Source organism: Argiope bruennichi, chromosome 4, assembly GCF_947563725.1.
Source record: "Argiope bruennichi chromosome 4, qqArgBrue1.1, whole genome shotgun sequence".
Lineage (NCBI taxonomy): Eukaryota > Metazoa > Arthropoda > Arachnida > Araneae > Araneidae > Argiope > Argiope bruennichi.
In genome coordinates this window covers 83,259,757-83,331,845 of record NC_079154.1, presented here as the reverse complement: position 1 = coordinate 83,331,845, position 72,089 = coordinate 83,259,757, and the positions used below count along the sequence as shown (strand labels likewise).

General features: G+C 26.9%; 2 protein-coding genes across 3 annotated transcripts; both read left to right on the top strand.

Annotated features, from left to right (window-relative positions):
• Positions 1-26,543: 26,543 nt before the first annotated feature.
• On the top strand, positions 26,544-31,864 carry LOC129966685 (histidine-rich glycoprotein-like). The gene is made up of 3 exons (XM_056081201.1): positions 26,544-26,625; positions 28,795-28,880; positions 30,218-31,864. Exons 2-3 carry the CDS (start codon positions 28,795-28,797, stop codon positions 31,503-31,505), a joined length of 1,374 nt encoding a protein of 457 aa, XP_055937176.1. The 5' UTR covers positions 26,544-26,625; the 3' UTR covers positions 31,506-31,864.
• Positions 31,865-42,465: 10,601 nt separating this feature from the next.
• Positions 42,466-46,963, top strand: LOC129966727 (histidine-rich glycoprotein-like). Of its 2 annotated transcripts, none has more exons than XM_056081267.1 (3): positions 42,466-42,506; positions 44,100-44,197; positions 45,374-46,963. In XM_056081267.1, the coding sequence occupies exons 2-3, from the start codon at positions 44,100-44,102 to the stop codon at positions 46,638-46,640; spliced, it is 1,365 nt and encodes a 454-aa protein (XP_055937242.1). In that variant the 5' UTR covers positions 42,466-42,506; the 3' UTR covers positions 46,641-46,963. The 2 variants fall into 2 exon arrangements, with proteins under 2 accessions (XP_055937242.1, XP_055937243.1); XM_056081268.1 differs by lacking the exon at positions 42,466-42,506 and adding an exon at positions 42,516-42,598.
• Positions 46,964-72,089: the final 25,126 nt, after the last annotated feature.

The following is a 72,089-nucleotide window of genomic DNA, read 5'->3' as shown; positions in this document are numbered from 1 at the left end:
ACAATGCTATATTAAATAATTCAAAACATTAATAAGTAGGTTACAGAATTTGCTTGAAATTTGAGAAAAGAAAGAAACAAACAATTAAGGATAAAAATTAGCACTCGAATGATAATTAGGATCAGATCGTACTATACATGAATCTTAAAAGATAAAAAATCATTTTCAGTGATAAAATAACTAACAGAAACCATTAAATTTGAAATATTCATGAATGTTGCAATCGAAATTCAATATTCGGAAATTATTTCATTCATTAAAATTATTTAATTATATAAAAGGCAAAATTCCTAGACCAGTGCAAGTAAGTTGAAATCCTTATAGCAAAATTCTGGAAAAAAATATTATTATTTAATAAATTTTTACTATTAATAGCAAAATATATAAATATACTATATAAATAAATTGATCTTTATTTTTATTGATTGCTTTCAGAATTCTAACAAAATTTACAAAATACAATTTGGAATTGAAAATTTTATATGTGGCATAAATAGCGGACATTAACTTTTATTGATAAAGTCTTAACATCCTTTATTTAAAGGAGAGATAATAGCGCAGTTATTAAGGATTTTCAAAACAAACTAAATTTCTTTTTCATAACTTTTAAGTTATTTAAAGCAACTTATTAGCATATTTCATTTTTTAAAAGTAAGTTGTACTCGCAAGTTTAAAAGTTCTGAAAGAGTTAAAAGGTTAAGTAAAAAAAAAAAAAAAAAAAAAAAAAACTGCTAACCGAAGAATTTTTAAAATTTGGAAACTGCTATCATTTATCTATTAAAGCTTCTTTAGACTGAAAATAATAAAACGATATAATCCAGGTAGAGGGAAAATTCTTAACAAAATTTTTTTCTTGCCCTGTCACTTATCTTTAAATTAATAGACTAAAATAAAACTTTAGTATCAAAAGATTGAATTTTTTTTATGGAGGAAAAGTTTACCATTAAAGGCTTGCACGTGGATTATTTTGTTTCAAATAATGTCAAAGAGATTAGGACATTATTCGAAACTGAAATTAAAGTTATTCGTGTTAATAAGATTTAAATAATTTTTTCACAAATAAAAATGTTTCTATTGCTTGTCTTTTTTTTTTTTTTTTTTTGCTTTTTTATTAAACAGTTTTGAATGTCTAATAATATAAATGTAACTATTTTTCAGAATTTTTATGATAAAATTCTGAAATTTTGTACATGACCCTATTAGAGGATGGGGCACATTTTACTTACTGGGAATTTTTTTGTACGGGGTCCGTATAAAAATTTAAATTTTGTATTTTTTGAAGTTTAATCCCCTGAAACTTTTAATCGATTTCATAACATTTTGCATCTTTTTTTACGCAATTTTGTTATTTACAGTATATGTCTACGACTAATATTTAAGAAATAAAAACCGCGGTCAAGGTTTTTGAGACACTCTGTATCTAGTAACAATATCGAATTATTATAAAATAATTAATTTAATGATTTAGTAAAACTTATCCATTTTCCCGAATTTCTTTTCGTTAATCACATTTATTACATCATAGATATAGTTCTTTATTTTTAATTAAGAATAATAATCCTTTATCAAAAATAACCATGGATATTGAATTCTATATAAATAGTTTAAATATTAAGGCAAAACTTTAATCAAACTTTCTGTAGTAATCTATATTATTGTATCAAAATATTTCATAGCTGAAATAAAAGCAATTCGAACAATAATTTTTACTTTTTTCCGAACGAAACAAATTATTTTAATAAATAATAATCGTTTGCACAACTTCAAATTTCTTCTATGGCAACAAGATTGAAAATGATTCGTTACTGAATTATTTAATTTTTATTTCGATAATTTTTAAATAAAGTTTTTAATTTTACTTGATCATTTATAAAAAAATTAAAGGATATTGTCATTTATTGTATAAAGCACCACAGATTGAAAATATTTTGAGATTTATTCGGCTATAGTTATGCTATATTTAAAAATAACTCTTAATTACAGTAATGAATTTAATCCTATTGCAAAATGGACATGTATATAAATGTAGCTCATTAAAACAATGAAATCAATGTTTCAAAATATATTAAATAATAATTTGAATTTTTAAGTAAAAAAAGACAGAAGATAAACTGTAAGGAAAAAATTAGATCAAATAATTTCTGATTTTTAAACTGATACAGAACTTATTTTATTCCGTAAAATGCTCCAAAATTCTTGAGGGGAAAATGTAAGCTAAATAAACATCTTGTGAAACCAGTTCTACTTATTCATTAGAAGTCGTTACGCTCCAAGTTTGATAACTCTAAATACAATTTACTCTGTAGAGCATTTGAACGATGTTTCCACGTGCATGTTCACGTAATTTACTGATAATGTGTCAACCTGTAAACACAATCATATTAGTGTTTTTCGAGATAAAAACACTAAAATATACATTCTTCATTTTGAATCAAATTAATTCATTCATCAATTAATTCAAAACAAACTCAGTTTTAAAATGTATTTTCTTGTGTAATATTAATTAGCTTGTTTTCCATCAGTAGCCAAAATTTTCTAGCATTAATTGCATTCTTCATATATTTGATCTAAATTTTTATACTTAAATTCTCTAAGATTTTACGCAATAAAGCCACTTAATTTTTACCAACCAAACTTTTACTTAATTATCAACCAAAGTCATTTATGACTCAAGTTCAAAGACTCATTCTGAAAAGACAAATCAACATAATAAATGATGGGGTAATTATAGATATTACGAACCAGTTATTGACCTTTTCTAATGCAGAGCATTTCCATGACAACTTAACGCTTTTAAAAACATAAATGTAATCTTCTAAATCTCCAAGTATCGTTTTTTCACTTTTTTATTTGTCTTGTAAACTACATAAGTATTAAACAAAATCCTTCTTAAGTTTTCAACAAGGGAAGTAAACCATGCGATTAAATATTTGATGAACAATGAAAACGGCTTGAATTTCAAAGCAACATTGTAAAATCTATTGTTGGAAATAAGGCAGAAAAAAAAACATTTAAAAAATTACCTAAATCTAGAAAAATTTTGCATAATTGTTAAATTGCTATCAGCGAAAAGATCAGTTTTTAATTTTTAAATGGTGCAAAAATCATTTTTTAAGTAAATATTCTAGGAAGTTTTTGTGGGAAGGTGCCAAAGTTTCGTTCAGTTTTTAATTAATTAAGTAAAATTTCAATAAAAAAATACTCCAAGGATCATATTTCCATTTTCCAAAGCATAAGTATATGTCTCAAATATGGTAGCCAGACAGTTTGCACAGTAGAGCTCCAACACATACGCACATTCATCTTTATTATTAAGCGAGATTATAGCTTCAAAAGAAAATAAAAGACTATTGGTAAAGTTTGCCAGTACAAAGTATTTAACAGGTATTTTCACAATATGAATCAGTTGCCCTAAAAGCATAAATATTTATGAATTAGCATTCTTATATAATTATTTATGCTATGAATCCGTCTGACTTATGTGGTATTAATATAAATAAAGTAATAGGCAAAGTAGTAATCTATACTTATAATAAAGCTCAATGTGTGTGTGTGTGTGTTGGCGCTCGACAGGCCAGGTCATTTGACATACAGCTATCAAATTTGGTACATGTATACCTTAGAGGTCGGGAATGTGCACCTGGGGTCCCTTTTTTTGAAATTTTAATTCGAATTTTAATTATTAATTAAAAACTAACTTTCCAGCCAAAAAAATCTTCCATTTTCCCCACCGCCAACTTTTCCGCCAAAAAAATCTTCCATTTTCCCCACCGCCAAATGAGAAAGGCTTCAATTTTTTTTTCTCCCAACAGTAATGAGGCTAGGGTTAAAATTTTTCGGCGGATTATTTCAATCGATTCTGTTTATTTTCTTAATGTTTGATGCATTTAAAACTAAACATTGTTAATTAATCGATCTTTCAGATTCATTCTGAAGTACTTTTGAATTAAAATAAAACAGAATAAAGGAAATTAAAAATTTTTAATCCGCATAGCGTTACCCCAACTGGCGTAGAAAAAATCACGTATTTGCGTTACGTAACTGGGGAAGAAAATTCACGCATGCGCATTCTGTTCTGATTGTTGCCATGACAACCGTTATCAATGGATGATTTAAATTATTTTTGGGTTAGTTGCATGCTTTTGTAAGTAAATTGTATTTATGTTAGTTATATATTTTTTGTATATGCTTATAGTTTTAAGTACATCGTTTTTTAAGTAGTTTTTTTAAAACCTGTTTTCAACCGTTTATTTTAAACGATTCGTTTTATTTTCTTAGTGTTTGATGCATTTAAATTTAAACATTGTTAATGAATCGATCTGCTCATAATAAATCTAAGAAAATTTTGTTGATAAACTCTTGAGATATTAAATAAATTAAAAAAGATATTCTTTAGTGCCCATAAAGTTTAAACGCTGAGTGACTCTATTTTCAGTAATCAGATTATAAAAAAATGCTTTGTTTCAGTAAAAAATATTATTATATTAATTGAAGATTAATTCTTTCCACTTTAATTTAAAGCATAAATTCTATGGGTGCTAACAGAAAATGAGAGATACATATTACGTTATGACTGAAGGCCTTTATAATATTATGAATGAATTATATGACTATCAAAATGTGAAGTTTTAAAATATTTTGCTGAAGAATCTATTAAAGTTGGAATTGCATAAAATATTTAATTATTAAAATTTTAACGAACATTAAGATTTGTGAACCGGCTGGTTGCCAAAGGCGGCTAGTATAATAATATTTTTAATGCAAAATATTAAGAAAGCTGTCCTTAGAAATTTAAGTTTAATTAAAAGAAATAATGAATGTATCATTTACAAGTAACGTATCATCATCTTGTAACTATAAAATAATATAGCGTTGTCACGTAAAGTCAGCAAATTTTTTTAAGGAAAAGGTTCCATACAAAAATCTTAAAACTGAAGTAACACTGCTACCGGGGGCTGAAACATATAGGGAATGAGTTTTTATACGAACTTCTACAAAACAAAGTTTTCAGTTTTAAAAATTTGGCAAAGTCACCTATAATTAGTCTAAAATTCTGAGCTGCGTAATTTTAGGAATTTAACAAAAGTCAAGTAGACAAAAAGTTGCAGTATAAAGTTTTTTGAAACTGTTGATTCTCCATTGATTTTCAACATTCACTGTACAAAAACAGTTGTATAAATTTTTATTTTGATAATATTAACACCAGTTTTTTTATTTAATCAAATAAATTAAATATTTTATGGATAATTAACATTGTTTGATTCAAATTAAATTTTATTTGCTAGTTCGCAAAATTTTTGCCGAAGACGTGGGGTATGAAAGTATAAAAAGTGTAATAATTTATCTTCAAAGTGACACAATTTTAAATTTCAAAAGAGACTATTTCAACTTAAATATGATAAAATATGCATTTATAATTGATTTTGAATCCATTTAATAAAAAATTTACTTTTAAAAATGAGATTATCATCTTACTTTAGATTTAAACGCTCTATGAACATCAGAAAATATCGAAAAAAGAAATTTTTATTAGATATAAAATACGTTTTAATATTTTACATTATAATGAGCATGACAAGCACATTCAGTTTTTATGCCACTCAAAGAAAAAAAAAGATTTTTTTAAGTAAATTAATATTAGATATAACGGCTATAATCTTTGTTATTTCTTTGCTAATTTAAACTATTCTATTTGGCTACACAATTTCTATTTAACCCTGTATACTGGTATGTGGTATTATTATATAAATATTTGTTTTATTGGTGGAGCTTACGATGCTTTTATTTCAGGAATTAAAAATATTATTATTATTTGAAATTATTATATCAGGAAAACAAATTATCTTATTGTTTGAAAATTTTTATAATCTTTATGATGTCTAATTTTGGACGCATCATGAAAAATTTCTTATTTTATTGCCATTTTATTACAAAAATATTTGAGACAAATTTATTTCGAATGTTATTAAGTATTATATTGTTATTATTTCTATACAAAATGAAAATTATCATAAAAATTATAAAAAAAGTTAATTTACATTATTTGAAGAAAATTATAATATTAATTATAATTTATTTTTGGGAATTAATGGACATAAATGATTATCAATAAATTAAATTTACAAGTATGCTATTTAAAATTTTCAAATATTTCAAGAAGAAAAATCTCTCTCTCTCTCTGTCTCGAGCAATTATATTCAAATATTTCCTCTATAAAAAGTTATCCCGAAATATTTAATTTTTTTTATGGGTAATGTTTTTATGTGTAAGTGTAAAATTGACAGGAAACATTGTGTAAAAAACTTTTCGATACTTTATTTCCTTAATTCTAAATTATAATATATTTTTAGAATTTATGCTTGATTTTTGTAAACTAAGCAACTTGTCGTTGTTGTTGTCATGTCACCATTGCCCTGTTTTCATATATTTTGTCATGCAAATTTTTAACTAATAGTTTTCTTTTTAGATAAACGAATAATCATTTACCAGAAGAATCGAATAATATCATTACTAAATGAGACAGTAAATAAATTACAAAGAATAATGATAATAAAGACGAACTCTGCTGTTTATTATAATTATTATGTCACAAAAATAGGTCAAAGAAACATTGTAACAACTTCATCTACCATTAAAAAAACGATCGAAATGAAAAAGTGGAAGTGATTCTTTTTAATGAGTTTGTTTCGTTCAGCTTACAATTATATTAAAAAGTGTCGGTAGTTTATGGTGGCACAAGTCCACGCATAATTAACCTAATTTGATTTAACCATTATATGCTCATTCATTTTACAAATTTCAAACAAGAGAGATAATTATCAGTCTACTCTATAGAAACGATGTATTCAAAATAAAATTCAGTAATGAATAAAAATGTAAATTATATTATTTTACATTAGAATGATATGCGACTTCGGTGATTTGTCTTCTTTCCGATCATTATCTCATTAACATACATTTGAAGGAATAATTACTGTTTATCAAAACTAAATAAAAATTTTATTGTTACATTCTTTCAAAAAGAAATTCGTATAAAATTACGTTTTGAGCAGTGCATAGAAAATAATGGTATGAAATGAATAAATGGTATTTGATTCTCTTATTTCCATATTTTTATTTTTAATTATTCCTAACTTTCTTATTTTATTTATCATTAGTTTTGGCAGCCGGTGAGAAATAAATAAGTAAAAATAAAGCGCAGTGCCATAGTTGGCTAGCTAGAATTAATGATTGCTAAAAATTGCAGTGAATTTTTTTTACAGAACTATGAGTTAATGCCCTGAGCAAAATGGCTTCAAACTTCAAATTTAGATAGATACATAACTTGTATTATTTTTCACTATTGCTTGATTATGAAGTCAAAGCTTAATTGTGAATACAATGAAATGTTAAAAGTTTTATTAATAGCATGAATTGTACTAAAATCTACATAAAATGCTAAAACAAATGTTTATTTATGATGAGTAATGAAAAAAAAATCTGAATAAAATATCAGTAGCTACAATGAATGAAAATGTTCTGAATTTCATTTCAGCAATGGTATGTATCTTTATAAAATATAATTAATATAATTTTTAAATAAATAATTAAAACAGGAGAAAAAATGTTACTTAAAAAAACTGGTATCATTGAAGGAATCATTTTCTTATGCAATTTTAGATGGTGCTAAATCTAATTCATATTTTTAAGTTTTTGGTAGTTATATCGTGATAAAAAGCTAAAATGTTAATTAAAAAAATTTTGCACACAAAACGTCTCACCGAGGTACACATTTCCGCCTTTGAAAGTATAACTGTGCCAAATTTGATAGTTGTAGGTCTAACGATCTGCTCTCTCTAAGGCCAACACACACACACACGCACACACACAAACAACACACACACACACACACACACACACACACACACACACACACACACACGCACGCACACACACAAACACACACACACACATATATATATATATATATATAACACTTATATCCTTTTAATAGAAGGCATTAGAAGGTTTATTGGTTTCAACAGAGAATTGTGTAACAAAAAAAATGACATTAAATATTTTGAAGAGCTCCAAGGCCAGTTCTTGTAGCAAGAGTTATTGACTGGTAGACTGGCGAATTATTATATTAACTTCAACGCTCACTGGAGAAGGTTTTCCAGATTTTAGCCTTTGCACATGAACATAAGAACAAATAAGGAGGCCACTTATTTAGTGCATTAGAGAAAAAAAAGTTACAGCTTATTTTAGTTAAAATTTTTTAATCATATGAAGCATAGTTTTATGCCAGAAATAATACGTAAATATCAGTACAACCACAAAATCTCATCAATACTATAACGAAATTTTTTTAAAAATTGTTTTAAGCATTTAAATAAAATAACTTGAATATTTGTACATCGATCAACATTATCTTGAATTGAAATAACACCTTTTGCTTACTTAATACTAATTCTGCAATTATAATGGAGAATCTGAATTTTCTAAATTAAGTAAATCCTGATACATAAAAATTCTATTTTCTCCAGGTGAAAAATGAAGAAAACTACATTTTATATAAAAAAAAATTGTACTGAGATGAAATTTCCTCAAATTCTATTTTCTCCTGATAAAAAATAAAGAAAAATATATTTTATATAAAAATTTGCACAGATTTAGAAAATTGTTTATGTCTAAAAATTAAGAAACAAAGTTATCAAAATCTAAACTAATGCACCATGACATAATTATTGGTATTTGATTAAATGAATTCAGTTATTTAATCCGCTTGCCCACGAAATTAATGATCCAGATATTTTTTTTCTTTCACTTTCAAGCGTAACGGCAATCTTTGGCTTTCAACCGCAAATTTTCTAGCTACAATCTTAAACGGAAATGCAGAAACGAATCCTTTGCATGTAAAATAAAATAGTGTTCTCAGTAAAGTTTCACCTTCTAATCAGCTTGGAACAAATTATCCACATTTAATTGCTCCAAAAAATCCAGCAATGGTAGACGCTCACTAAAAAGAATCAGATAAAATATCCTTTAAAATGTCGTTTATAATACCAATATTTCCCAAACATGAAAAGATTAATCGATTTTCAACAAGAGTTCTTCTAATCACATAAGCCCAAAGATAACTAATCTCTCTAATTCCTTAAGAAGCGATTTTTAAGCATATCAGAAAGTCAAAACTTCTTTAAGGTGAAATTCTTGCAGATCCCAAGAACTGTAAATCATTAGAAAAAAAGGAATTCCAAAAAGTCGTAATACTTCGAGATGATTAACCTGGTTCTGGACGAACGCACACTGGGGCATTCCCATGTTCTGACTGAAAGAAAATCACCCGACGGAAATTAATTTTGTAAGGCTTTGAATCAGACAGGGAAGGAAAAAACGTCCCCCGAATGAATTCGCGAACAAATTGTCCATGGGATTAGGATGTAAACAATTTCGGCCGTAACTGTTTGTTTGGTCCGTACTCGATGATAGAAGGCAAGCTATCGTTAATCAGAATAACTGAATTGAAAAGGAAACGGGATGTTGCGATGAAGTCACGTCTCCATTGTTATCTTCCATCGAATGGATTTTTTTTTCCTTTTTTTTTACTGGGTGAATATAAAATAATTTTTCCTGTTTGGAGGTATCTGCAATTACAGCTAATGAAAAAATGTATATTGAAATTAAAAGGCTGTATTGGAATTAAAATATTCAAATCAAAATTTACGACGAAGTTAATTATTACAATTTACTGAAATTAATTATGGACAATTTGATTAATAATAAAGATAAAATTAATAAAAATAAACGTACATACCGCAACAAATAATTCACAATAAGAAACTCAAAGAAAATATTTTTTATTAATAAACATTAGAATTACATTTTCATTGTGCTGATGCTACTTTTGTGTATAAAGTATTTTATCAGCAACTTTTTTGCAGGATTAATCTTCTGCAGTCTGCATTTGATATTTGATTTCATTCATTAATTTTAGATAAAGATGTTATTATATGTATGAAGCATACATATAAAATGAAGTTAAATTTAAAAAATACGATTTGGCCGTTTTTGAGAAACTGAGGATGATAGAAATAATTACTTTTCAAATATTACATCGTTCAATTTGTGAAATTCTCCAAAAATCCATTGTTATATTTTCAATATGATTTGATATTACAATATGATTGAACTTTAGGTATACTCGTAATAAATCAAAGTCGACAATTTTTACAGAATGATTCGATATAAGAGTTTAGCTAATTAACATGGCATAAACTAGTAGGAGTAGATATTCTCTCAGTTTCACCTGTACTTATACATTTGACTCATGGCACATTTGAGGTTTATCGTCAACTTCTAGGAAAGAGAGCGGATCATGGGTTTTTAAACAGTACTGTTTTCTATCGATCAATTTGGCTTAAAATTGGGCAAAAAATTTTGATTTACAAATTTTGCGTTGAGAACATATATTAAAATTCATCCATCGAATTTATTGAATTTTGGAGTCACTGAGTTTACATACATAGTGAAAAATATAACAATCTGGCCATTGTTGGATTTGATCAGTAATTTGATACTCGTTTTCCGTTCAATATAGTAAACCATAAATGTTTGTTTATTTATTTATTTATTTTTTTGGTAGGCGGTATTTATGCTGATTTTCAGATTACACTGATATGGCAAAGCTTCATATTATATAAGATGAGGAAATTTCGCCAAATGGTAGCGTTTTCGAATTTACTTGGCGATTTCAGATTACTTCAAGATAATGAGTTAGTGATCTTAAAATTATACTAAGAGAATCAAAGCTGACCTGCCAATCGTCAAGTTAGCAAAAGTTTACATGTTTTGATCATTGTAAGGATTCGTAAAAATAAACAAATACCAAACTATTTTCTTACTTTCATCTATTTAGTCCAATTAGTTTTATTGTGTCCAGAATAAAAGAATAGTTTATATCTTTGATGGGTTTCGTTTAAAATTAAAACAAATCTATAACTGGGGTGTAAATATTACATATGAAATTGTGTATTTTCAGATTTTTATGTTTTGAATTATAGCTCGAAAATGAGTTTTTTTACATGCAATGTTTGAAAAGGGAATGCATTCAAATCTCAAAAATAAATTATAAGCTCTCTTGCTTTTTTTCTTTCATCATAGCACATTAAGAAAAAAGAAAAAAGTTAGAAAAGAGGCTCTTAGTTTCTAGTTATCCGGTTTACAAATTTACAAACATATATAATTACAGAAGTTTAATGCATTCAGACAGTTTTAATCTAACTGACGATTCATAAAATATTAAGGTAGAATTTGAGATAGAAAAATTTTCTTTCTCGGTATCGATGGTGGTAGAATTTTTTTATTTTTACATTTTATTTTTTGAAAATGAAAAATATGGGAAATCTTGCAGCAAGCTTCACAATTTTTTGAACTTAATATTTTTTCTTAAATTTTTTTTATATTACAAATAAGCTGATTTGTTTATTTTTACAGACAGATAAATACAACGAAGTACCTATTAGCCATAACTTAATTGCAGCTTCTCGGGTTCGTGCAGAATATTCTCAGGTTTTAGATTGAAGAGTTCTGACTCGAGTTAAATCTGATTATCATTGATTGGTCAAACGCTCTTTCCAATTCGATGCTCCTAGATTAATAGCGTGTGAATTCTCGTAACAAAAACTGTTATTTATTTCTTCTTGCTTTGTAATAATTGTAAATGTAACGATGCTAGTATTCTAAATTCTGGATACGTTCACTATATTTCTTCTCTTATTTAACGTATAAATATCGAGAAAAATAATTATGTTTGATGTCTGACCCTATTAGTCCATAGCCCAGATCCTGTGTCGTCCTCATCATCTGTCCATAGTTCAAAATTACAAGGTCCATCCAAAAGTAGCCTTGGTGTTGCTTTAAAACGGGGCCTTCATATAGCTGAGCTGAATTGAAGAATTGACGAATACTCCTGTCATGCGCTTTATACACAAGTACCAGAAAACCAATTAAGTCTTCTGAACGCTTTCTTTTCAACTGACTGAAGCCAAAATTTGATGCGGAATTGCAAAAGCAATCACAAGATCATATACTAAAATTCATTGAGTTTTTGGAGTTATTGCGTTTACATGAACGCAAACATATAGATCGGTAGACTGTCAATTCCTTGATGGATTTGGTGCCAAATTTGACATGAATTTATATTTTAGATGCTAATTCTATGGACTAAATTTTATGCAACTAGATCTTAATTTTCGTCATGATCTGGTTCCCTTGCATTCGGATAGACAGTTTCATCTGTTTAACTGAGTTATCGTGTTCGCTGCTAGAGAGACAAAATAACACACTCAATTCTAAAAATGAGTCTTTCCGACTCAGAAAGATTAAAACCGTAGAGATTCGTCAAAATCTCAATCTCAAAATTTTCGACGTTTGTAATACTTTCTCATCGTATACGACAAAGTAAAAAAGCTTTTGTGGATTAGCATTTAGTGATTAAATGTATTCAAACTAATCAAATTAATCTTCCTTCAGTGACTGTTGTTGTCAAATAAATACAGAAATCAAAAATTTGAGAAAAGTATTAACGAGGAGTTATGTTATTAAGAGAAATAATTTCAGAAATGTTGGAGAGTAAAATATTTTCACTAGATTTTATATAAATAATTTTTCTGCTGTTTGATATTATTCGGTTTAACAAGAATATTCAGTGTGATCAATACCAATCGCAATTAAAAACAAAAATCTCAGAACATGAAAACATCCTTATATGTTATAATTTCTTTTTTAATCACGGTGTTGCTGTTGCGTGATGAAAAGTTCTTTGTTCAAAATGCGATTTTATTTAGAACTATCTGGAGGATCTGATGTCAAATCTGCCGGTAATAAAATTCCTCTATTTTTTTCGGCGTGGGATTTTGAACCGTTGGCTCAGACGCCATTCCTGTCATTCAGTCACGGCTCAGAACTCAAATTCCATCCCATAACAGTTCTCGCGTTCTTCAAAACAATTTATATTTGTAACTAAATTCATCCAAGATAAGCTTATTCTGAACTTTCAATTCGTAACAAGGTGTTTTATCAAAACAACGGAATTGTCTAAAAAGAAATATCAGTGCCAATTACATAACACATATTTATAGAGATTACACGTTCCAATACAATGTAAAACATCATTCGGAAGAGAAAAAAACTACTTTCGGAAATTTCAAAATAGTTATTGGTCTCCAATTATAAATTTATAACAATGGAAGATGCATTCAACGAGATAAATTTATTTCAAAGGGAATGAACTTTTAATCGCCAACTATTTTCTATGGAAACCTCATTCTTCTGTTTTATGTTCCTAAACTTTCATTTCCTAGTTCTTCCTTTTATTCCACTTTAGCATTTACTATTCCTGACTGCTTATTCTAACTGATTGCTTTTACAAATTGTTTAAGAAAGCATTTGCCAACGCTAGAAATAATTTCAACGAAACAAAATGTGAAATACCATCCAACTTTCACGCTTCAGTTGAGTTCTGCGCTTCACTATCAATTTTTCCTTGTTAATATTGATAGAATAGTACTTCTTTTACGAATAACAAGCTCATGATTAAGAATATTTGAAAAGTAATGTTAGAACGCAATTTAAAATTTTCGATCGTTGTTTTAAAAATTATAATAAATGATAGAAGAAGTTAAAAAATACTGTCAAACAAAGCGAGCACATCTGTGAGGATAAATTATGATGAATGGATGTATAAATTTAAAACATAGAAAAGCTTTTTCATTAGTATTCTATTTATTCCTCGAAAAATAAATATTTGATCAATATTTATTTATATAATAATCCTATGAGAAACTAAGCATAATTTTATGTTTAGTAATCCTAGTAATAATAATTTTTACAACACGTATTCTATATATTATAGATTCAGTAATTTAACACGTTATTGAGGTAGTTCAACAAATGTAGATTTTATATAGGGTATCCTCTATAATCATGGCCCGGAAACAAATCTCTAAACCATTAGAGATAGGTATAAACTACCAGTTAGAAAAATGTTCTAAATAATATGAAGAATTGTTTTAGTAAAATATTTTGGAGATACAAACATTTAAACAAAAATGTTCCAACCTTCCGCGACTGAATTTTGAAGCTTTGGATAAAACAGTTTTAAACCATTTCAATGGTTGCTTCAGGGAAAACTCCCAATTCATAGGACACAGCTTTCTATTTTATAATTTTAAGTAATTAATATCAAAATATGACAAGAGCGGCGCAGTTTTTATGGTTGCGATTTTTCTTATTTTTGACTTTAAATACTTTGATAGTCTTTATTTTCATTACGGTAATTAATTTACTAATTGTTACTCCCTTTGCCTTTGTTTTCGCATCAGTCGCTTTTTAAATACCTTCTGTTAGGACTGTACTTCAAAGGATGTGAACAACTGACTTAGATCTAAATGCTCAGCACAGAAATTTCAAGTAATAGTTACAGTTAATGAATAATATTGTAAATTTCACAGATTTTCAGCAGAAATTAACATGCGAGCGTTTTTAATAAAATTAGATAGCTTAAAATGAATGATATTGTAAATTTCATGGATTTTCAGCAGATATTAACATGCATTGTTTTTTTAACAAAATTAAATAGCTTAAAACCAGAAGCAAAACGTAATTTTTTTTATTTCCATTTATAAATCTTTATTTTATATGAAAATCCATTGCAATTTATTTTCAGGAATTTTAAAAAAATTCGTTTAATATCTTTACTTGTAGAAGAGAATTTACATGTTACGTCTTTTCGAGCTCTACAGTTCAAATCCTCAAATCTAAACCTAATAAATTCAATAGTTCTGTACTTTGGAGGATAGATTAGGTTATTCGGAACAATTTTTAATTAATAGAAAATTAGAGATATTTTTGTGTGTTTTCGGATATAACTTCTTAAAATATTACTAGGCAGAAAGGATTTTGGCGCCATTTTAAAATTCAAGAAATTGTTTTTTAATAACACTAATTAGTTGTCATGCCCAATTTTGACAATCCTAAATCTTCTTCAGTCAGAATTCTTAGAAACCAAGTAACCACAAAAGGTAGCCAGGTTAAAATACGATTAAATGCATTCGTTCCAGATTAAAATCGCAAAACATTATCCATATTTTTAGATTTTTAAAGTAAAGCATGAGTTATTTAGAGATATACATAAAAATTCAAATAAAACATTTTTGTATCATTAAAAATACGCCTTGAATACGTATTTAATAGTTGTTAAAAGAAACCAGAATATTTCATTAAAAAGTTTAAAAGTAAACACAGAACATTTATCTTCTTCCTTTGAAAAATAGTAAAAAAGCATTCATGTATGAAAATCGGCAATTTATTTTTTCTCTCTCTTTCAAATACATTTTCATATAAAATTTTATAGTTATCTTTATTTTATTTAATAATAGGCGAAATTATTTAAAATGTCACAATTCATTGTCGCGCTGATCTAAATATTTTTTTGCTGCATTGATTAATATCTGCATCGGGGTAACAATTTTGCTAATTCAGTGACAGAAATTAAACATTTCAAAGTTCAAGATCATAAACGTAGTTTAAACTTAGATTCAAAATTATAGTTGAATATTAAGATGACAAATTAGTGCAGTATTTTAATCGAAAATGAATTTTTCTTTCGTGAAATGTAATTTTAGATTATAAATCATAAAATAATCGTTCATCAGCGAATTTTACCTCCGACAGAAGTATTGACGGTTTGTGTAATAAGAATATATATATATATATATATATATATATATATATATATATATATATATATATATATAATATGATTTTAAAAAGCTAAATAAAACTAATATTTAGCCAAATTAAAGCGACTTCAATCAATATGCCTTCAAGTTGCATTATTTTCTTTCATAATGCAGGATGTCACAAAATTCTGAGCATTACTATACTACCATTATTTGAATAATTAACTTCCGTATTAATTCTAATTAAATTTAATGCAAAAGTTTGCTAAAATACTTAAGATATTTTCTGATTAAAATCTAATTAATTCTTCAGAAGAGTAATGTCTCCAATATTTTATAATAAAAACTTAGCAAATATCTTCTCAAAATAAAAATGTTTAAAGCATATTGCAATCACTTGTTGAACAATGTTGCACCCGCTGTTAGTTGCCAAATGGAAATATTTTCTCCATGATTCAATATTCATAGGGATCCGATACATTTATTGAATATTAAAATCTTAATTTTCAATCCGAATGGTGAAAGGTAGTCAGTTAAAAATATACGATTCGATCATAAAGGCACTTCTTAAGATCCAAATGAGTATAACAAAGCATCGAAATTTTAGTAATAATAATCAAAAATAAGAATCACAACTTCACAGCAAACAATATCAATTAATAAAATAAAAAATAAATTATTTAATTTTAAAAAAAGTAATCACACATACACAAAACCGAAAAAGTTTTTGTCGTTAGTTGACATAAAGAGAAAAACATTATTATTTACTAGAAATTATTTATCATATACTGAAAAACAATAATATTATATCCTGAAAGGAAAATTAAAATGTAGAATAAATTAGAATGTAATGAACAAAGAGTATCAAGTAGAAAAAGAAACAAAGCAATGCAAAGCAATTATAAAGTAACATTAACTTTCTATTACAACAGAAGAATTTGGCCTACTTATTGAATGTAGTTATTAAAGAAATTGCAGTTAAGTTTCCAAAATGCAAGACAGTTGAAGTTTCACTCCATTAGGAATTAGAATTTTCTCAATTTTTATTCCTATAATTAACCTATAATAACATGATTTGAAGTTAGCTATTATTTAGAAATTCTACTTTCGCAATGATGTACTTTATAAAATTCTATGAAAGGGAAATGAAACTATTTAGTTAAAAGGACCATTATAATATTTTTCTGTTTCATTTTTGGTAAAAGAAATGTGAAAATAAATAAAAATTGCATAAGTTAAGAAATGCTATCCTTTATCTATATTTGGTACTGAAATATCTAGTAGAAAAGAAATGTATCTATTAAGTTTAACGTCTAAAGACTTTACGACTTCTGATTTTTGGATATTTCCTGCATTTAATTTTATTCCATCCTTAAGCGAAAGAAAGGATGTAATGTAACTTTATTTATTTTCTTCTAATTAATGCAAGAAGCGTCATATTAAAATTAACATTTTTTTTTTCATATTCTAAATCATATATGTCTTACAACTTATTTGAAGAAAAACAACTTAACTATTTAAAACACGCGCAATGCATAAAATATGAGATTAATTAGAAGCATCACACTCAATGTGAATATTGGCAACAGAAATATTGCAGCTATATGTGAAACATGTAATCATATAAAGAAAAAGAATTGCTTAATAAATACAGCACAAAATAATGTAAAAACACAAAAAAGGCAAAAGAAATTCGAAAAAATATGATAACTGCGTATAAAGTAACAAAAAGTCACAATAATAATAAATAAATAAAGTGGCACACTTAAAAAGAAATAAAGGTTTAAAAATAACAGGAAGCATGTTTTGATATTAACTTTTTAAACTTCCAAATTTCATCAGTATGAAGATCGAATTCATTAAGTTATCCTCAAGAAACGTATGTTTAAGCTTGATATCAAAATTTGTATCTCAAGAACCCACCAATTCAAAATGGTTGTATAAAGTAATAATTGTACATATATTAAAATTTCAGGAATCTTATTCTGTATAATTTAGTTATTAATTTCTCAAAAGTTTTATCTTATTGAAATATTCATTATTTTTAAATTGTTATGAACTAACCGTCTTTAGCGACTAATTGTCTCTAAAATATTAGTTATTAATTAAATCCTTTACGCAGAATTTGTTTTTCATGATTCTATCAAATATTAGATATTAATTCCTTCTAAATATTTTTTAGTATTTACTGCCAAGTATATTAATAATTACATTATTTATGTTATTTTAATAATAGTTGTAATGAGCATAATTTTATTGTTAATTTAATAATTTTACATTTTACATAATTTTCCTGTCCATAATGTTCATGAAAATTCCAAATAAAATCGATTCAAAAGCATCGTAATGCGATTAATAACAAAACATCCAGGTAATTCATTTTGTAATTCTCTGCTTTTTTAATGGCTTTGGGGCTTCACTTTCTTATTCAGCATGTGAGTTACGCAAATAAAAACATCTTTCTTCCTTCTCTTTAAAGAATAGTAAAATCGTTTTATTAAGTGTTTAAGAAAGAATGAAAGAAGTCTCAATTTCATTGTAATAATAAAATGTGTTATTGAAATCTGTACAAAAATAATACCTTAAAGAAATTATCAAAATCCATTAAGAAATTGGATTATAATTAAGTTAATATCTTTAAATGGACAAAATTTTGTATTTTAAAGTAATACAAAAATCATTTTTGTGCCTTAATATTTTCAGTAGATGTGGAGGAATAAGACTTAAAACTTTTTAATTTTTAATTAATTATGATTAAGTTTTTAAAAAAGTCTGCCATTTTTATATCTTTACCCTCCAGCTTTTATTCATTCGAAATTTTATAGCTGAAGATGAAATAGTATAGCATCAATAAACCGATACATTCATTTTTTTAAATTTGTAGTAAAGATAAAATTTTGTAAGGTATGAAAAGCTTCCTGAACGTTTATTCAACTGTTCTTTCAATTTCTTAATACAATGTCCTGGGATTCAAGACATTTAATTAAAACAAAATAGTAAACGTAAAAAGCCTTTTTTAACATCATCTCTTTACCTTTTTCCCCAAAAATAAGTGTCTTATTAAAGAAATAGTTTTTGACACAAATTAAAGAGGAAAAATTACTTATGATGCAGTCATCTGATAAACCATGTCTTCTAATAATAGTGTCGCACACACACTAATACGGACAGAAGCCAATAACTTTCTTTCATTCCCTACAAACAATAAGTCCAAAGTCATGGAGAAAATAGAAATAAGAGTAGCTGCAAATATTTTTTTACGTTTGGAAAGTAAGTTACTTAAGACACACTAGTTTTAGGAATTTATTTGACTTTTGTCATTGTTAAGTGCTTTACCAATGTATCAAAAAAAATTCTTCTAAATACTTTTTTAATGTTACCATTACAGTTTCACAATAAAACCACTTACATAATAGAGCAATGAGAACAGGCATGTTATTACGTATGTGCTTGTTATTTTGATTACCGTTATTATGTTTACTGAAGTGTGACTCCAATTGTAACTACATTCACGATCTTCTATCTTGCGGATGAAATTTGATGTTGCTATTGAATTTTTATCAAATGTTAGAGGTTTTAATAGCAAAATAAATCGATTCTAAAGACCCAAATTAAATAGGCCAGTAAATAATTTTACCAAAATAACTATATTTTCAAAGGAAATATTTGAATAAATAATAGAATGTTTATGTTTAAGTATATGTTGTTTGCAGTCTACCTTTACGTTTATCCTGTTTTTCTTATAAACATAATTAAAAGACAAAATTAAGTTCCTTACGAAAAAAATTGCTTCATTTAACTTGTAATTAAAAGGAGAAAACATGTTGATAGTAAAAATTAAAGTTTTGATGTGTAACGTATATTTCTTATTTTTATAAAACTCTAATCGCTTAGATTAATAGAGACTCTATATAAGTGACTGGTACATTTAGAATCGAGAAATGTTTTTAAACATATAATACAATGAGAAATGTTTAGATTATTCAGATGAAAGTAATTCATTAAATAAGTATAGATAAAACTATTGAAAAGAAATGAAAAAAATATATAATTGCGTATTCGCTAATAAAAATATTTTAAGAAGATAACTTTGACTAACCAAACCTATTTTTTTCCGTTGCATAGCATTCAATTTATCATTATTGCAAAAGCGAATAGTGATCTTTATCATTCTATAAACTATATTATGTACAGTATTCAATCAATTTAAATGTATTTAATAATATAAGCAGTAGCTCTTTTATAAGGAATATTTGTTTCAAGATATTAGAAAAATCATCAATTAAATTCATATAATTTTTAATTTATTGGCAAACAAAATGGTGCTGTGAATTTATAAGCGAAAAATTTACTGTCAGAATTTAAATCCACATCATTAGTTGAAAAATTTCATCTTCGCAAGATCGCATTTAAAAATTGCCATTTATGAATACTTAGACTTTCTGAAAACAAAATTTAGCTTTTATTTGCGAATAATTAGTAATTACAAGGATCGGAACTGCAATATTATACTAAACTTGAAAACTTATAAATCTATAAATTTTCATTCTACACATAAGTTGCTAAAAATACAATTTTATATTTGTGATAAAAATCACTGACATAAGCTTGAATAATGAAGAGTTTAATAGAAAACAATGTTATTTTGGAATATATAATGAATACTTCAAATTTCAACAGCAGAAAAACGGTTTTTAAATTTTTGCCTAAAATATTATTACAGGACATAAACATCTCAACTTCAGCATAAATCTAATGCATTTATAAAAATGCTTTAATTTTGTGCAGCATAAATTGGAAATTTTTAATATATTTTCTTATGAATATGATTCATTTTTATGTACCTGATATTTAAATAAAAGCTGTCTTAGATTTTACTGTTTTCCTGTTCTCATAAAATTAGATATTAGCTGCAAAAGCGAGCCACCGTAACCATGGTAACTCAATGACAGTCCACGCAACAGCGATGAGGACACTCTATCCCTCCTCACACCAACAATCTTACTTTAATCACCAGAGAAAAGAGAATCAACGACCATACCGGAAATCTTCATTCTAATAAATGGACTGCAGCTCGGAGGGAGGAGGAAATATCTAAATTTTGTTAATGTCTAAATTTTTTCAATGGTATGCAGTTAATGTACAAGTACCAAAGAATATATTAAAAAAATAATGATAATTTTCCTTCCTTTATTTAATTGTTATAACTGAAATATTTAAGTGCACAACAGATAAGATATGAATTTCAATATCAATGAAGAAAAGCAAACGATTTTTTCCTTCTAATAATAATAAAATATCAAACGATAAATTCGTACTTAGTATTATAAAACTTGATTATTTGCATTTAATTGAAAGACAAATATTTGTAAACGATAGTTAATATTTTTTTTAATATATTTAAAATAAAGAGATAAATTTTCAGTTCTTGCAACTAATACAAACTTCTGGTACTTGCTAAAAATTTCAGAGGTATTCAATAATATAAATTTTATAATAAGCCCAGATTTGTATATTACCTACATAATATTTATACTTTGATATTATTTATTTTGCAATAAATTCTGAATTGTCTGATAGTAATATAAATATTACCTATGCTGCTTCAATATGCAACATTTCATTTTTACTTTATCATATAGGATGTATAAAGTTACGTAATCGTCAAAAAATTCGAGATTTTGATGAAACTCTTCATTTCGGACCTCTCTGAGATCAAAAAACTTATTTTAGTCATTACAACTGCCTATTAGTTAATTTGTTTGTTTATCTGTAACAAATTTAATTCAAAAACACGTTGAGATAGAAAAAAGAAATTTCATATAGGTCTTTTCACTAAATTTGAAGAATTCTGTTAAATTTTTAACAAAATCTGTTCAGAGAAAATCTGTTTGTCCGGTTGTTTAAGTACAAACGTACTACTCAATAGTTACAAAATGCAGATAAAATTTGGTACACAGGTTTAGCATCTAAAATAGAGATTCGTAACTAATTTTGAACCAAATCTGTCAAGAGGTTCACCATCTGTCAGTTCGTACTTTCTCATGAATGTAAGCGCAATAATTCATAAATGCAACGACTTAAAATCAATGAAATTCGTTAAGTAGTGTTGTGACAACAATTGTAATCACAAGACAATGATCAAAATTTTTGTAAAAATTGGCTTGAAGAAAAAAAAAGGGGGGGGGGGTCCAATTATCAAATTTCCTAAAATTCTACAGTAGTTCAATTATAAACATTTTAGAAACAAAACTTCAACAATAAATTTGTAGTTGAGTACTGTTTGATTTCTCTGAAAGCTAATTACTGTCAATTTAAAATTATTTCTAAGCTTTTCTCTTATTTATTTCTGTGTTGAGCTATAATTATTGTTCCTTATCAGTTTTTTGATGTCAAGTTCTATAAGTACTGATTCCTCCAGTTTTCCTGAAAAATCTGCGACTTTTCATAAAACTGTTTGAACCATTCTGCTTTGATAAAATTAAAAAAAAAACTATTTTAGAAACCTTACTTTCATAAAAGACGACGGAATTCAACCGTTTTTGGATGATTTAGACTTTTTTTTGTTGTTCCAGAATACACTATTTCCCTTTAACCCCCCTTTTTTTTCTTTATATCATGTCTCACTCGCAGAGAAAATACGATACTTCTGAACTCAGAAACAAAAAACATACGCTTTTCAAATCGCCAACAGTTGCTATTTGTGTTTTGAAAGCTTTTATTAAGTGTCGATTCAAAGTGCACTCATCGCACCTATTTAAATGAACTGAGAAAAACACAGCTGGAGAAATAGGAAAATGACTAAAAATAGAAGTGGAATGACCGAAAAGATTGTGTAAGACATACATAAACAAGTTAATAAAGTTTTAACTTGTTTTCCTAGGTTTTGTTGTGTTTTACGGACAGTTACCAATTTAGAAGAAAGTTCTAAATTATTTTTCCACTGAAAAAAATTAATAAAGCTCATATTATTATCGAAAATTTGTTCATAAATTTAATACGCTCCTTCAAATAATGTAACGTTCTTCTGAAATAATCAAATTTCTAACACATTAGATCTATGCGTTATGATAAATCTATACTTAATGAAACAAACTGCATTCCTAACAATTAGCATTCAAAAAGTTATAAATTACAATAAATATTTTTAAGAAGTCCTTTCATAGGCCTTGGTGATAATATTCAGTGAAAGTGGAACACATTACATGCTCCATTGCACAGAACTTCACACATCTGTGCATCTATATATCTGTAACTTCTCACTCAATTAATTTTTTGGATTACAATCAATGTATTTTATACTTTTGAAATAAAAAAAGAAATTTAAAATATTAAATATAGCAATTATTCTGTTGAAACAAGAAAATTTCAATACTCATTGATATAAACTTTTATGTGTTGCATTTTTAATGCATTAGTGAATGCAATGCTGCTAAGTTTATGTTGAAAAAAGTTTTTTGAAGTTAAAAATCTCAAAAATTCTAGAAATATAATTTTTTTTTGAAAAATCCACTAATAAGAAAAAAAACATTTTAATCATTTTATTATTTATTATTAAATTTTATTATTATTGTCTTATTTTTGCTATTTATTATTTAAATAAAAACCTTTTCTCCTGGCGTCTTACCAAATGTTAGCATAATTCGAATAAATATCAATCAGGAATAAATAACTTGTATCTATAAAAATGTTTTAAATCATATAATTCTTGAAATGTTCGCTTCCACCAAAACTTGTTTAAAGTGCTAAATTTTTTAATCAAATTTGTATTTAAAATATTATAAAACATAAAATAATAGAAGGGAAAATGAGAAACCAGGCCAATTTGAATTCACACTCGTAAAAATATTAATGCTCTCTAATCTATCATGATCAAGTACAAACCTATATGCAAATAAAGTTTATCCTTTGACAAATTTATTCTGAAAATAGATATATGCTACATAGAAGCAGTCGTTCTTCAGGAAGAATGGAGCAATTGTTAATCACAATTTTCTGTTAGGTTCGTTCAAATAATTACTGAAACAATCCAATAAAATTGCGAATTTCTGTCACCTAATTCAACTGTCAAAATTTTCGAATCTTTTTATAAAAACGTGAGCAGTATTTGCGCTGCCATATCTTTACACACATAACTGGATATATTCACGAGTAAATCCATTTATAAAAGTATTTGAATTATTTAGAAATCATTCGATTCAGGTGCATGAAAGTCACCTTTTTCGATTAAGATCTAACTTTTATGAAGGCAAATAATTGTTACAGCTTTGGTATCGCTTGTTTTCACTAGGATTAATTAAAACTTGATTATAATTACAGAACTATTACACATATATGCGCGAGCGTGCACACACACACACACATATATACATAAAGAAGCTGATAAAATAGTTTCTATAATTAAGAAACTGGATTTTAGGTAACTTCAATTTAAAAAATACTAGTATAAATTCTTGAAAATATCTATTTAATTCCTGAAAACAAGTTGCAATTATCAATTAAATAAAAATATATTATAACAGAGCATTAAAAAAAAACTCAACTCTCGTTGCAACAAAGCATACATCCATTTGAAATTTATTCAGCAAAGCGTTTTTCAAGAAGGTTGGAAAAATTGAACGTTTCTAAAAAAAAAGGAGAAAATTATAAACTTTTGACTGATACAATTTTTTACAATCCAAAAAAAGAATATTAAAAATTCAGTATTAAAGCAAATACACATTTTATACTTTTCAGAAGCAGAAAATTTACGAAAATAGGAGATTAGTCTTAAGAATACATTAAAAACAAATAACACAATAAGCTGATCCAACTCCATATAAATAAAGAAAATGCTAAAAAGAAGCATAGGATACAAGAGTGTAACCAAAGGAAGTGGTCTTCCCGAAGCCTTTCTGTTGACTCTCCAGTAACGGTTTTATCTGTCTCTCCCCACATAATATTGTGGAGCTTGGGTAAGGCCTGCATAGCATTGCCGAACGATAATTACAAAATAAAGACTTTTGGCATAAATCTAGTATTTTTATTGAAAGAATGAAGCGAATAAGAATTTTGGAGATACATTCGCTTCTGTTTTTGTATTCATTGATTTAATTCATTGAGTTTACGAGATGTGAAAGTATTACCAATGGATGATCAACCTTTTGGCAGGTTTGTTTCAAAATGTGATTCTATAATTTTTATCTCAAGTTCATACATCAAATTTTATCCATCTAGCGTAAACCAATATTGAATTATTGAATCCATATATAACGCACCAAAAATGTGTTTTTCGAACTCAGAGAATTCTGAAATGTAGATATTCGACAAAATCTCGAGTTCTAATTTTTAACGATTACATTACTTCCCCTTTATATCTTATACAAGAAAGCAGAAAGGTTAAGGATTGCTGATCTGAACTAGAGCTAAGGATATAAATTGCTTTTCTACGGTTTGTAGCCTTTTACACATTTTCACATTAAATAAAAATTGAATAAAAATCATAGGCTAAAACACTTCATAAGGTTTTTGAAATTGAAATCATAGGCTAAAACACATTTTTAGAATAACCATATGAAAAAATTATGAGGTAGTTATAATCTATTAACAAATAATAATTTTTAAATGCCATAAAAGCCATAAAAGAAAACACCACTGAAACCACTTTTTACTTTTACTCATCTTTTTGTCTTGCTTCAAACCTTAAGTTAAACAATTTCATAATCTAAAAATTCCTTCAGTGCTCTCTCTAACCTCACTTTGAAATTCCATTTTTAAAAATCTAAATATTTATCAATGAGAAAATTTTTTTAAACTTATATAGTAAAGATTCTACTTTATAAAAATGAAACATTAGATTTTGCACCAAAATATTTATTAAAATAATTTTTCAATCTAAATAATTCTGAAAAATTGTTGAAAAATAAAGGAAAATTAAATGACACTTTAAACATGATTTTGAAATCCATTCTTACAAAAACAAACGCAAAGTTTGAAACAAATCTCTAACATATTCTAATCTCAAACTCTCTACATATTATATGATAAGCTTAAAACTAATATTTCTGAAAGCAAATTTGTGATGAATAAATTTAAAGCCATAAAATAGCCATTCCCAAATAAATTATTCGCTTTGTCCACACCTCAATTTTTATGAATTCGAACGCTCATTCTATTGTGTTTACGACGGAAACATTGAATTTTATTATGCTTCTAATTAGGTAAAAATACATGGTTTTCACTTCCTGTAATTTATTCGCATACCATTCCTTACAACGAATTTCACACACAATCCTTCATCCTAAATTGGTTCACCAAAATTCTCTTTGAAATGAAAGGAACACACAAATAATCGTGGGAAATAAAAATTATTAAAGAAGTCGAAGTCTATTATTTAAATTGGCGCGACCAATTTTGGAGCACTTTCTCAAGAAAAAAAGGTCATTATTCCCCACACTTTCTCTCTCAAAAAAGAAAAAAATAATAATAAATAAGAAAGAGAAAATAATCAATATTCTAAAAAAGATCGACACATTTTTATTTCTTACACTTTCCGGAGACGTTGCCAACACTGACATAATAACCTTTAACAATCGGCAATGATTGCAAACGATCGCAAAAAGAAAAAAAAAAGAATAAACAAAAGCAAAGATAATGACAAAAATTTTGGAGGGGACAAATTTGTTTGTTGTTTCTGCTACGGTTCTTTTTTAAAAATGAACGTCCTTTTGAAGGAAGTACATGTTACCGTCATGCATGATGAAATATTCTCGTTTTCTTTTAAGCTATAGGAAGTATTTTATATGGAAGTTGCGGTATTTTACTTCGGGTCTAAATCAAGTATATAAGGCCCTGCACCCTGTTCATTTCCATCACAAAATCAACATCGAGTAAGTCAGTTCATCAAGGCTTCCTCGAATCAAAGGTATCTTTTGGATTACTACTTACGTTTTGGATTAAACTTCTGTGTTCGTGTATTCTCGTATAAAGTCAACGGATTTCAAGATGTTTCGTTCTTAAGTGTTGTACCCGGTTCGCTTTGGTAAAATTCATAGATTCTGTTTGGAATAAAATTCCACATGTTTCTAGACTAAATTATTTTTTTTCAATAATATTTCTTTCAAATTAATAAGTTTTTATGAATTTATGATAAAAATTCTTCAATAATATTTTAATATTATCGATAAGTTTGGTGGAGTTATATTTTGTAAAATAGTTATTTTATTAAAAGTTACCTAAATTTTAAAATGTGATGAAATTTTACAAAAATTGAAAAAAAAAATCTTTTGGTGCTTTTTTACATTTTTTGAGTCTAAATGAATAAGAATTTATATGGAGTTTAATAGCAAAGCAATAGTTAAGGCCTAAAATATAATTTTAATACAAATGTTTAATTCGCAATTCTCATTTTTAAACTGGAAAATGACGTAAATTCTGTTATAAAAAATGTATTTAAGGACGGAAAATAATGCCTTCAAGCTTTTTATTTTTAATTTTAAATACTAACAAAAAAAGGATAACTTTTTTAAAGACCTCGAATTAATTCTAATTCGAGAATAATCGAATTTCTGTAATATTTGGTTTTAGAATTTCTTAACATCATTTTTGAAAATTTGGTTAATTGTATCATATTTTATTTTAATTATTAAAAGATGAATGATATCTGTAGAAATTTATTTTAGTGCTTTGTAGTAAAATGATTCGATATAGTCAATAGTTTTTGATTGCTTAAATGTTGGTAAAAATATTTTATTAGAAATTTTATATAATGCTAAGCTCAATCATTTTTTAATTTTATATGGTGCAAATAACTTGATAGAATAATAGCAATGAAAAATTCATCTTGTATTTTATAACATAGCCATCAAGTTGTCAGGGAAATAATTAGAAAAACTCGAGTGATCTATTTTTAATATTTCTAAATATTTCTTTCTTTTGATATCTAATTTATATCCTGAAGCGAACCTTCTTTTTATACTTAAAATGCTTTTCTATTCCATTTTTCAAATAAATTTTTCGTGCTAATTTGTATTTTGCGAATGCAATCAGTAAATGCTGGTTGTTATCTTTCTTCTTATAGTGAGTGAACTAATTTAATTGAAATCATTAGTAAAAGAAGAATCATTCTTCATTTGTGATAATTTGTTCTAATGATGCTATTGCAGTCCAGTTTGAAGAGAAACACCAGCTGCGAGCCATGTGCGCTTTCTGGATATTAGCAGATTCAAAGTTATTAATCATGAGAGTTATCAGTCATTTCAACTAATCTTGTTATAATATCAGTTGAGAATTTTATGCTAACACGAAGAAATGCGTCATTGATTAAGTTAAGGCGAAATGGAATCCCTCTTGTTTGCTAAGAGGAAAACGATTGGAATTTTTTTATTTAGTAGATTTTAACCAATTTCATATACATAATAATAATAAGCATTTTGTAGCAATTGTTTTGACTGAGCTTTATTGGATGAATAAATCATAAAATTAATTTGTACAAAACAAAATTATAAGCTTTGTTTAAAGCAAAATTTTTTAAAATTACATAATTAATTTGGAATTCTTATTTTTACCATGACTTCGATAATATTGTTATTTATGCTTAACCCTTAAGTATAGAAAATGGATTCTGATAAAAGAACATCTTTTACTTACCAGAATAATTCAAAATATTCGCGAAGAAAAATCGGTATATTATTTTCAGTCGAAATTTTTCGATTTTCGCATGATAAGTCTGTAAATTGGCCAAAAGTAATCTAAAATTGAATTGGTAAGTTTTAATTGATTGTGCATATAATGCAAAATCTACAAAATTCAAACAATTTTGTTCTTGCATAATTACATACAGATGTGCCGTTATTTACATGTTTGTAATAAAACTTTCATAATGGGAAATACTATGATTTTTCTACTAACATACAATCAAAATATTCGAAAAATGTAAGAAGTAGAAATGCGAATAAGTGTAGTTTCAGTTCAATTTTAATTCAGAAAAGAAATTTTTTGTTTTGTTATCCATGGTATTAACTAATGCAATTTTGTTTAACATTTCTTTTGTATGCTTCTAAAACTTTTTAAACTAATCTAAAATTACTTTCAGATGAGGATCAATATGAAGCTGTGCTTGGTATTGCTGGTGGTGGCTGTTGCCTATGTAACAGCAGAGCCTGAACCTGAACCCGAACCGTAAGTTGCTTTTTTATTTCTACTTAGAACTCAAAAATGTTATGTTAATATAGTAATCTCAAACGCTTATAAATAACTGAAATATTTTGATAAATATCCAGTGTAACAATTCGGTCAATGACATTTTTAATGTATGCTAAATTAAAAAAATAATTCATTCCATAAAAGTAAGAAAATATTTGTTTATATATAAGGGAAATTGAAATCTCACTTATAAAATTCATCCTTAATTCATTAATATGATATTAAAACAAATGTTTCACCTTTATGCAGTTGTCATGAGCATAATATGATGTTTTAGTGCTTTAAGCATCTTAAAAATAAAACAAATGCCTTAAAATTTTAAAGAATCTTAAATAAGATTAATTATTATAAATAATATAAAGCATTTTTTTTTAAAATTCAGTTCAACGAAGATAGCATCAAAATGTATTGCATTACATTTGATGAGCGAATTTCTTTCAAATATACAGTTTCTTTTTATATAAACATTTCATTTCAACAAAAGTAGAAAAAATCACAAAAAAAAAAAAAAAATATGTTTTGAAACGAACGCACATACTAAAATATATTTGAACACATTTCTTAGAAAAACTAAGTACTAATTCTTAAATAATGCCTAGTTTTCTAAATTAGAAACTTAAAATTAATTTGTTTAAAATATTATTAAATTGACATTTTAATAAATACTATATAATTAGCAATCTTAAGTTACTAAGAGCGTCGATAGCAAAAATTCGAACGTGAGTGGTTAAACCATCATCTTACTGTCTTTATGATAAACGATTTTCCGAACACATTAATGTTATTTTATAAGAGATATAGCAAATAAAATACATGAAATTAATTAAATTTAAGAAATGTTTTAAAGAACAGGAAAATTTTAATTTTGATGGATTCAATAACGAATAGCGAAAATTAACGATTCTGATGTAAACAAAAAAAAAGTATATTGAATAAAGTAGAGAAAGTTTAGTAAATTAAAAAAAAGAAGAATTGGCAACAACTAAACGACGCGAAATGAATTGAGAATTAGTTTAAGATGGGCTCATTTTGATATTAATAATGAAAGCATTAATTGGCACCAAATGGGAAAAAGTGGACAGTCAAGCCATGATACATGTGATATGTTGTTAACGCATGATTAAAGTATTTTAAACATCTAAAAAATATATATTAAAAGTCAAATATATATAGCATCTATTCATGGAGATCAGGGTAAAAAATAAATAATGCGTCTCTATTCTTTACAAATTAATCAATTTAAATATCTTCTTAATTAACAAAATTAAAGTTCCGTACTTAATAGTTATTGATGATATTATATATTATTTCAGAATCGAAGACAAGAAAGTAATTGTCATTAAGGATAAGAGTGAACATCACCACCATCATCACCATCACCATCACCATCATCACAAACACGGACATGATCACAAGCATGGACATGAACATAAACATGGGCATGAGCACAAACATGAGCACGGTCATAAACACGGACATGAGCATAAGCATGAGCATGGTCACAAGCACGGTCATCTCCATAAGCACGGCCATGAACACAAACATGGTCACGAACACAAGCATGAGCATGGGCACAAGCATGAACATGGACACAAACACGAACATGGTCATAAGCACGCACACGCTCACAAGCATGGACACGAGCACAAGCACGGTCATGAACACAAACATGAACACGGGCACAAACATGGGCATCTTCATAAACACGAACATGGACACAAACACGGTCACCATCATCATCACGCCCATAAGCACGGACATGGTCATAAACATGAACACGGCCACAAACACGGTCATGAACACAAGCACGGACATGGTCACAAACACGAGCACGGACACAAACATGAACATGGACATAAGCACGGACATGCCCACAAACATGAACACGGTCACAAACATGGTCATGAACATGGTCATAAGCACGGACATGAGCATGGTCACAAGCACGGACATGTCCACAAACACGGTCATGAACACGGACACAAACACGGTCACGCTCACAAGCACGGACACGAACACAAAAACGGACATGCTCACAAGCACGGTCATGAACATAAACACGGACATGGACACAAACACGAGCATGGTCACAAACACGAACATGGACACAAGCACGGACATGCCCACAAGCATGGTCATGGACACAAGCATGGACATGAGCACGGTCATCACCATGGTCACAAACACCATCACAAATGGCACGGAATCATCCACGGTCATGGCCACTCTCTTCATGCTGAACCCCATGGATTCGAAATCCCTGCAGTTGGCGAGCATCATGGTTTTGAAGGCGTATCTGAAGTAGAACATGGTCACGGATTTGAAGTCGATGCCGAACCTGAACTTGAAATTGAGCCCCATCATCAGGAAATTCCTGAACATGATCTGTATGAAGCCAAGACTGGCGGACTCGACGTTCCTCTTACTGGATTCAACAGCGAGCTGAAACATGAATCTCTTTTTACTGGAGGACAAGGACTTACTCAGGAATACCGCAAATTCGGAGGAAGCCTTGGACTTGGAGGAGATCCTTTCTTTGGCAAATTCGGAGGATTGGGTCTGTCTTCAATCGACAGGAAAGATGCCTTTGTCAAAGCATAAGCAAATGAAGGGACGTTCTAGAATATGAAAATGTGAAATGCAATCAGTTAGTCATGAAGACTTGACTGGATTGCTTCCTAGATGTTAATTTATTTTTCTGCCTTCGCCAAATATCCTGTACAACTTTTTGTAGGAAATTCAACACCAGTTTCAGAAGCATGTTGGTACTCCTTATTTCTTTTATAAGGAGTTCCTTCATTCATCCCCCCAAATGGTTTTTGTCCACGAAAATAGCCAGTTCATGTTGGGTATGGAAATATGTATGATATTGTACAGAGAAAAAGTATTTATGGGCGTATCACCATTAAAATATTTTTAATGCAATTATTGCATTTGTATAATAAAATGCTTTCATTGAATTTTTTTGTCTTTTATTTGTATTTTCTATGTTGCATTTGAATTCGTTCATTTTGCTAAGAATTATTAATATTGAGATTGAACATAAGAAATTAATATAAAATATACAGACTTTTTTTAGTTTTTTTATTAATTATTATCATAAATCTTTTATAGGAAAAAAATTATTTATCAATATTTGTAAATATCAAATTTTATAGACTTTTTATAGACATTGGGAAAAATAATTTCCGAGTACATCTATAAAAGAGAAAACAAACTTCAATTTTCAGAAAATTACAAATTTCAGATTAAATTATTCACCACAAATAGCAAATTCCAAATACAGATTCTAATGAATTCTCAAATATTTCAGTTCATTAAAACCAAAAGAAAAACCTTAACTTTTGACTAACTAATATTATTGAGACATAATATTAGTTAAATTTAGAAGTTTCAGCTCAATTTTACGGAAAATGAAAACTGATTGAAAAAAAATCACTTCAAAGACGCTAAAGAAGGCTTTCAGAATTTTGTTTTGAAACGAATTAAAAATATTAAGATGAAATTAAGGAAGCGTACACTTTGGTGGGTTTAACTTTTCTTCCCCAAACTTAAATTGTAATCACACACATAATCATCGATTTAATACTTGATCAGCTTTTGATTAAGCAATTTAATCCACCAATGAAACTACATAAGCTTTCATTCATAAACAAAAAATATTAATCTTTATTCCATAAAATAAATTAATTTTTTTGAATAAAAAAAATTATTCTAAAATCTCAGCTATCTGTATCTGAGTTTCCAGACTAGTATTATTTGCTTACATTTATGTTTTAGGTATTAAACCTATTTATTATTCATTTAGATTTATTTAATTTAAAGATGGTTAAAGAAAGGAATCCATCTCTATTGAAAAGATGAATTCAATTCAGAATGGAAAAATAAACTATGAGAAATTGTCTTTTTTCAACCTCCAAATATTTTGTATGATCTTGTTTAAACTTTCACTTAGCCAGTTTTTAACACCATCCATTAAGAAATGTATAGAGACTCAAAAGATATAGCATATGGAAATATTATATTAAGTAGAATATAATTAACAAGTTAAAATAAAATATATGATATTTTCTACGCATTTCGGAATTGTATACTCTTGAAACCTATATCGACGAACTCCAGTCACTTGAAAGTTAACTGTGCTTCTTAACTTAATTTTTTGCATAAACTAAGAATAAAAAATATTAAAATATTTACCAGAATAAATAAAATTCTTTATTAAATTTACTCTAGTGTTCAAGGGTATGAAAAAAATAAACTGAGTTGGCTATGACACTTTTCTCATGAGACTGATTTCTCCATCACATGAACACGTTCAAATGGATTCCCATATTATATTGATACATATACATTTTTTTTACAATATATGTTGAAAACAATCGTTACTATCTAGCTCAAAAAGGAAGAGCAATCTATATAAACGAGGCAAACACATCAAAATTGCTTTATCACAAAAAATGTGTTGCACGAAATAAGGCGAAGCTTAAGGTATAATATGTATTTAATTATTCGGGTTTTAGCATAACTTGCAACGATTACTCTTGCCTTTTGAAACACACAAATATTATTGCGTTATGATGCTATACTGGAGTAAATGTACTATTAAAGTTCCTTAACGTCAATATAAAAATGTATCTATGATATACGGCGGAAAACTTGTCTTGGATATACAGTTTTATGGTAAAGAAACTCCAAGATTAATTTTTTAAAGGCTCGATCATTAATTCACAGGTAGACTTGAATATTAAACTGATTTCAAGGAACTTAAGCTTAAAGCTACATGCTATTTCAGTAAATATTTTGCCCTAAATATTTAATGGCCCAAGTCCTCCTTTTCAGTTCTGCATTTAAAATAAAAAATAACTATCTTTTCAAATTAACTTCATCCCACAGTATTTTCAATGCCATTAAAAAACCATTAAAATCTTTTTGTATGTAAATTATTTGATTGGTGCAAAACCTTTTGATTTTGGTTGAAGAGGAATCCTGCTCTTTACAATATTAAAAGACTGTAAATGCTTAAAATTTTCGTGTGTATCCTTTAATGGGACTGTGATCCTTTACTGTCCATCCTTGAAATAAAAAAAAATGTAAAGAGAAACTGTGAGTTTTTAAATAAATATTAATTAATTATTTTTTAAGTAAATTTGAGTAAAAAATAAAGATTTTTAAATATAAAAGTGGTAATATTTTGCTAATAATATATAAAGATAAAAAAATTCTACGGATAAAACAGTTCTTTTAATAACAAAATGTTAAGCGGTTGTATGATCCATTTTATTTTCAGCTCCATTATATAACATAATTTACTACTTATATCAGTTAATATCTTCAAAACTACTGCGAATGACTGAAATTATAAATCATTCTGTCTAATATTTACATTTATATAAAAAAAATGCAACTAAAATGCAAGAAAACAAACTGTAACAATTCTGAATGAAATCAAATGCTAGTAAATGAAACTTCGATGATCGCCTCAGATGCCTTAATATCATTGCAAATTTTCCTCCCCTTTCATTAAGTGTTCACGAATGAATTGCCGCGAAATATGTTTTGATCGTTAGTGATGATCCTTCAGACGCGTTCGGAAGACTGGGAAGTTTTCTGAGAACTAACAAAGATTGTCTGAGCATGCATTTGCTTAATAGTCATACTTTAGCAAAAATATCTTTTGTATATCAATTCCTTAAGAACAGAACTTGTCATTGCAAAAAATTTCTTATCTCCCAAAGATAATTTTTTTATTGTTTGGGAGAGAAACCAGTGCTTTCAAATATTCTCTACGAAATTAAAATTACCCTAGGAATAAGAAGTAACGTTGTGTTGTTTGTAATTCAATATGAAAACAAAAAGTATTATTTTTCTTTTTAGATCATTTGGCCTAAACTTATTAAATATATCACATATATATCCTGGAGGGTGAAAATCTACACCTGGGGGAGATTTTTTTGAATTTTTGATTAGAATTTTAATTGATTAAAACTGAATTTTGGTCTTTTTCCAAGATAATATCAATAATTATTATTACACAATAAAGTTAGCACTGTTTCAAAATTTAAAAAAAATATCAATTTAATAATCGTAAGAATTTTTTTCTGAGTTTTGTTAATTTTTAAAAAAATATTTCTTTTTGCCTAATTTCCAAAAATAAAGTACATTATTGCTCTGAAATTCAAACCTTTTCTATTGTTTCATCAATTGTTTGATCGTGTGATTTTATTTCATTATTGAAAGTTAAAGAAGAAGGACTGAGCATGAAGTTATATCTATATGATTTTTATAAAATTAAATATAACCAATATTCCTAGTTAATTAATTGGTCGCCAAAGGTGACTAAATCTCATTTATCAGTAGGAAAAGGGGCTCAGTAATGCCCTGTGATTCCACACTAACAAGGAAGATTTAAAATTCTGTGAATATCAAACAATGCATAATATAATATTTAAACTCAAAATCTTTAAAAAGCTCAATATTTACATTTTAAACCGGAATTTTTTTGAAGTAATTATTTCAGAAGTTGCAAAATGAAGTAAAATCAGACAATCGGACATACAATTATATTATTTAGTTAAATATGTTAAGAAATAATTAATGAAAAATAATAGAAAAAATCTTGCAGTTACCTAGAAATTGACCCCAGAATGGCATATGCAAATTTCATATAACAAATGTTTAGTAATATAAAAGTATTTTCTTAAAAGAATCATTAAGACATAGTTTCACAAAATATTTTATTTTAGCAATTAATAACTCCGGGGAAACAATTGTAGCGAAAGTAAGCTACTATATAATAGAGGAAGATATAATACCCTGTTATAAAGTTTATGAAAAACTTCTTTTAATTTGGGTATACATAAAACTATATTAATACGAACATTTTTTGAAATGGGGTTCATTTTTAACTAATTATATTTCATTAAAACTGGCTTAATAATGTTTTTTTTTTTCCACACCTGTTCTAACGTGCATACTACCATATTATACCAAGGAATTGGAGACAAAAATTAAAATAAATACCTATTTAAAAATATTTTATTTTACAACTTGAATAATAACTTACCTATAATAAAAATTATTATTATTGGCCATTCTGACAAACTAAGGCACGCTTTAGCTTTCTTCTTTTCCTAATCAAAATTAGGAAATAGTAAAAGAGTTCTGCATTTAATAAATTGTCTCAGCTTATGTGTTTTAAAATCAAATCCGAAAAAATATATAAACCCTATTATACCTTGGGTTCTAGAGGTGTAATACAATATCAGACTTCATGATATGCGTTCTGTTATGTAAACGAGCACTTATAACATGTCAATTTGTACCTCACTTACTAATTGAGAACGGAACGCAATCAGCCTCAAGAAATAACAATTTCATCTACATTTTCCTTTCGTTTTCATATTTAAATAAGGAAAAAAATCAGTAAATAATTGACTAACTATTGTTCGAACAGAAAATGTAGTTCGAATTACATACATTAATCTTATAACTAATTTAAAATTGTTGTAATTGGATTCATAGATGTTAAGTGATAAAAACTTCAAAACTAACCTTATAAAACTAATATCAAAAAATTACAAACCGGGATATATATATATATATGTGTGTGTGTGTGTGTGTGTGTGTGTGTGTGTGTGTGTGTGTGTGTGTGTGTGTGTGTGTGTGTGTGTGTGCGTGTGTGTGTGTGCGTGTGTGTGCGTGTGTGTGTGTGTGTAAATTGGAAAATATTCCTTCTAAATAACGTAAATGGTAATACGAATACGTAAGTATAAAAATTACAATTTTTTTAGTTTTATATAGTTTTCCTGTCGTATCAATTATTTTTAACAAAATATTTTTGGCACTTTTACATATTTAGTAAAAAATAAATTCCATGTTTTTGGCTATTAACAATGACCCGGCTGTAAAAAAATTAGACATCATATGATTTTCACATCCTTCAGAGAATTTTTCGAATTGGAAATATTTCCAACAGTTTTAGAATTTTTTATGAAGCTACGATTAGAGTAAATGCCATTTATGTCTGATGATAGCAAACATAAACTAACAAATATATAAACATACGATACAATTCAGGAAATAAACGTCTTTCAAAAAATGCATAAATGAATTTTTTTTCATAAGATCACTGTGCAAATAGCCAAATAATTGCATCTGAATAAGTCAAGCAAACAATTCGATATAATTACTCTGTGGTTTCTTACAAATAATTTACATTTCTATAAATTTACATTATTTTCTGTATTCAAGAACATTTCTTCTTCTGCTATCACATCAAAATTTATAATATGTTTGATTTTTTTCAAATTTTTTAAAGACATGATTTAAATAATAGACCGTTCTTGTATTTTTTATTATGCTTCATGAGATACAATGAACATTTCTCCTTTACGATGAAAAAAATTTCAATCGTAAAAAGATCACGAGCATTTTATGCTCAATAAGAAATGTCAAATATACTTCCAGTAAACTTATTTTTATCTTCAGATTGTAATTTTAGATATTCTCTAATTTTTTTTAACCTTTCGCAACGTGTAATCAAAACATCATAACAAGACACGCAACAATCACCAGATATTTCAAACTAATATTCCGAAAAAAGAAATGAAAAAAAGGAGAATTTGGGGCAGGAATCCATGAAGAAGAAATCTACTTGTAATGAGACATACATTTTAACGCATAATGCATTTTACTTTCATTATGTGGATTGTTACACAATAGGAAAATATCATCACATTTAGTATTTGCTTCGGGAAGTAAAAAGCACTTCGATGTATTTGAGGCTACCAGAGACACGCACAAAAACCTTGCAGCCAACTGATTCTCATAAGTGAGGAAAGTAAATAGTTCACCGCACCTCGAGGCAATTCATGGGCGTTAGCCTCGAAAAAAAAAAGTAGAATGAATTGAACCTCATGTGTTGCGTCTTTTGAAATTTAATTTTAATTACATAGAGATCATCCAAAAATTACAAATCATAAATTCTAATCGTGTCACTTTTTTAAATGAATCTATATTATTTTTCTTGGACTATCGAGATACTTTAGTGATTTAAAAATTTTAAATAAAGTCTTTATAAATATTTTCAGAATATTTTATTGATGTAAAATTCGGATGAAGAATTTCTAAATAAAATCGATAGCAAGCATAATTTATCAAGAAGAATTCAAATTAAAGTATTCGCCAAATAGTAAAAAGAAACAGTGATCCGAAGGCTGAGAAATAATTTTCACTAAAAATTATTTATTAAAATGAGTCAGTTCACCTATAGCATTTTATTAATAAATGATTTTTGTAATATATTAATTTAAGTATCTATATTAAATTCAAATTTCGATAAATATTTCAATGTAAATATTAAATACTGATCCCAAAACCATTAACACGGGGAAATTTTAATTATTACGTATAAAAGTAGCAAAATTTATTAGCAAATATAAATTTTGCTCAAAGAAAACGTAACATCACTTTTTCGGTCCTGTCAATATAATTAATTTTGTTATTTAGTAAAACTTTATTTGGCGAATAATTATACCCTGGTTCCGAATTTGAAATGCTGTTAGCAACAGGTGTGCGCTACTTAATTCAGCAGACTTCTATATTTTCATATAGACCATGTTAGTAGCATTAAGAGTGGTATACCAATGCAACTGCCATTGGTGATTTTGATCGTAATATAAATTTACAAAACTGATATATATATATATATATTCGTGAAAATTCAAAGTGGAACATTAATCTAACAAAACATTCTACACAAAAATACCGATGAAATTATTTTAAATTTCATAATTTAATTTAAGAAATAGGAAAAATAATACAAATTTATGCTGATAGGCTGGTGGCATTATTATGTGTTACTGATATCAAAAAGAATGTTTAAAATAAAATCATATTTCTTGCATTTTAACGCAAAAACTTCTTTAAAAGCTAAGAAATTAACCCAAATGAATAAATATTATGCATATCCATATATAGCACTTAAAATATACTTAACAACAAATATAATTTGTTATTCAATAAATCACTGAATTTTTTTAAATGACTGTAAATAAATAAAAAAAATCTAATAAAAATGACTGAATGGAAACATATTCATTAATCAACAGCATATTAAATTATGGCCGATAAATTATTCTAACAGAGGTAAAAAAAATATCAAAATCAGTCATCAATGTAATTATATTGTTAAATTTTATTTCTCTCTTTGCTTGAAATTTATATAGATAATTCAATTTATAAGTCATAACAGACCATACGGACTTCATACAATAAAAAGAAGTTAATCGCATATTGAAAATTTTCATTTATATAGCGTTGTAGGGAAACAATTTTTGCGCTACGTCAGTGGCTATTATATAGGAAGAAATATGTTTTTTATATGGTAATTAAATTTCTTAGAATGTGGATTTAGAAACCAATTACTTTAATTTAACTAAGAGTTTCGTAGGTTATCTTTTTTTTTTTTTGCAGTAATTATTCAAATGAAAGATATTTCTTTTATTAATGTTATTTTTCAGTGTAACGTACCATACATTAATGAACAAATTTCCACACTTATTGACATTTATAATTTTCCTGTTTAATAATCACCAAATGGTGAGATGTAATCAGAAAAACACTTGTTGAATTGAATGATACGTATTTCCGTAAAAGAATTTTAAAAGAAAGAAACAGATTACACAAATATTATAAATAATTAGATTTTAAACTTGTTCGTTTTTATTTAACAAAGACTTAATAATTTTGAGTATTCACTAACTATAATCGAAAGAAGATAATGCTGATTTCATTAGATTTATTTTTTATGAATAATTTATTCGTATTAATCATTTACGAACGATAATCTTTTTTCTTTTCATGCGAAAACATACACATATTTTTTTTTTGGTTTAAGACAGTTAACTAATATTTAGAAGAAGGTTAATTGTTCTAATAATTTCAAAATTGTTATCATATTTGGTTAGGGATTACTAATATTATTTATTAAATCATGCACACTCGATTCAAAATTAATTCTAACATTTACTGTGATGAATTATTCTAAATATGATCAAAACTTCCGACATTTTTTATAATATTTCCTATTTCATTATTTTTTTGAATTGATGCTTTGAATATTTGTGTTATATTCCTTTAAAAGAAAATTATTATTATATTTAACTTTCAATATAATGATCATTTACGCTGTCTCCATTTAACAAAGAATGTTTTTAAAATCAAAATTAAAATTTTTCTTATACAATGCTGCATCGATTAAATAATTCAAATTCTGATGCTTCAAAGTCATGATAGCTATTTAAACATAATTTATTTTATTTTAAGTGCTCTGTGATTGAATTTTTCATTTTTTACAAATATATAAACATATATTGTGAAGATGTTTAAAATTAAATCAATTGCGATTTGTAACCATATTTTCTTTACTTTAGTTGGAATGATAAAGCAATTCAGTATCACTTAAAACTACTATTATAAAAATCTAAATAAATTTTATTAATATTTCTTAATTTTTCAATAAGCATTTTCATGTGCAAAGAAAAAGGAGACATGTTAATCAAAGTTAGTTTATAGTAACATAAAATAATTCAAACTGTAAGGAAAGTTTAGCAATTTTTTCTGGAAATTACTTTTGTCTTAATTGATTTAGGAATAAAACTATTCTGAAGTTTAATAAGACAGAATAGATTTAATTCAGTAATGTGCTGTCTTCTAAAAATGACATCAATGGGATTTATTAGTTGGAAAGCGAACAAATTGAGATACACAACCAGTACAAAAGTCGATAAAAATAATATAATACAAATTGAAGAATATACAAATTAGAAGAGGAAAATAAAAAAAACTTTACTCTATGCATTTGTAATAAATTATATGATCTTATATTCACCGTAATTTGTATTATAAAACATGTTTCTCAAAAACGGACATACAATTTTAGAATTGCTCTTATTATTTTTAGGAATACAACGATGTTACGTTGTAACGAGATCATCGGGAAAAAATACTTTATCCTGAATTTTAGAATTTTCTTTTAAGAAGTTTATTAAAATTAATAACATGTTTGCTAAAATTAATATTAAAATTAATTACTAATATTAGTAATTAATAATCAATCGATTACTAATACACTAACAGAAACAGGGTTGTAATTCAGCATATTGATTGCATTAAAGAATTATATTATTTTAAAACATCAAATTTCTAAGTTTCCACAATAGAAATTAAAAAATATAAAATAAGGAAGGCAAATATAAAAAAAATTCCGATACTCGATGTTTTGCATTATTTATTCATGTATGATCACAAGCATTTAAATAACTGAATTATCATACGATAAATCTATGAAATAATTTAAATGAAATAAGAGGTTTAAAAAATTATATTTACTGTGTTCCAGATTCTTACCACATGTAAATTTTTAATAAATATATTGCGAAACTAATCTGAATGCTAATTTAATCACTTTTAATAATAACTTTAAAAATTATTAATCATCTTTTTTCCTTTTTCTTTAAATATTGTGAACATTTTATATTTTTTAAAATTTTACTCAGTTTATAGGAATGTGATTTGATTGAGGAGGAGAATAAATTTTTCTAAAACGAAACAAACCGTTGAAGTTCAAATTAAAAAGAAAAATAGAATTGTGTCAAAAATACAATAGGATGAAACTGCATATGGCATTTCGTGAGAGTTTAATTTTGACTTAATAAAAGAAATTTTGTTTAATGATTCTTTTTTTTATTTACAGAAATAGATAATATTTATTAAAAATATCATATGTAAAATATCATTAAAAATATCATAATTGCAATAAAAGAAGTACACAAAGAATTAAAGGAAAAACCAGTTAAAATTGATTTTTCTCTATCTACAGTGAACAATTCAGTAATTTTTTAACACTTTATTATTTTCGGATGTTGTACAAGAAACGAACATATCTCCTAGTTTTTTTTTGTTTTTTTTTTAAATGATGTTAGCCATTTCATTTTCATTTGGAATCAATTCTTGTGAATCTGTATTAGTCCATTGTTGTCGCTTTTGATAACAGAATGAAAAGAATGAAAATGAAACACTTGCAGAAAAAATATAAACCTATTTGAAAACAAAAATGTTAATAGAAGTAGTTAAACTCAAAACACCCTACCATTCTGGGGATTAAGTTCAACCATTGTTTTGTCTACAAGTGTTTCTTTTGCAACTATTTGGACACCGGTTGCGTGCCAACTGTGTATGTCTCCAGACCACACTGTTAATTGATGTTTTTGCAACCATTTTGCGAAAATTTGGACCTCTATGCTACTAGAGTAATTTCCCATCGGATTGAAAATGGCACATAAATGATAATGACAGATCACACAGATTCCTAGGTGTGATTATATGATCATGGTAGTCGGATTTCAGAACGTCTTTTGGAGGAAGTGCATGTTACCGTCATGCATGGTTGGCGTTCCTTAAGTAATAGGAAGTAATTCGTAGGTCGGTAGGGTTATTTTTCTTTAGTTTCTTGAGCTGGTATATAAGGCAGCGCACCTTTCTCATTTCCATCTCAAAATCAGCTTCGAGTAAGTCAATCAGTCAAGGCTTCCTCGGCTAAAGGTATCTATTGGATTTATTCCATTGGAACTTCTTACTTATTGGATTAAGACTTCATTTGACTTAAGTAACGGGGAAAAAATCTAAAACGTTATGTGAGCTGTTTTTTTTTCTATGTTATAGATTTCTTGATAATTTTTTAAGTTTGCATTGATTCTGCATTCAAATTCAACTGTAAAATTTTAAAATTGCCGTTAGTAGTTATATTTATATTAAAATAGTAACTTAACTATTTTCTTTGACTTTTTTAAACGATTTAAATAAACTGTTTGATTAAATGTTACAGTTATAGGTTTTTGCTTATTAAATGATTTAATTAATTTGCTTGATTAAATTTTAGAGTTATATATTTCTTGTTTAGGCAAAGAGTTAATTTTTAATTAAGTTATGGGAATCATTTATCTTTTTAAATATTTTTTAAATCGTTTTATTTTTTTCAAACATTTCATATGATGCATACGTTTTAATATTGTTCTAAAATTCGTGTCTTTATATGTTAGACTTTTTTTGAACGAAGTAAAAATTCTTAAATAAAATTTCTTAACTAAAATATATACTTTTTTATTATTAGCTACAGAAATAATAGTATAGAAGAGTTTTGTGAAACTATAATATGTATATAGTATATCAATTCACTCATGAAATTCAATAATTTAAATAGGTGACTTTTATGAAACGCGTAGAAAGCATATTTCGAAAATTGGAATTAAAATTATATTTTACAAATTTAACATAAAATATTTACATTTCTCAATTTTTAATAAGAATGAAAAATAATTGTTCAACAAATTATATTTATTAAAAATTCGTGCTTTTGCAGATCATTCAAAAATGATATTATTAAATATTTTAATTATTACTTAATTGAATTTTATATTATTTAGCAATCTTTCAAAGTTTATTTTTATATATTTCAAAATAAGTTACTAGATTTTTCCTAAAATAATCTAAAGAATAATAAAACACATGTAATGAAATTTGTTTCACATTACAAGGTAATCAGCATTTATATATTACTTTACTATTTCCTTTGAAAAATTTCAAATAATACAATTTCAAGTTAAGCCTTTATAATAGAATACTGATACTGAAAAAACTCATGGCATTTGTAATTAAAGTCTAAGAATGTCATACAAAAAAAAATAGAGACTTAATCGCGTTGTTGATGAATATTTAATGTCTATTGCATAATGATTCATTACTTTAAAATTGGCGAATGTATTAATAAATAAAATATTTAATGTTGGATTTATATTTCTGTTTAGATATATATTTATGCTATATAAATAAATTGTACTCTTTGGACAAATAAGCATAACTAATTATCATTGAATATAAATTTACTCTAATATTTGCTACTAGCTATGAAATATAAATGTATTGTTTTCTTGATAAAATTAGTACAAGCGCTTTATATCCAATGTAGATTTTATACGTTAAGAGCGTATGTCAATTTAAAAAAGTTTAGTAGATATTTTAAATTTTAACGCTTTTTTAAATTATTATTTCTTGAAATAATAATTTTAATTAAAATAATAATTAATTCGCGGAAAGTTCATCATGAATACTAACATTGATCCACATTATCTTTTCCAGATGAGGATCAGTATGAAGCTGTGTTTGGTTTTACTGGTGGTTGCTGTAATGTACGTTGCAGCAGAACCTGAACCTGAACCTGAACATGAGGGAGAACCGTAAGTCTCTTTAATGACACAAAAGTTTTATTTATTTAATAAATAACAAATATTACTGTTATAATTTTAAAATATCTGATGGGAAAAATGAAAAAACAAATAATATTATTATGAAATTGTATCGTATTTGTTCTGAAGTTGTTTGCATGATTAAAAGAAAATTTACAAGATCAATGTTTTTAGTGTAAAATATATATAAAAAAATCTTAAAACAATTCTGTTTTAGAAAGTCTAATAATATGCATATCATTCTATTTCCTTATTTAAATATGTAGATCATCGATTTGTTTTTAATACAAAATCTAATTTGTTCTCAATTATTTCATTATGGGTGTAAAAATGAAGAAAATATTAGCTATTTCTGTTCATTTATCGATTACTTGATTTGTTAAAACTGCTATTATTTTATGTTTGAGAAATACGAAAATTTAACATATAGAAATTTTTAGTGCAGTTATATACGAGAAAAGTAAGTTAATTCATTAATTAATAGTTAGTTTTTGTATATAGTTAAATGAGCATTTCTTTAAGAAATAAGAGAAATGCACCGAGAAGGCATTCTAAACCCAATTTCACTTCCATATAAATGCGGAACTCAGAAAAATCAAATCATATTTTTAGCCTTTAAATTGGAATAATAGTTATTCTAATGGTTATCAAAAATTTAACTAAACACATGTTAACAGTAACTTTTAAATAAATTAAAAATTATTTGTTTTAAGAATTTTTAAACTCTTTATAAATGAAAGCTTAATAAATTTTGTATGCAACTAATTAGATAAATTCTCAAAGTTGAACATGGAAGCTTACAAATAGAATGTTCCAATATTTTAAGGATAATCCTTTTATGAAAGACACATTTGTATTTTTTTAAGTTTTATGTTTATCAATATAGCATAGATTTACATTTGTACATATTTCATTGCGATATCAAAGACCAAAATATGTATTAAGAGTAATTTTTTTAATTTTCTATATGTATAAAAGTAAAATTTTAAATGAATCAAATTTGTTTATTCTGTAAATCAAATGTTATCAAATAATAACTAAGAAATTAATTTAAAACAATCATTTTCATAAATAAATTGAAATTAATGAAATAATCAAACTTCAATAATAAATTGAATATAATCAATATATAAATGGAAAATAATAAAATAATAATGTTTTTCGTAGATATGGAGATGACAAGAAAGTTATTGTGATTAAAGACAAGAGTGAGCATCACCACCATCACCACCACCATCATCATCACCACCACAAGCATGGTCATGAACATAAGCACGGACATGAACACAAGCATGGACACGAACACAAGCATGACCATGGTCACAAGCACGATCATTTGCACAAACATGCTCATGACCACAAGCATGGACATGAACATAAACATGGCCATGAACACAAGCATGATCATGCTCACAAACATGAACACGGGCACAAACATGAGCATGGTCACAAGCACGAACATGCCCACAAGCACGGTCACGAACATAAGCATGGACACGAGCACAAGCACGGCCATGAACACAAACATGAACACGGGCACAAACACGGACATTTGCACAAGCATGAACATGGACACAAACATGGACACCATCATGATCATGCTCATAAGCACGAACACGGTCACAAGCACGAACATGGTCACAAACATGGTCATGAACACAAGCACGGCCATGAACACAAACACGAGCATGGACACAAGCATGAGCACGGACATAAGCACGGGCACGCTCACAAACACGAGCACGGTCACAAACATGGTCATGAACATGGTCATAAGCACGGACATGAACATGGTCACAAACACGGACATGCCCACAAACACGGCCATGAGCACGGACACAAACACGGTCATGAACACAAGCATGGACATGAGCACAAACATGGACACGATCATAAACACGGCCATGAACACAAACATGGTCATGAACATGGTCATCACCATGGTCACAAACACGAACATGGACACAAGCACGGACATGGACACAAGCATGGACACGAACACAAGCACGGTCATGAACATGGCCATCACCACGGTCACAAGCATCACCACAAATGGCACGGAATCATCCATGGTCATGGTCACTCCCTTCATGCCGAGCCCCATGGATTTGAAATCCCAGCAGCTGGACACCACGGATTCGAAGCTGCACCAGAAGAACATGGCCACGAATTTGAAGTCGATGCAGAACCTGAGCATGAAATTGTACCCCATCATCACGAAGAGCCTGAACATGAATCCTATGAAGCAAAAACTGTCGGACTTGAAGAACCCATTGTCGGTTTCACTACTGAAATCAAACACGAGCCTTTGTTTGCTGGTGGACATGGAATCACTCATGAATATCGCAAATTCGGAAGCTCTGATGGACATCCTTTCCTCGGTAAATTTGGGCTCCCTTCTATCGCTAGGAAAGACGTTCTAGTCAAGGCCTAATGCTTCATCAAGAAGGCGAAATCATAAAATGTGATCCTGAAGTTTCTATAGGCATTTTGTCTTGATACCTATCCTATATTAATTTATTTATTGCCTCAGCCAAATATCTCTGTACAAGTGATTATGTATAGAATCCATTGCCTGTCCTCCGTCTGCATTTATGCTGTTTGCCTTTATGTTCAAACTTTTATGCTATGCAAAAGCGTTAATGAAATTGCATTGGTTTAGACACAGTAAGAAAATAGCATTCGGCATGGATATGTATCATATTGTACAGTGAATTCATTTTTACGTGTAGTAAAAATACGTTGTAATTTGTTTGTTGCAAGTTTATAATAAAGAAAAATATTCTGAAAAGGTTTGTTCGTTTTTTTTATTTCTTAGTAAATACTTAACTTTTTATCAAAACAATAGAATATAAAGAATAGTTAATTTATCTAAAACAGAAGAAAAAAATGTAGCTAAAATTTTATAGACATTTTATTATCAACTATTTATGATGCTTGATGTGTTACATTTTATATATTGACAATTAGAGATCAAATATCGATATTCTTAAATATATTAAACTATAAAAAAGATTCAGTAAATGTATTCAAATAAGAAGAGATGAAGGAATTATTAACGATGCAAAATGTGTATGGTGATCGAATATGTGAAAAAGAATAAAAAAAAAAGAGTTTGAATTTAAATGTAATGAAACTTATTCTGATACATTTTAAAATATTCAAAATAAAAAAAATCCACAATAGTCAGTTTAAGCAACTTGATAATAGGCATTTATATTAAATAATTCATTATCAAAAATTTATGGTTATAATATTACTTGTTTTGTACAATATAAATTCAAAATTAACATCAATTTTATAGGAGCATCAAAACCATCTATACACAATAATTTTTGAATATTTTTGCCCAATATCATTCTTAAATATTTGAAAGTTAATAAACCTTAAATATTATGTAATCTATGCAATTGAATTGTAAGAATAATTCTCCATCTCTGCAAGAAAAATTTGTTTCATATTGCGTGTCTTTTCAAGTTTTATGTTAATCAATATAGCATTAAAAATAGTTTAAAAACCTATTTTTCTAACTCAGAGAATTCAATTAGAAAATCAAAAATTCATGTTTTATTGACTACTAGCCGCCTTTGGCGACCAGCCGGTTTGCCAATCTTAATGTTCGTTAAAATTTTAATCATTAAATATTTTATGCAATTCCAACTTTAATAGATTCTTTAGCAAAATATTTTAAAACTTCAAATTTTGATAGTCATATAATTCACTCATAATATTATAAAGGCCTTCAGTCATAACGTAATATGTATCTTTCTAATTTTCTGTTACCCCTCGTAGAATTTATGCTTAAATTAAAGTGTAAATGATTAATCTGTAATTAATATCATAATATTTTTTACTGAAACAAAGCATTTTTTTTAATAATATAATACTGGTAATAGAGTCACTGAGCATTTAAACTTTATGGGCACTAAAGAATATCTTTCTTAATTTATGTAATATCTCAAGAATTTGTCAACAAAATTTTCTCAGATTCATCATGAACAGATCGATTCATTAACAATGTTTGATTTTAAATGCATCAAACAGTAAGAAAATAAAATGAATCCTTTAAAATAATCGGTCTAAAACAGGTTTAAAAAAACTACTTAAAAAACGATGTACTTAAAACTATAAGCATATACAAAAAAATATATAACTAACATAAATACAATTTAATTACAAAAGCATGCAACTAACCTAAAAATAATTTAAATCATTGAAAACATGTTAAAAAAAAACTACTTAAAAAACGATGTACTTAAAACTATAAGCATATATAAAAAATATATAACTAACATAAATACAATTTACTTGCAAAAGCATACAACTAACCTAAAAGTAATTTAAATCGCCCGTTGATAATGGTTGCCATGCCAACAATCAGAACACAGTGCGCATGCGTGAATTTTCTTCGCCTTTTACGGTAACGCAAATGCGTGAATTTTTCTACGCCAGTTGGGGTAACGCTATGCAGATTATACATTTTTAATTTCCTTTATTCTGTGTTATTTTAATTCAAAAGTACTTCAGAATGAATCTGAAACATGGATTAATTAACAATGTTTCATTTTAAATGCATAAAACATTAAGAAAATAAATAGAATCGTTTAAAATAATCCGCCGAAAAATGTTAACCCTAGCCTCATTACTGTTGGGAGAAAAAAAAAAACTGAAGCCTTACTCATTTGGGGGTGGGGAAAATGGAAGATTTTTTTGGTGGAAAAGTTGGCGGTGGGGAAAATGGAAGATTTTTTTGGCGGGAAAGTTAGTTTTTAATTAATAATTAAAATTTCAAAAAAAGGGACCCCAGGTGCACATTCCCGACCTCTAAGGTATACATGTACCAAATTTGGTAGCTGTATGTTAAATGACCTTGCCTGTAGAGCGCCAACACACACACACACACACACACATTGAGCTTTATTATAAGTATATATATAGATAATAAAAAATCTCTAAATGTGGCATCTCGAATAGAGCATTATATTCCTCATTAACAAAGGTTAATTTTTTGTAACTAACATTACAAATCATTTAAGTTTTGTGATCAATATCCTCAATTGTGCCTATATAATAGGAAATATAATGTTTAAAATATCATTTTTTTAATTTTAAAGAAAATGACACATAAATTTAATCCCACAAAACTTTCCTGAAGTTTTGCCAAATCTTTTAAGTTCCGCTAAAATACTCTTTATAAAACAGAATGTACAAACTACTTAACATAATCAAATCACACGATTAGAGTAATAAGTTTAAAAAATATTTCCACAATATTTCAATAAAATTATTCAAGATCGATGAAAAAGATCAAGGAACTCTTAAAAATTATTTAAAGTTAATTCTCTTTATTAGATTTTATTATGACAAATTGCTTCCCATTATATATAAGCTATAATAAGATTTAAAATATATATTTTTTTGTGATATGTTTTGAAGGATTTATTACAGAAACAATTTATTGCTATATTTGATAAAAGGGAGGGGCCTAATTTCTTTGATCCAAAAAAATCCCCCACTAATTTGAATACGTTTTATTTCCAATCTTAGATAATAATAATTATTATCATTTTATTCTATTCATCACTTATTTATAAATGAGAACATATTGTGGCTATTTATTTTTAACATCTGTAGCTGATAAACAAACACTTCATGTAACCGTTGTTTCATCCTGAAGTTGCCATTCTTCTAAAGAATAGAAATACCGGGTGGGCAAAAAGTCCGTAAAAACTTTAAAAATTCATAAAGCCCGTAAAATTGAGCAAAATTAAATACGGTTTGCAGATTTAGCATCGATAAGTCACGGAAATTTTTTTTAGGTAAGAAAAAAAAAATTAATTCAAAAAGCAGTCGATAGGTGGTGCTGGTATGAACGACTTAGTTGGAAATATGTAAATGAGACAGGTGATTGTAAATATTTACACTCTTGATCCAGAATCAGTTCTCCGTTGCATGCTATGTAAGTAAGTTGGTGAAGCTGTTTTACTTGAACCAGGAATCAGTGACTGTTGCACTGGATCGCTGGAAGATCGTGTAAGGTCCAGACCACCAAGTCTAATGCAGACACGTTCGGAGCTCGTTGCAATCGAAATGGAAACATTAGTTTCCGATACCACGGCAGGGACTAGCTGTGCACAAGAAGCTGATAGATGTTTGGGATTACTGCTATCCTCGATACGCAACATTCTTCATCGAGTTATAAATCAGTATCAAAACAAATTACAGTCTTGCCATGAACTTTAGCATCGGATACTGTAGAAAGAGAAGCATTTACGAGGTGGGCTCTCTCCAAAGTTGAACAAGATGCCTCCTGAGACTTTAACATATTGTGGACAGATGAAACTCCTTTTTCGCTCCATGGCGATGTTAGTACACATAACTGTCGCATCTGGGCGACATCAAATCCACGAGTGTACGCTGAAAAACCACTGCATTCCTCCAAAGTCATAGTGTGGTGTGAGTTCACAGATTTCATCATCACAGAACCCTTCTTCCTTGAAACACAGTGAGTGAAACACTGTGACAGTAAATGCTCAGCGTTATTTAATGCTTCTGCACGAAAAAGTTGTTCCATGTTTGTGTGAAATTATGCGCTTTCTGCTGTTATGTTTATGCAAGATGACAGATAAACAGACGTTCGGGGAAAAGAGAATCATTAGTAGACCTTGCAAGTTTCTATGTCCTTCTCGGTCACCAGGTATGACACCAGCAGACTTTTGGCTGTACGGAAATTTAAAATGTCGAGTGTATCGATCCCGTTCATCCAATCTGTTGGAATTGAAAGATTCAATCAGCCGAGAGATGCCATGTATACAGCCGGACATGCTGCACTTTGCCGTTGCTGCAATTATGACACGCCTGCAGTGGGTAATTACTTGTGCTGGTGGTCATGTTTAACACATATTGCAATAATAAATGATTTGATAACATTATTATTGTTCTTTGCGTGTCTATTCTTTCACTTATGTACTAAAAAGCCATCTATCGGTTGTTTTTTGAATTAATAATTTTTCTTAACCAAAAAAAAAACCATGACTTATCGATGCTAAATCGGAAAACCGTTTTATATTTTGCTTAATTCTACGGGTTTTATGAATATTTAAAGCTTCTACGAACTTTTTGCCACCCGATATATTGGACCAATGAAAATAATTTTGGCAGAAAAATTTCCTAAAATTAAAAATTTGTTAGATGTGACATCATGTCCATTGAAATATGTTTTGTTTAATGTGCCTTTAGTGTTTTGATATTTTATTAGGATAAATATATTTACTTTTCTTCGAAACATAATTTTAAAAATTCTAGGCAAAAAAGGCCCAAGTTACAAGAGAAAAAAATAAATTCGATTATAAACTTCTTTTTTTGTCCATGATAAGACATCAAAAAGAAAACAATTATTTACCGAGGTTGATAGAAAATAGATTATATTCTATTTTTTCTTTGTATTTTCAAAGATTTATTTTTGTATTTCATTTTTTCATTAAATATGTTCAGTTGCAAATCGGAACTATAAAACTAGGAAAATTACATATGCATTTGAAAATTATTTATTATAAACTTATCACAAAATACTGATACACTGAGATATATTTGACTGACAATCAGGTCAAAACTTCTTCAAGTATTCTAAATTTCGCTTTTTACGGCTTTGATATGTAAATCATTTTTAATGATAATAAATAATAATTAAAAAATATTCTCTATTAGAAAAATTTATTAAAATTAAATTGCAACTTATTTTATTTATCAGTAACTTGACTTTTTTTAAAAAAAGGAGGAAACAGAAAAATCCTATCATAGTTAATAATTTGAAGAGCGGATGTTTCATGATATTTAAAAATATATTTTAAAGATGTAGCTTTGTACATATTCTTTAAGGTATTCATGGAAAAAAAGTTGCAATTTTTTAAAATGTGAGTTAATTGTATAATTTTGGAAGTAGTTACTTTATTAAATGGCTAAAGTTTAAGAAAATTACTAAAACATTCAGTTTTTTCACATTTCATTTTGAAGTTTAAAATTTAAATATTTTAAAATATTTATATTAAAAGGAATAAATATATGTTGATATCTAAGTTTTTAGATAAAAAGTTTGACAGTGATAGCAGCAGGAAAGTCAAATTTATTGAAAATAGATTCCATTTTTTTTTACTATATCTTTATCAACGGGCCTGCACCAAATATTAAAGAATTCATATAAAGTTATACTTCTTGGATGCATGTTCCTGGAAAGTAACACAAAAATCATCCTGATCTAGTCCTTTTTATGAAACATTCCCAACCAGGATCTTTCATATATCATTGAATACAATAAAATCCTTTAGGCTGTTAGGTAAAGAATATCAAAAGAAACTGATGGCAGTAGGACGTATTCTTCAACATGAATACTCCAAGGAAAGCTATACAGAAATAATGGACTGAACATTCAAAAAGAAAAAGTGAATTGATTAAAATAGAAGAAAAAGACAAAATAAATAAATAAATAAAAAATAACAAAAATTGAGATTCGGTGAATTTCTTTTTTCTTTTTGCATTTTCTCCCAATTTCTAAAAAGAGTTTATTTTGCTTGCTACAAATCATATCATCTAGTCCAAAATAAAACACGATGAAATAGAGCTGTATAAAATACACCAAAATTGCAGTTTTGAAACTTTAAAAACTTGGTCTGAGTAACTCGAAAGAAAAATATATAAAAACTTAAAATTAAAAATAAAGAAACATTTTTTTAAAACCAATAATATAATGTTTTTTAATGTAACAATGAAGGTACATTTTTTTTTAATTTAAAGAAAATAAATTGCCATTGCCCTTACAATGCTTGCATTTTGAAAGACTTTGACCAATTTCATAATGCCTTTAATTCAAAATTAGGTTTTGAATAACTTTAATAAAAGCATTTTTCAAAACACTTTTGTAGATACACTAATAATTGAAATATTTTTTTACTGTTGACCTTCTTGTTATGAAAATTACGGATCTTAATTCACCATCAGGTAGCGTCATTCAAATGGCAAATAATTTAATAATTCTATTAAAAGATAATTAAATCCTGAAAATGATAAAAAAAATCTTATCATCGAGAGTATGCAAGTTTACAAACATTCATTCTCAGTTATTGAAGAATTCAGTGCAATAGTATTTATGAAGCTCCATTCTTATAAATATGAAATATAACACTCGTAATAATGAAGATCAGTTATCGTTTCTTTACTAAGTAATTCAGCATTAGAATAATTTCACGCTATGCAGATTATTCAGATGAAGTACATGTTACCTAATGAATTCATGTTTAATAAATTTGATGCGCAAACGATGGGATTCGATAGACCAAGAGCGTTGTTTATACTGGCGCAGTACAGTGTGACTTCAATCTTATTCTTAACATATATAATTTGATTAATCACAAATATATATCTATTTTCAAACATTTTAATGGAAAAGCGAAAATATCGGAGAAAATGTGCAACAGTTTAATCCAATGTTTTCTTTAAAATTAGATTGGCATGTTACAAATTTAAAGTATAGATTTAGCTATGGAAGTCTGACTTCTTAACCATCAAAAATTAATAAAAATTTCACATTTTGAATCCTAGAATTATCGGAAAACAAAAAACAAAAAACCATCCACAGATATCCGGGAAGCATTATGGACTAAGACTGTAATAAAAACAGAAAGATTGTGAAAATAAAGCACTTGAAATTTCCTATTTACTTATATTTCTATTAATATTTTTATCCATTATATTTAATTCAGTAAATAACACTGAATTAAATTAAAAAATGGAGTAAATGCCAACAAATATGAAATGTAAATAATACAAATAGCAATACATAGTATTCTAAAAGGAGGCATGAACAATAAGAATTTTTTTAAAAAAAAATTAGTTCTGGAACCAGGCTTTATTTGAGGAAAATAAACACCCTCCCCCTCAAATAAAAAAAAGGCGAGCAGCCAAATTACCTCTTAAATATGTCACAAAATATTTCAGTAGTTCACAAACACCTTGATAAATAGATTGCAGTGAAGGAGAAAGCGGCTATTTCATCTGTAATCTGAAATAATGATCTACAAAATAAACCTTCCCGAGGAAGAAAACTATCCACTAGAGTTCTTCCTGTTTTTTCCTATTTACTGGCCTACCTGTTTTCTAGCAGAGGCAATTGCAATGACCAAACTAACTAAATAACATGTTATCAGATTGTAGTTCGTCCCAACCTTTGTTTTGTTTTGCTCTTTCGCTCTTTCTCCTTGCGCAGACGGAATCGTATTTTCGAGACTTTCTCAGTTCGTTGTTCTATGGGAGAGTAATGGAAATGGTGGATTTATCTTGGGCAAAGATTCGATTTAATTTCCGATGGGAGGGGAAAAGGTTTTCCTGATCCTTTAGGCTTAACCTATTAGTTCGGATGTAATCTGTCTCTTTAAGGAAACTATTCTAAAGGATGGGAAAGAGAATATATTTTGGATGATGAACGAAAGAAAGAAATATTTGCAATAGAATTGTTTGCTGTTGTTGCTTTTTCGTCATATTTTATGCGTAGGAAATGAAAAGATTTTAAAGTTTGTTTCAATTATTATAAATTCTCAGAAATCAATCTTAGCTTTTCTTTTACATATTACTTTTAGCAGAATTGCTTTGAAAAACATTGCATTACAAAAATGTATAATGTTTTTAATTAGTCATATTTCAAAAAAATTTCTCTCATCATTGTTTTAGAAGGAATATTTTTCAAAATTTACAAAAAAGCGGAATAGGAAGATTCTCCTTATTTTTATTATTTTATAGATTGTTCGAAAATATGTACTTGATATTCTTAAAAGGAATAATAAGCATTTAGCTTGTAAAACTATTTTAACCATTAAAAATAAAAGTCACAAGATTTATTTTTAAAAATATTTTAGATATATAATTATAAATGCATTTAATATTAAATTACACACACACACACACACACACATATATATATATATATATATATATATATATATATATATATATATATATATATATATATATATATATATATATATATATATATATATATATATATATATATATATATATATATATATATATATATATATATATATATATATTATATTTTTCATATTGATTCAGAAACAATATGAAAATTATAATTTAAGATTAACTAATTTAACTAAACCAGTAGTATGAGCTCCATAAAATATTCCTTGCAGTTATCCTTTTCTCACTGTTTAAATTTGTGAACAAGACGATGGGCGCCACGAATACTCAGATTTTTATCATCTTAACAACGCATGTGACAAGTTTATACATTATAGTATAGTAAATAAAAAAGAATATCTGATATGATTTGACCGAAAACAAAAATTTGATACAGAGCCACATTTCAGTAGTAAGATCACATATTAAGTTTCATTTATCTAAATTTTTATATTTTTGAATTATCGTGTTTACATTATCGTAAAAATACAGAACAACAGATAGTCAAACCGTTAGCGGATTTGGTCGAAATTTGATAGAAATCTACACATTTTGTTTTAACATTGTGTACCATATTTTATTAGTGTTTTACGTTCTGTAACCATTGCGTTCACTTTCCCAAAGGCAAACGGGTAAACTTTCTAATCAAGCAATAAATTATATGCAGAAAAAGTGAAAACTATTTTAATTACAAGAAAACAATACATTCTATTGTTGAAAATGAGGCAAAACATTCCTAAAAACTGTCAATATTCAGAAAAAATTTATACGATAATTAAAATGGTATAATTAAAAAGATACTTCTTTAAATTTTAAAATGTATAAAAATTATTTTTGTCCATTAATATTTTTGACAGAAATCGCTGAAAAATGACAAAATGTACTTAATTTTTAATTAATTAACATTTTTTTTTTGAAAAAAAAATTCTCCGAACTGTATACTTTTATGGTTCAAAATATCTATAGTTATAAAAAATTTGCAATCTTTAGATAAAATGGTCTGTCCTTTAATAGCTAACACACATACTGGCGCGAGCGAGCTAACTCAAGCACATACGCATTCTCTTTTATTATTATTATTAATTGAAATGAAAAGTGCTTTTGTGGGGAAAAAAGTTGTAGAAGATCTGAAAACTATAATATATTATACTTGAAGACAATCATTTAATTGTCAAGAGAATTAGTACCAATTATAGAAATACACTAAAGGATCTGAAATCTTAGTGGAAATTAGCAAAAAAAAGTTTCTTTTTTAAATGGTATGAAAAAACAGTAACTACAAATATTTTAATTTAATACAGGAATTTTAAAAAAAGAAACGTTTTTTTATCAGACTGTAAACAAAATCCAATTAATAGATTGCGTATTTCATTAAATGGTTACCCTTGACACTATCAAAAAATTCCATTGGAAAAAAATCAAGTGATCTTTCCTTTAAAAAGCACAAAACAGTAAACTTTCACTGTTTTTCGAAAAATATTTTTTTTAATATATTCAAGGGAATTTTATACATATTCTTTCAATTAAGTGACACTTCCTGCGTTTTTATTCAGAAATATAAAGTTTTTTTTCTAATCAGTATAATGTAATGAAAATTTTGGTAGAATTTCTTTCGACTTAAAAACAGTTATAAAAATAATAGTACCAAATAGTTATTAGCCAAAAATATAAAACCTATTCATTAAATTTTTTCCAAATATTTAATTAGAATTAAAAAAATTAATAAATCACTTTTTTATTAAATATATTTATGAATGTCATGTGCATTTTATTTAGTGCTTGGTTATTATTGACTTTTTTGTCTACATTTTTATTACAAATTAAATCAGTTTCTAAATTATGTAATTTTTTAGTACAATTAAAAAATAAATGGTAAAATATATTATAATTAATAATTCTAATATATTTTACCATATTATAATTAGTGGTTATAATTTTATAATTTCTTCCGGAAATCTGTATGATAGATAATTCCTTCTTGTAACATTTGCAACCATTCTTAAACTTCGTTTATAAATTTTAAATGGAAAATGTTTAAATTATTATCTCTTTAATTATGGTTTCTTATCTCTTAAAAATTATATATTTTAAAGATGTTGTAGCATCAAATGCTTCAAAATATTTTCTAAAAATTATTGCGGACACATATGGCAGGCGAATAAGTACTACATACAATAATCAAAATAACCAATGTGTTTTCCTTTAAATATTGTTAGCTTGTTATTTCAGTAAATTTATAAATTAATATCTGTAGAATGTTTTAAAGAAAGGAAATTAAATGCAAGTTAAATTTTCAAACAAATAATATTTCCAGAATATAAAACGTTAAAGGATATGGAAAAGAAAAAATGAAAAGAGAAAGAAAATACTCTTCACATTCAGATTATGTCATTTTTGTTGATAAAGTAGGAACGAAATTATATGGACAAATTTTATTAGTTTGTAATGACTCTTCTCCAAAGATTCGGTTGAAATGCAAAAAGTACTTTGTTTAGGACGTTCACTTTTTTTCAGATGGTAAGATGGTAACAATATATATATATATATATATATATATATATATATATATATATATATATTTTTTTTCTTTAGACAAAATCTATGTAATTATGAGATAATAAAAGTTATATTAATTTTGCAAGTATAAATATCATAAAAGCTAAGGAAATTAATTTCATTCTCTTTATTGAAAAATTTATCAATTTAGCTAATTGTAGAACTTGCCCATATTAATCTGGACGCCCTTAGTGGACATTAAAAGACACCTTCTTTTAAAATTAAATTTTTATATGTTTTAATACTTTAATGTGGCTTCTTTTATGCTTATAAATTTTACATTTGAAAATATGGAATTTTTAACCGAATTTTATCTTACTTTCTAACATACTAGAATCTTGAAATTTTGTACATTTTGAAGGGCTCTTATTAATAACAAAACTTTCAAATGATTTCGGAATTTAAAATTTAATTAATCGTTTAATTTATTAAATTTTAATAGCCTCTGAGAAACTCAGTTAATAGAGATACAATATTAAAATGAGGTATTTAACATTTATCAATAGAAATGTTATACAAATCATTTATAGAATATATTAAATAGGAATTAAAAAAAATTAAAAAGTCGATTAAATTCCGTTTAATTGGAGTATTAAAAGTTGATAATTTTTATTAAAAATGTAAAGATGAAAGCAAAATCAAAACTATTGAGGTGCTGGAAAGGATATCAAAAGCCACAGTGAATATTATAAGAACGAAACTTCATACAAATCTGTTAAAATATCAATTTACCTATACTTCTAACAGCATCTTTCAAGTTTTAATTAGTTACGATTGCTTGGCAAAACAGGTTATTTAGACACATAAGGAATTTTCATATTCTTGTAGAAACCCCTATGCTATTGAAGATAACTTAATATACTAGCTCAAATTCTTAACACAAGTACGTAAACTATAAAAATGGAAGCAAAGGATTTTATAATACACATGTAGCTAGATTTTCTTGCAACTCGCATCCAATTTCTATCTACTTGAGGGAGAGATGTAATACTCATTTCGAGAAAATTTAAAGTATAGCATTAATTATGAATATAAGCAATGCCAATTGAAAATGATTTCACCTAATTTCAACATTTTCTAAATTCAAACATTTTCTAAATGGTTTTCAAAATGTATCGCAGGCAATTAGGTACAAGCATGAAGTTTAAGAAAGTAAAAACTTTGTTAATTTCTCATGAATATTAAAAGGTTATGTTGTGAAACTTCTTGTATGTAATATAAGAGATAAATTGCTAGTTCGGTAGTACTTTATTTATTAATGATTTAGTGAAGTTTAATGGGAATTGTTTATTCATTTTTCGTGTATGAGTGATTTTCTATAGACATTGCAATATTTTAATATTTTCCAAGCAAATTAAAGAAAACAACACTTTTAAAAAACCCTGTACTTTTAGAACTAGAATTTCACTCTAAAAATATTATTTCTAAAAATATACTATGCTAAAATATATTAGTATGATGCTGGGATATCAAATTCATGCATGTTATTATTTTGCTAAAATTTTCTTGTAAATGAATAACTTTTTTATCAAATCAACCTAGAATTTTTATTTTGGGTATACATTTAGAAAATAAAAAAAGAGATATTTATATCATTAATTTTATAGAATCCTATTGTTATAATGGGATTCTAGTGGATATATTTCTTATTTACCAGTTGGTAATAATTTGAATCTATTTAAGTGCTAAATTATATATACAGAGAACTGATACTGATTTTAAAAATAATTTTTGATATAAATAATTTTGTGATGGGTTTTATTTTCATGACAGCGCTGTTAATTGATTTTCGCCAACTATGAATTTAGTTTTCTTCCAATCAATAGCTGCATATGACAAACAAGATTTCCCCACCAGATTTAACACACTTTACTCAATGGGTAAAACCTGAAACACTCATTTAGAAATTCTTCATTTACCTTGGCAATCAAGAATACATCCTAAATAGTTATAATTACAACTAGGCAACCATTAACATAGTTCGAGAGAGGGTTATTCGACTTTTCTGGGAAGAGGACTCATAACACAATTTTAATACAAAGTTAAATAACTAATGTTAAAGGTTAAATGAATAATAGGGAAATTTACATGATAACAGCTTTAAAGGGAAAACCATCTTGTGTGAGAACATGACTAAACAAACTGAATAATTTTAGAAGACACATATTCATGACTTTTTAGTCATATAAATTGTATTTTCTAATTGTGATCCGATAGCTAACTTCTAAACTCTTAGAGATTGCCATATACTTCCAACAGCAATAAAATGCTTTAAATGCTTTAAATTTACATTGTATGAATCAATAAATGGTATTTGAAATAATTAGTAGAATATTTTCGATACAATTACATTTCAAACAAAACTGTTCCAGTTCTGTGATCAAAATAAACTGCCATGAAGTTTTGAATATCACCACCTTTCATATGATTTTGGATCATTTCCAATGCTACCTCGAGGAAGATATCCCAAATGAAAGACTTTTCGAGGATGCGGGGATCGTCGATTAGTTTAAAATAATGAAATGCAAAGCTTCATAACAGCGTCAGTTTTGGTCGTAGCTGAGTAAAACTTATTGATGTAAAATTTTAGTATATTAAGTCTTTTTTATTTTATATGACTAACAAGACAGGCAGAATTTATTAAAACTTAGATTTCTTAATTTTTTTCAGCATTACAATTATTGAATCTAACAACATAATATATAGTTTTTTTATGTTAGTGGGAAGCTTTTTTTTCTATTCAGAAATTTTGAATTATTTAAAAGTAAATTAATGGGTCATGATTAGGTTGGACAATACATTTATAAAATACCGAAAATTATCACAAAATTCATAAAACGAAAGAAAAATTTAACGAAATTTAAAATTTCGTGATGTATTTCAAAATAAATAAGATCTTTAAAATTCTTCATTAAAAATGAGATAAAACCAAAACTTTAACCAAATACAGCATCATCTTTATAGAGAATACTTTCTGTTTAATTATTATCAAGACAATATCAAAATAATAATATTAATGGAGAATTGCATCTTTCACCACAACATCAATATCAATATCATTAATCTAAATTGCAGATTTTTGCATAAACTAAAGAAGTAATAGTCCCTTTAAGAAAGTAAATAATGCTTCAATTTTTCACTTTATAAAATATTATTACCAAGATAATCAAAATATTATATAAAAATACTAATCATTTTAATAAAAATGTTATTGCGTTTGATTTATGTCTCTCTTCTAATTAAATTATATGAATTTTTGATCAGCGTGGTCTACAAAATTTTAATTCTCTTTTGTATATATATTCAACGCCGACTGTTATGAAAAAATTCGTAAGATAAATTATCTTAACACTTTTTATATTCCGCAAAGCTATATCTTAGTACAAAGTATATTTAATTTACTTTTGAGGAAATGAATTAGTCTGCTGATTGATGTTGAATTAAAATAATTCCTGAAATATTCTTTGTAGATTCACATGGTATCAAATACCTATAGATTTGCACTTATAAATATTGGTGGGCTTTATATAATATAAAATTATTGTGCATGTTTCTTTTATATTGATGATTTTTTATTTGTTTTTCTTTGTATTTTTAGAATTAATATAGAAAAAATTTAAAAAGTTTCAGACAGCAAATAGATGACAAGCTTCAAATGCTAATAGCAATGAAGTCTCAAATAAACATATAAAAGGAAAAAATATTGTTATTATTTATGTAATTATTTAACAAACAATATTTCTTTCTTCCATCGATACTAATACATTTGATATTACGTTATTTGAATCTTATATTTTAGTTTCCGAGAAAATAAATATCGGAAAATCATGGAAAAACTATATCTTGAATTTCAAACATTTAAAATATATGATATTTTATTGTTCTATTATTTAAAGAAAAAGTTTTAGCCACACGGTCAAACTTCACTGAAAGAACACCTTGTATGACTAGTGATTCGTATAATGAGCAAAGCAAAGCTCAAAAAAGTGACTCGATGTTCCTAAGAACGAGCGGCGATGAGCACCGTGACGTCACATGGTGAATTGGTTTGTATCAGCCTGTGTTGAGGGCTTGTTGGAAGAGAATCCTAATATTTGCTTAAAATCAGTTTTGGACAAGTAGCGTTGAGGAACGCGACTCTGATGCGTTTATCTATAGAGCTTTAATAGACGAGGTCTCTGGTCGATATTATGAGACTAGAGTTGGATAGAAGCGTCATCGATGAGCTAACAAAAGAACATAGCCAAAAATCGAAGAGCTTATAGATCTGCAATCCGTGCCACAACAAACTGTCGAAGGAAATTCGGTCAAGAGAAGAAGAAAGAATAGACGCTATGGAGTAATAATTACAATGAAATAAGAAGATGTTGAAAAAAGGAGAAATTATTTCATCTTATGTTGAGAAGCATCGCCTTGATAAGACAATAGCTATGGACGCCATAACCTCATTTAACGATAATACTGTATCTTATTTTCTCCAAATATTGAAGTGTCACCAAAGATGAAGATCGTTTTGCAATTTTCTTATAAAAAAAGCATGCATAAAAATAATAAATTATATTATCATAAATTTGTTTGTGCATTTTTTGGAATGGAATACATTTTTATATTTTAAATGGAATCTTACGAAAAAAAATTGATCTGCTTAGCTAGTGCTTCGTATTTCGAATGATTCGGGAACGAATTTAGGTTCTTTAAGCGAGAATCCACTATACTATCAACATTGCACAAGCATCATGAAAAAATACTGTTATATCAGAAATATCAATTGAGATTATTATCATTTCTAAAAAATAGAAGCATATCACTCTTTAAATCTTCTCAGAAAAGTAGGTTCTATCTGTAGAGAACTGAACTGAATTCTCAAAAAAACAAATCTACGAAGCATTGGACTTCATCAGATGTTGAATAAAATATTTTCAATTTTTTAGGAGAAAAATGTGAAAGCCATTAAAAAACTTCACTTTTAAAATGTGAAAAATATTTTTGTGTAATTGAAACTTTCTATCAACTAAAACCAAAACTTAATAAATCACATTATCACTGTCTGCCGTATTTATTGTACTTGCTGACTTACAGATATAGAATTTTGTGTGGTATAGGTAGTGGTAAGAAAATTCTCAATAGCGTTTGAGGGTGAAAGCATGTTATAGGTAGTGACAAACAAACTCTTAATAGGTTTGAGTATGAAAGTATGAGTAAAGTTCTTAAAAAATCGCATTTTAATGACAAATCATATGAGCAGATTGAACATTATAAAGTACTAGATAATTCCAACACCCATATTATTTACCGTTTGTTTTCGAAATGCAGCATACCTATAATAACCAAATAGATAAAATAATTTTAAAAATAAATAATACTGTAAAATACTATAAAAATAATAAAATAAAATTATTCACTAAAAAAATAACTTTTGTCCTTTTACAGATCATTTTTTTTATTCCATGAAATTCAATTTTTTAAAAGTCATTAAAGTCTTGAAAATGAAGGACTGGCAAAGAAAAATATTATCTATTGGATCTACATTATTATCTATATTTTTCCAAAGATTTTTTTCCCTCGTGATTCATTAATACTCTTTAAAGTAGCCGATAGTTCATAATGTTAATATTTCAACCAGATTCTTCTTCTTCACCTAGCGCTTACGTAGTTAACCCCTCTACTGAGAGACTAAATATAATAGAACTTTATTGAAGAAATAGAATTTATTAAAATATAAAACAATAAGGAAATAAAAAAATTAAGAAGCACAAAATATTAATGATAAAATGTAATATTAATATAATAAACAGATTAAGCAGATAATTTACTCGAAGTATATAAGATCTAACCAGCAGATTTTAAACAAAATACTTATAATGGCACGTGTTGCAGTTAATAGCACATTTATACAGCAGATTTTGTAAAATATTTTTTAAACGATTTTCATATCCATTTAACACAATAGCAATAACAGAAGTATAGAAGAAAACAATACAATTATTCTATAGAGAAAAAATAAGATATTTTGATAGCTTTTAAATATTTTTTAATATTGAAACTGGTTCTCACACTTACAAAAATCCTTTTTATGTCATTGCTTGTCAATTTCGATTCACTTTGTAAGATTTCATAATTATTTTAAAAGCAAAATTCTATTATAATGAGAACAATTATTTTTTTGTGTTAAAGATTGCTATACATTATGAACAATGTGCTTATAAACAATAGAAGCTGCTATATAATACAGCTTAGTCGAAAGATAATGAAAATTTAAATATTTTAAATATAAAGCTCCAGGAATCTTCATTCTATATTCAAAAAGGATTATCATAATGATGAATAATAACGTCATTTAAATTGAGAAAATATTAAAGCTTAAAGTAATGATAAAAGTGAAAATAATTTTTTAAATGCTATTGTCTTGCATGTATATAAGAAGTCAAAACGGTTGATCCATCTTGATATTGATGATTTAGAAAAATATTTTCCAAAACCATCAGTATCAAGATAATAGGAATACAATCCAAATTCTTTTGATTTGAATATATTTAATCATTAATGCTTTCTCCAGAGCTATATTTAAAAATAAAATGTTGACTAATCAATGAGAAAATTTTTTGCAGGAAATATTACTTCTTATTTCAAAATTTTTTCGGTTCTACTCTACAATCTGTTATTTATTCAGGAAATGTTATAATTCGGATATAGGTACCGAAAATTTAATTCGTCATACTGTTACAACATCTATTTTGTATTTAATATATATTCCTAATTAATTTGGTAAGAAACATTTTGCTTTTATTTTTTCTTGAAGTACGATTCCTAGTAGGATTGTTTATGACAGGAAGATGTTAATCACCAAAAAACAGAAATATGTGCTCAAAATTCATTTCCGTCTAACCCATCATAGTTTAAAAGTCACTTAAACGTCTGATTAACGCTAATCTATATTTTATTACCTTTTAAAGCGTAAAGACGATTTAATGTCTAAATCAGGGTGTAAATTGCCATCCGTTCTTGTTCATAATTTGAGGAATAAATTCACTTAATTTGTTTATTCGCGCATGGTTAATTTGATGGCTATTAGCATGGTAATCAATTGGTTGAAGTGGCATCAAATAGAAAATAAAATTTCTATCACTATGAATGGCATTCTTGAAATACAGGGTGTTTATAAAGTCCCGGACCCATTTTGATGTTTAATAACTCATAAAATAATAAAGATATAAACAAACCTATGGCATTTATTGATGGAATAACTCATATATTTTCCTTTTCAGGTTTGAATATTTTTACTTTTGTAAATATCGTCTGCACATGTGGTTAATTTCAGATAATTTCATTTTCCAGTCTAAATATCTGTACTTTTCTAAATATCGTCTGCTTATTAATTGCATTTTTCTCTCTTTTGTTTTTGGCAACTATTGCAATGTTATGTTTACTTTTGATGTGCTTGTTCTATGTAGTACTTTTGTATGTGATGTTTTATTCAAGCGGATATTAAGGAGAATGCATACATCACAAGAGAAAGCACAGTTTTTATGGTGGTTCATAGAAACGAAATCGATAATGCAAGCACAGAGAAATTTCAGAAGAATTTACCGAAAAGATCCTCCATCCAAAAACAGCATCTTGCGGTGGAAAAAGAATTTTCTAGAAATTGGAAGTATCGCAGATAAGAAACGTTCCGGACGTCTTTGCGAGGAGGATTGGGTGAGGAGGTCCAATTCCTTGGCCACCCAGATCACCTGACATAACGTCGCTGGACTTTTTCCTTTGGGGGTTTGTAAAAGACAACGTTTTCAGGAGGAGAGTGTCGAACATTGATGACCTAAAAGCCAGAATTACAACCGCAATAGGCTCTGTGGATGACGACATGCTTGCCTCTACCTGGCGTGAAATTGACTATCGAATTGATATTCTCCGTGCTACGAAGGGGGCACACGTGGAAGTTCATTGACAAGGGTCATGAAACTTTTTGAATCTATTTAACCATTTATGTTATTAATTTTAATCTATCTTTATTATTTTATGAGTTATTAAACATCAAAATGGGTCCGGGACTAAATAAACACCCTGTATTTGAAGCAAAACGAACAATTAAAAATAATGATTGAACTTTGAATTTCAATCTCCATCGGTCATTAAAAACAGGAAGTTAAATTTTGAATCAGTGTTCCAACAGCAGAAAACTTCCAAACAATTTACAAGTCCGAATAAATATTTTTAATATCAATAAAATAATAAATGCTATTTAAATATCGATGCATATATTTTAAATCCAGATTATGAAACAAATTTTGGGGACAGCATAGTATTTAGTTCATAAAAAGTTAATCGTTCAATTAATTGTCATGAAATATTCATTAAAACTTTCCTTATGCTTCATAGCATATGTGAGCAAAATTTGAATGAAATTCTTCAATAGTGAGTTTTAACCTCAATATATAGTTTCTCATTCAAAAGATACAGACATCTAGTTTATAATATAGAATAAAAGTCCTTTTAAGAATCTGCTTAAAAATATCTGCTTTTAATAATATTTGAATTCTGTTTAAATAATAATTTTAACTTTTCTAACTTCGTGTGCTTTAATAACATATATGTCTCGTTAAGAAATGAGGGTTATTCTGGGTTAATTTCATAATTTTGAAACAGCAATTAGTAATTTCTTCAATATTCTTGTCCCTTATAATATGAGTTGGGAATTCTTTTTAATAAATTAAAATAAAATCCATCGCTTATAAACAACATACATAAATTCCAATGTAATTAAATTTTAGAATTAAAAACCGAAACTAAAAGGTCGTATTAAATGTAATATTGACGAATTAATTTTTAAAATTTATTTATTTTACTATTTATGAATTAATTTTATTTCTATTAGCCTGAATTGGAACCATTAATAATTTATACGAAAGTTTATTTAACGAATTCTTTATTAAATTTGTAATTCAATAGTCATTAGGCGCTAAAATGGAAACAATATTTATAAATTTATCAATTATCCGTAGAATTCATATGAATGACTTTTCCATTTAGAATGTCCTTAAACAAACTTTCTCTTCTATTATGGTATGAACATATTTTATTTACATTTTTTAAACCATCAAAATTAATTTTTTTTTAATTTTAAGAATCTAGGATAAAGTGACTCTAATTTTAAGATATAGAAAAAGTACTTTTGTTTTATAAGAGATGGTTTCGAATGAAAAATATCTTCTGAATAAAATCCTCCCTATTATTTCCATTTTTATCCATACGTATATTTATTTTACAGTACTATTTCTCCAGCATTCGAATATTTTCTCCCAGTTTTTCAATATATTGCCTGGAGAAAAGCATTGGAGAAAGATTTACTTTCGATCCAAAACAACTTGAGTGCGATTTAATATATTCCTTACAGGACTAGTTGCTTGCAAAAAAACATTCTTTTTATGAAATATCAAATATCTCTAGATTCCATCTCTATGGATTCTGAAAGCATTCTTACCACAATAATAACAAGAAGTATGAATCATTTTACTGGAAAAATAGACTTATATTCCGTATTGTCAAGACATATGAAAGTGTTTTTAAAACGTGTCGTAGAATATTAATATCTGCACTGCTAGACTTGACAAATAAAGTTCAAGATATTTTATACAGGTATTTTTATCGTTGATCTTTATAATTTTAGTAATAAATTTAATATACAAATGTTTTTCATATTCTAAATGAAATAACACAGGATTAAAGGAGAGATATCAATAATCATTAATAATAATTAAATTTTATTTTCGAAGTACAGAGAATTAACGAAATCTTATTTTGGCTGTCATCTGATATGCTACTATTAATGCAATGGAATTTTCGTGAAATGCGTCAAAAGGTGTAAAAAATAAACAACTGCAATTTTGTTGGTTTAAATTATTGAGTCGACTTAAACTGAATTTGAAATGAACATTCTGCCTGAATTATTAACTTGAATGCATTTCCCGAAGACCCCTACGTTCGCACAGAATAATATTTAACATTTTTCGAGAATTAACCATTACAAAGTAAGACTTTTTACTTTTTCAAATATAATTTTTACAGTTTTTTATAATGCTATCTAAAATCGAAAAAAAAATTAGAACAGGATTATTTTTCTATCTACGAATTCTGATTGATAGAAAAATGCTTACGGGCATTCGAAGAGAGACAGAATATTTTTTGAATAGTTACAATAATTCTAAATTTTGAAAAATAATGTTGGAATTTTTAACTGTTATTTTTTTTCCTATGCAGCATGTATTTAAATGTAGCTTCAAAAATTTCGCTCATTTAAGAAAAAAGAAAAATATTATTTTTATTTTTTAAAAAAATTATTCTTGACCTAAATAAGCTATCAAAATGTTTGACAATGTATAGGTCGTTTTAACCTGTTAACCAGGTTATTAATTAATTTATACTCAAGTCGTTTTGCGTTGAGAGAATTTCGTCATACGTTAAAGAATTAATATCTACAGCTTTTCAGTTTGATTTTTCCTCTCAGATTAGTGTATTTTTATTCGATTGCGAAAAACAGTTGTTTCAATTTCCCTTTCCTCCTTATTCAATAATACATCTTTACTATTTAATTTATCTTAACAGTACATCTTGAACGTAACAGCCCATTTAAATGTAAAAAATAACAGATTTAATGTTTTCTGAGATGATAGAAGTTATAAATCAGTATGTATAATAAAAACATCAGGTGAAATAGATGAAAAAAGAACGATTAACCAGAATATTAGTAATTAGCAAAGTTATTTGACATGCTTTTAATCTTATAGTAGGAGGATCACAAGAGTATCCAAAAATCAGTCATATGCTCATGGAATTTGGTACACACAAAAACTTAAATCCATTTACTTCTAGTACGGTGAAAAATTTCGAAAAGTGACAGTTTGACGATATTACGCCCTTGCTCCGCGCAACCAATATTCAAAAATATGCATTAATTCAAGAAGAAGAAAAAATTAAATTATTGATTCAAAGTGAGATGTTAATGACTTTCATGGCTGTTAAACGCTTAATAGGGAGTACATTTATTTAAAATTTCAACTTTTTATTTAATACGACTGAAAAATACAAATTCATCTGAATTAAAATTACAAAGCATACAAATTAAAAAGTGCAGAGTTTACAAACTAAATAGTGCATATTAAAAATTTGGACTAATTTTTGGAGGGGTAAATTATAGCTAGAACGACTAAAATTTTTAAACTGAATTTTCGGTAAATACGATTCTTTAGACGGATTCCATGACCTCACCACAGTCAGTGCTCAGCCGAAACGGTTAGTGAGAAGATGTGAATAGGGGCTATATTTTTGCTAATTAATGGAGAAACAAAATATTTGGTAAATTCTGATTTAAGATGTTAATTGATTTTTTAAAAGTGTTTTCAATTATAAATTTTATCTATTTATTAATAGCTGTTTGAATATCTTTTTTCATAAAGCCACAAAAATGTTTGAAACCACACAAAGAGAAAATTGCAACATATTATAACTCGTGAAAAATTATTTTTGGTGAAACCCGGGTTTCGACACAAGAACCTTCCAGTCGTGCTATTAAGAACTAATCACAAAACCACCGCGATTCTAAAGGACGACGGATTCAATGCTTAATTTGCAAAATTTAGCTATAAAATATATGCGATAGAAAGCAGACTATTGCTTGTTTGGGTTAGTTAAAATTCTTATGTAAAATGATTTTTATGTTGATATATTAAGCCAATTTATCTTTAGTGTAAACTATTTAACATCATTTCTTACTGCTAAGCCAAAAGATATTAATTACCAAATAAATCTTATGCACTTATATTGATAAAATAATGACATAAATAAACAAAATAATTTTAAATATGGATGCTTTTATTTCTACAACTTGCAGTATGTCAAATTGTAAAAGGCGATAAATTTCGAAAAATATTTCTAGTATTAAAATCAAAATAAATTTTGAATATTTTGTTGGATATTATGAATGAAGATTTAAACATTAAAAAAAGCATTTATAGCAGGAGATTAGAAATACATTTTAAAATATGAATATTTTTCAGAACATTGTTATAACTATTCAATGTTCCTAGTTTCAGCAAAATTATACTGGAAATAAAATTCCAACTTCGAAATTGATGTCTAAAGAAAGCAATTTTTATCTTCATTTTCAAATTATCGAAAGCATATGATTACATGATTTGATGAAAATGATGAAATTAGTTTGAATTTCTCATAACAGTAAAAATATTATTACAGATTTTGTATCAAATTAAATTTACTGATAATAAAAAAATAATAAAGAAATGAAATTTTATTATTAAAAAAGTAATGTTTTGAGATAAAGTAAAAAATTTTTGTGAGATAATATTTTCGAAAGATATAGCTGAAAAAACAACAAAAACATACTAAATTTGTCTTTCAACTTTGAAAAGCTGATACTGATTTTCCTGTTATTTTGAAGAACACGGGCACCAAATTTTATGAAGACCGATCACACACTTTAGATTTGTATTTAAAAAAAGTGCAAACATTTATGCACTTAAATATAGATTTGAACTGATACGGTAGTGCTACTGGTTTACACTGACGTTTTTGTTAACGTTTTTTAATAATAAAAACTTACCTTCAATTTCAGCAAATAATAATAAATAATTTTTAATAAAACATTTTTTTTTATATTAGCTCCATATAAAATGTATCTTCTCACAAACATTCTGAATACTTTCCCATTGTTATTTTAAAAACTAAATTAAAACATTACTGAACACAGAAATCAAAATCATAGTAACTATAGAAGCGCACATAATTTTAGAACCTTCAAATAATAAAATATATCATTAGAAAAATTTTAAAAAATAATAAACTTACAAGAACAACATCTGTTGCTGTATTCAATATCCTTGCAAAAAAAATTTGCACAGGCATTCGATAAACTTCATGTGAACCAAACTCAAAATTCTAAATTAAATTAACATAAGCAAAAGAAAAGAATAAAAGCAAACGATTTTTATGTACAAAATTAGTATCACAGACGTTGCCAAATTTAAAGATGTTTTAAATAAATTAAATATTTAGATAGTTCTATAAAGCTTATTTTTACTTAAAATAAATAAAAAAAATTCAGACGATTTTTACTTTTTCCTTTAATTGGTTTAACTTAATAAATATTAAATATTTTTTTGAAAATATTTTTATGAAACGTTTAACAAAAATTTTATCAATTTTTTTTTTATCGTTTGAACAAATAATAATTTTTAGTTATGACAATTAATAAAATTGAATTAAGTTGTAAATTATAACAGACATAAAATTCTAAAAATATACAGTTAAGTCAATCATTGTCCCAGTTAATAAGTTTTAATTTATTAATTTAATCCAACAAATCTCATTTACATCATTTAGTTACATTCGATTGTAACTGCAACCAAAACGAAGAACAAATCATAATAATTTGAATGCTTGCCAATAATAATAGGAAAATTAGAAATAATTAATAAGATAATCAGTAATGAATGACTGATTTAATATTGATCTACAAAGTTTTTTTTAATTATTAAAACATTTTTTTCGTTTCTCATTATTAAAGTCATTCACTTCATTTCACCTATATTTTAAAGATGGAATTTTTTAATAAATTTCATGAAAATTATGAATTATAAAGGTGTTTGTTTTCTTATCATGGAATTCTTATACATTTTTCACTTCTTCACAATTCCGTCATTTCAAAAAAAAAATATTTTGAAATATTTCACAATGCCTGTTTTTTTTATTAATAATGACTTAATACAACTATTTAAATGACTTCAAAACTACTTCAACTATTACAAAAATTATTCATTTTGTATATAATATATAGTTTTGAAGTTAAAGTGAAATTTCGTGCAAATTTAAGACCGGAATTTTAATCAAGCAATATTTTTCTCATCAGATTTCTAGGAATGAGTGAGATTGCAACGGGTTTAATTATCACAACACTATTTTTCAAATTTTTAAATCTTGTTGAAATCAATTCAGAGAAGCCACTCTTAAATATACCTAATAGCTTTCCAGTTCATTTTAATTGTGAGTTGCTCCTGATTTTGATTTTCATTCTGTAAGAATGCGATTGCAATGCTTATAAAAGACTTTATAAGGAATGCAAAATAGCAACAAGTCCATATAACAAATCACTGAAATTATCAATACCATTTTCAAAGAAAAATAAATGAAATATTTATAATATTAAATCTAGTACCAAAATTACTGTAGCTTCGAAATATATATATATATATATATATATATATATATATATATATATATATATATATATATATATATATATATATATATATATATATATTTGCATCTCAGTGTTATTTATAAATAAAAA

Excerpts from the sequence above, each read along its gene's own strand:
- LOC129966727 (XM_056081267.1), top strand. The coding sequence starts at position 44,100 with ATGAGGATCAGTATGAAGCTGTGTTTGGTTTTACTGGTGGTTGCTGTA. Across the intron at positions 44,198-45,373 it reads CCTGAACATGAGGGAGAACC|ATATGGAGATGACAAGAAAG; the intron begins GTAAGTCTCTTT and ends TGTTTTTCGTAG.
- LOC129966685 (XM_056081201.1), top strand. The coding sequence starts at position 28,795 with ATGAGGATCAATATGAAGCTGTGCTTGGTATTGCTGGTGGTGGCTGTT. Across the intron at positions 28,881-30,217 it reads CCTGAACCTGAACCCGAACC|AATCGAAGACAAGAAAGTAA; the intron begins GTAAGTTGCTTT and ends ATATTATTTCAG.